The 60,465-nt window shown below is 32.1% G+C and overlaps 1 protein-coding gene and 2 long non-coding RNA genes across 3 annotated transcripts; all 3 read left to right on the top strand.

The window, feature by feature from the left end:
* The first annotated feature begins 6,481 nt into the window (after window positions 1-6,481).
* LOC126749206 (uncharacterized) lies at window positions 6,482-7,236 on the top strand. Its single transcript, XR_007664927.1, has 2 exons — window positions 6,482-6,710; window positions 6,810-7,236. It is a non-coding gene; the product is annotated as an uncharacterized LOC126749206 (long non-coding RNA).
* Window positions 7,237-26,156: 18,920 nt separating this feature from the next.
* Window positions 26,157-60,127, top strand: LOC126749050 (aminomethyltransferase, mitochondrial). The gene is made up of 6 exons (XM_050458663.1): window positions 26,157-26,605; window positions 39,687-39,895; window positions 39,945-40,147; window positions 40,212-40,340; window positions 59,518-59,667; window positions 59,793-60,127. Exons 1-6 carry the CDS (start codon window positions 26,365-26,367, stop codon window positions 60,067-60,069), a joined length of 1,209 nt encoding a protein of 402 aa, XP_050314620.1. The 5' UTR covers window positions 26,157-26,364; the 3' UTR covers window positions 60,070-60,127.
* Window positions 29,808-35,687, top strand: LOC126749193 (uncharacterized). The gene is made up of 2 exons (XR_007664923.1): window positions 29,808-33,864; window positions 34,615-35,687. It is a non-coding gene; the product is annotated as an uncharacterized LOC126749193 (long non-coding RNA).
* Window positions 60,128-60,465: the final 338 nt, after the last annotated feature.

Here is a 60,465-nt window from a genome sequence, read left to right as displayed (position 1 = left end):
ATATGTAATTATACTTTTTCTCTTAACTTTATTGTAGAAGTTTAAAATTTAATTCTTAAATATGGAAAAAAATATATTGAGAGCAAAACTTCCATAGACTTATAACTAAGGATATACTTGGTTATTAGTCTATAAGAACTTTATTGTAAAAATCTTATTTTCGTTTCTGATTATATTGGTAACTGCCTTGACGTAAAAAAAACATACCTCACTCTTCGCTGTTTAATTTAATCTAGGAAAAAGGACGTTGAATATAATCAGTTTTGATTGCTCTTCAATGAACAAAAAATTGACACTAAGAACATCAAAGAATGTAGGGCATTTTTAATTTCTTAGAAGCTGGATATAGTGTTGCTCACTGTGTCTCAGCGGACTTTAAAATGAGTAGGGAGCTAGCTGCAAAATTCAGGTAAATTAATTTTAGATTAAATGATTTTGACCAAAAATGCCAATTTATTTGTAGAGCGAAGTTTGGCGTATATTTGGCTATATATTTCATTTAATTAGTAAAGCGCGATTTTTCCAAAAACTAAAATATATACACATCTGGAGGGCTCTTATAAATATGCGGTGATTATGCATGCATTTTGGGTAATCCTAAAAACCTAGCACTGCCCAAAATCGCTTGCGCTGGAAAATGGGCTTGGAAAATAAAAAAAAATATATATATATTTTCCCAAAAATAAATACAACATAAGTTTATAAGAACAATGACGTTTATTAAGTTTTTAGGGTAAGTATTTGCAAAGTTATAAGGCTGCTAGTCTGGGGTTTTTTATACCTCCCGAGATTCCGTCCCAATTACGCGCTACGTCATAGACGCCGACGCTACGCGACGGTGTATTATAGAGCGCTCGCTAGCCAGCCAGCCACAGCCTAGTGCCCAGGCGTTATTTTGACAGGGTGGTTTTGTTTGTTGACATTTTGACTTTTAACTTTTATTATTGACGTATTTTGCTTGTTGACTAATTACAATGGAGCAGGGATTTGTTCGTGGTCAGTCAGACAACTTACCCATTATAAAAAAGTAAATATTTTAAAACTATAAATTCTATTCAAAAATAATTAAAAATAAACATTTACTTTAGATTTTCAAAAACTAAGCATTTTTCTTAGACAAGGGAAATGAGTGGACCTGTAATCACGCACCTGAAACGAGCTGCTTGCCACCAAATCTGCAAAAATGTCATCTGGCAATTATTTTTCCTACGAAATTTAAATCAAAACACTGAACATCCCACTGATGTAATATCCAAAAAGTATAGATTTAACCAAAAATTTTACTTAAAAAAAACCAAGAATCTGTTAAAATACACTCAAAAACAAGTAAGCGTGTCACCATAATGCGAGAAAAATTCGGCTCACTTCGTTAACATTGTAAATATAGGCTAATACCGGTCCAACCATTTTCCTTGTCTAAGGCTTTTTCGACATAGAACGTATGTACATATAAACTTATTAAAATACAATACAATATTTATAACAGGTATGTGGAGCATTTTGAAAAACACAAACAACAGCAAAAACATGCATAATATTATTAACAAAGCAGCGTGCGCGGTCGACATGCTAGCGTCGGTCGTCGCGTCCACTTGGGCGCCTGTGACATATCATCCCGGCCGCGCTGGTACAAGGAAAAAATTAAACATGGCGTATTTTTTCGAACTTTGAAAATTAATTGTGAAGTAACTATAAATGCTAGAGAACTTAAATAAATTGCTAAATTTAAGTTGGAGCCTGCTCTTTTTTACTAAAAAATAATCGAATTGTCGTTTCCAAGCTCATTTTAAGATAATAAGATGCATGATCGCCTATCGTTGATTGAATATTTGAAATTTGGGTCAAATATTCAATCAACGCGTGTATATTATTTAGTCAATTCAACAGATTCGACTCATTGGCGTTCATTTATTTAAGTGCATTCCCAACATACATATTTAATTTGTGTTTTCCAAGAAAAAGTTTCATATAAGTAAACTCCTAGGTATTTGATACATTCTGTCTTTTTAATTTTATCATTACATTTACATATATAGTTATTAAATTCATCAGCTATCAATTTCTTATCTGTTATTTCTTCATTTTGGCTATCTTTTAGGCATTTAATTTTTTGTTTGTGACACACCGGTGGCATTCTTTATAACTTTTCACATTTTTTTGGGATCATGTGCATTTTTTGTTTGTGATTTATAATACATATATTTTGTATGTATAATTAGTTTGCTAAGAGTTGTTCTATATAGTTGATATTGATTTAGGAGATTTATATTATTTTTGTTTATAGAGCAAAGTTTCTGTAGTTTATCTCTATGCCTTATAGAGTTAATGAATCCACCAGTGATCCACGGTTTAAGTTTTTTATTTTTATATCTTATTACAATTTTCTTGAACATTGAACCACATGTTTTACTTTATGTAAAAAAAGGTTTGCACATACATTAACATCCTCCGATCCCAAAACTTCATCCCACTCTGCTAACGATAAAAGGTTACAAATATTATTGTAGTCAATTTGATTGTGTTTTAATGCTTAATGAATGGAGTCATGATCGGTAAGACTATGTGTGTAAATTAAAGACTTTAGATTAGCAAAATATGAATTTTTGTTTTAATTTATTCTGACTTATAATCTCATGCTCAACAAGAAACTCATGCCTAACATAAGCAACACAACCAGCACATTTATTTAGTTGATTTGCGTTAAATAATAAACAATACCCCGGTACATCAAAGTCTTTACTATTATATACATAATGGGTCTCAGACATTATCAAAACATCAAATGTCGACTTTGTTGACTTAAGAAATACCAAAAATTCTTGTAAATACTCCTTATGTTAACATGCATTATATTTATATTATTAACATTATTAAATAAAGCAACATCCTGCATATTATCAGACTCATGAATCTCACAGATTTAATAGTCATCTAATATGTCATTTAAGTTGAATGGAAAAATTAATTTTTTTATTAAGACATACCTGTTGAGCATGAAAACTACTTTGGAAAATCATTTGCATGCCTAATTTTGATAAGTGCTTCTTCATGCTTTATTTTAATAAAAATGTTTCCGTTTCTACAGAAGCCGCCTTATAATGATTTTGAGCCCTAAGATCCCTTGCTTGCTCGAAAAGTTCTCTCCTCTTTACTGGCAGGTCCTCATTGAGGTACATTTTCCTGTCTTCCCCCTCCAGTCTGCATTTCCTTACAGTAGTACCCTTTTGCAGTCTTATTTTTGTAAGAATTTCAGTTTTGATGTCCAGGTTTTTCAGCCTCACTAGTATTGCACCACCGTCTTTGCCTAGTCTTTTAGAGTCTGCTATCTCATTTGCCCCGTTCTTTACTCCAATAGATGACAACACCTTCTTTATAGTGTTTTCTCATTCTGTTCGGTCTGCTTAGGTATTCCTGACACAACAAAATTTTCTGCCTTTTCCGCCACTTCCATGTCTTCGAGCTTAGTTTCTACCTCTTTCAGTCTTTGCGGTAGCTCCGAGTTTTCCTATTTAAGGAGAACTTACATAGGCCTCGTTTTTAATAGTGTGTTGTCTCAGTTAAGATCTTTTTGGAAATTTCATCCAGGAATTTTGTGTATGTTGTTACAAGCAGTTAAGTTTTTACCCACTGAACTTTCGTTTGTAGAGGTTTACAACCATCTGAAATCAATTTAGATATTTATTATTAGTTGCATAAAAAAGTTTTATTCGAATCCTTTAGGAGTTTTGGAAATTATAGTCGTTTATATTTTTCTACATCTAACAATTCAAAAAACTTTCGTTTGTAGAGCTTTGCAACCATCTGAAATCAATTTAGATGTTTAGTTTTAATTGCATTAAAAACTTTCATTCGAATCCTTTGGGAGTTAGAGCCTTTTTCATTTCTTTAACTTTTGACTTTTTAATTAATTTTGACAACAAAACCTTAGTTTGTAGAGGTTTGAGACCATCGTAAGTCGATTTAGGTATTCATTGTTAATATCTGGACAAAAAATTATTAAAATCCCTTGGGAATTTCAGAAGATGCGGGCAGTTATTGATTAAATAACAGGGAGCGCGGACTATAAATTGGTTGCTGGCAACCGACATATGCTGCGTTCTCGATTTTGGTCGTTGGATATCGATCGGACGCTAGCTTCACACACATTGAATATTAGATTATTTGGATGTTTCATAGTCTTTTCAACCTTATTTATTTGTAGTGTCCCACATCTAAAACTGTGTCATAATAATTTAAGAACCCTGCTGATGAATTTCCTTACCACCATATATCTCTACTTTCAAAATATGTTTTGTTATGTTTTGCAACATATTTGTGAGGTTAAAGTACTAGCGAATTGGTTATTTACCCACAAAACACAAAAATGATCAGGCTGGGATTCTAAAATCACGACTCGATCTCGATACGATCACGACTTCGAATTCGATCGCGACTCAGTCGTGACGACAAGGGTGATTCTAAATTTCAATCGTCTGCTAAACTCGCTTTATTCGATTTGATTTAGGTTTCTTGGTATATTTATTTTCCCTAGTATAGGTATTTGTTATTTTCCCTAATATTTGACAGATGGAAACGTCAATTGTCTTTTCTATTGATAAACAATAAACACTAAGAATTTTCATTTATTTTGTTAGTTTTTTTCGCCTTCGTGTTTTTTATTTGAATATATGTCTATAACTATATTATTACTTTAAAATAAAAAAATGTCGTTTAAAACCACCACTATCCATTGGAAAATAATAATTCAATTCATTGAAAATCACAAAAACTTGTTGTGTTCATCCAATTTTGGTTTTAATATGGCAACATGAGTCCAATCAATAGGACCTATAATACCAGGGAAATTGGATCTCTATAAATGTTAATTTATTAATATCTCTCATCTCTTATATTTGAAAAATTAATCGGTCAGCAAGGTGATTGTCAATAATTTCAGTAATTTTATGGATTCAACGACTTTACGAGCAGTAGTTTCGCTAATTTCAAATTTAAAATCTTGTCCAATGCTTCTTTGGTAATAACCTGTAGCATAAAATACTAAATTGACATATTAAAACTGCCCATTTAATGATAACTCTACTTCCTCTGCCTCTATTAACAGAAGGTTGTGGAAAATAGGGTCGAATTAAATCTATTAGTTGTTGTGTTTAAGAAAGCTTCTTGATATAGATTTACTAATGAAATCCTGGAAAAATTTTATTTAGAATCTGGGCTAAGATTCTAAAATTACCACTCGACACGATTACTCGATATGACTGATTCTAAATAAAATTTTCAATCGTGAGTGTCTTGCGGATTGCCTAGTTTTTAACGACTTGTCGACGACACGCTTGGGCATATCGTATGCACCAGACGATATAGCTTCTTCCTTATTTAATACGTGCACAATGTGTCAGCATCCTTTTTTTAAACGTATTTGTTTCATTAATTGTTCATTAATTGTTTTTATTAGTCTATCAAGAAGCTTTCTTAAACCCAACTAATAGATCTAATTTGAGCCTATTTATAACAACCTTCTGTTATTAATAGAGACAGAGGAAGTAGAGTTACCATTGAATGGGCAGTTATAGTATCTTTTAGTATGTAAAAATTTATGCCATAGATTGTTACTAAAGAAGCATTGGACAAAATTTTAAATTTGGAATTAGGGAAACTACTGAAAGTTGTTGGATCTATAAAATGACTGAAATTATTGACAATCACCTCGCCGACCGATTCATTAATTTTCCAAATATAAGAGATAAGAGACAAATTAATAAATTAACATTTATGGAGAGATCCAATTTCCCTGGTGTTTTAGGTCCTATTGATTGCACCTATGTTGCCATATTAAAACCAAAAGTGGGTGAACACAACAAGTTTTTGTGATTTTCCATGAATTCAATTATTATTTCCCAATGGGTAGTGGTGGTTTTAAACGAAACTTTTTTATTTTAATGAAATAATTTAGGCACATATTTAAATTTAAAAAAATAGAAATTATAAGAAAAAATAGAAATGTTAACTGTCTTTTCTATTTTTTCTTATAATTTCTAATCTGTCAAATAGTAGGGAAAATAACAAATATATACCAAGAAACCTAAATCAAATCAAATAAAACGAGTTTAGCCGACTAAAACTAGGCAATCCGCAAGACACTCACGATTGAAAATTTTATTTAGAATCAGTCATATCGAGTAATCGTGTCGAATCGTGATTTTAGAATCCCAGCCCTGGACTAAACACCGCTGTGGGAGATTCAGTTAAGGTGCATTTGCATTGTTTTTGTATGCAGGCTTTACGTCCTAAATCTTTAAGCCTCGCATACATAGTCTAGCGACGGCGACGCGCCGAATTGATTGTTTCACGATTTTTATTTATTTTATTCCGCTCCGTGAGCAAGGATAATCCGCTCGGTGAGCGATGATGCAGACGTCGCTTTAAGCTTACCCTTTCCAGTTCAGGTTGACAGTTGTATTTTTTATAACCCGAGGTTTCTTGGTCAACTTTGATCTTGAAAATTGCCTTCTCCAAATCTTTACCACATAAAAATGTTCTAGAAATCCAAGTCTTTTTTAAAAGTAATGGGATTTTAAAGATTTTATAGTTAGAGGTACCGTTGTATTGGGTCTGTTTTGTCGGTTTAGTGTGTTTTTGTAGCAGTTTTACTTGGTTTTCCCTAAACTCTTCGTTGGGATAAGTAGGACTTAGATTTCATCATCTACATCTAGGTACAACAACCGCTAGTTTGGAATCGAGAAAGCATAAAATAGCTATGTGAACTTTTGCCGCACGTGGCACGTGTAACTAATTTTATTACTATAAACTAGAAGGGCTTACCATGAAGTAGAAGAGGATCGACACACATTCTCAGACTCCTGCCACGGTAAATTTCACCAACCAGCCACCATTGAACCACCAGTAGTTTCAAACACCAGTAACAAATCACCGTCAGCAACTACCAACAATTCTCAGGCTGTTACAGAACTTCCGTCGACAAAATTCACAAGTAAGACCTAGTATGTTCGATTGATTTCTATCAAAGTATTTACGATTGATTAACGTAAACTTTAAGGAACATAGACTTCAAGGAACTTCAAGAAAAACTTTTTTTATTGTGTATCTCTTATTTAAAACTTTCGTAACCAATGAAAACTCTTATAACAATGTAAAACTTTTTTAGCTCTCGTAACACTGTTAGGTTCAACCTTTTCAGTTTCACCCTCTAAATAAAATACTGCTATTGTTTTTTTTCAACATTGCTTTTATTGACAACCCTACTAGACCAATTTGGAGTGAAAATCGAGCGAATAACATCTTGCCCAGTCTCATGCAGCGACTTAAAGTTTAACTTTAATTAGCAAGCTGGCCATAAACCTTTTTTGTCTAAGTCGTAAGACATCTCGTCTTGATATTTAGACTGCTAAGAATTGCAGTCTAAATATCACTGCTGCTTCTAGGATCTATTTTTGACTTAGGCATGCTTTAGACAACAGTTAAATTCATCTGTGGTAAGGTTATGTGAATCAGTACTCTTAGAATTTTCTATATTTTTTTTTTTGATTTGCCACATGCTTCTCATGAGATTACTAGAGGAAGCTATAATAGCATCATTTGCCTTAATTTTTGATTGACTCATGGCTTTTTTATATTGTTTTTTATATTAGAGATAGTGAAATTTGTTTGCAACTACATTGTATTGCTTACTAATACTACCCAACAACCTTAAGTGCTCCCGCATGGAGGGAAGTTCTAAACCAAATCAGCCTGTTATTTTTAGATTTTATGATGTACTATTTTACAGGAAACCATTTAATATAATATTCATTTAAGATATTTAAAAACCTCTCACATATTTCATTTGCTGTTAAATGTGGAAACCGTAAAAAATCCTATGTTACTTCAGAAACAGCACCATAAGACTCATGCAGCTCTTTTTGGATAATTGGTCGAAATATTCTCCTTATTATGCTAGATAATCTGATATATCAGGTTCAATTAAATCAGAAATGTCAATCTTCATATTTGACCCTACAAAGATATTATCTAAGCATGCCTTCTCTCGTTGTTACCATTATTGCCCTCTGCATGCCATAACCACTCTTGATGTTAAGCATGTTCAGTGCAGTGTGCTCTTGTAGGCCAAAGTGCACACTAAAGTCACCTGGCAAAATCAAACTTCTACGGGCCCCAATATTGTAAAGTATTAAATCCAAGTTTTCTGAAAAGGTGTCAAAATTACCTGAAGGAGACCTATAGATTGCTAAAGCATACTCATTTACGTTACTTACAAAACACATGAAAACTCTATTCATTTTTTTACAACATCTATATTAAAATTATTTGCAGAAGGTATCAAACCATTTCTATCAAGTATTGCAGTTCTACCTTTGCTCTCATTTCGTAGTTTAAATTAATCAGATCAGTTGTTTTATCTAATTTATGACCTTATTATGCATGAAAAGCCAGTCATCAGCCAGTGGCTGGTGCAATTCTATTTATTAGATTGAGAAATATATAAATATCATAACTTAAATTTTTTCAGGTTTCCTATTAATAATACTGAGAAAAATGATATGTGTGTTAAAAGTGTCCCTTCGATACCCACCCTAGGTAGGTCAGTAAAAAAGGAATATTATCTTTTGTTATAATAATAAATAAATATTTGGGAATTCTCTTTATAGGTAGGAGATACTATTAGGTGTTCCTCTTTTCATTACTATTGCTAATCCTAAAAATGTGCTCTCTAAACTATTAATAACTGTAACAAAACCTGTAACATCTACAAAACCATCAACTTCTAACTCTACAAGAAAATCCAGATACACCTAGGAAGAAGCGTCTAAGAAAATAAAAGGAAAGGGTAAGGAGCCATGAGAAGTCTAAACAAATTAAAGTTCTACAGCAAAAAGTAAGAAAGTTAAAAAAACGTATTGTTCTTTAAAACAAATTAGCGAGTTTTTTGAAAAAAAATTTTTGCCTTTGAAAACGCAATTTTGTTTGAAAATATGTCGCTAATTACAAAGGATTGCAAAAGCGAAAGACAGGGGAAAAAATTAAATATTCTCCTGAACTGCGTAAATTTGCGATTACCTTGTGCTTTTTTTCACCAAAAGGGTATGATTATGTGCAAAATATTTTTGACAGTTCTTTACCTCATCGAATTATCATTAGAAAATAGTTTTGAAATATTAACGCCGATCCAGGTTTTGCTGGTGAGGGATTTATAAACATTAAAAAACTATTTTTTATTACTTTTATATAACATTAAAAAAAAAGTTGAATTTTCCAATAAACCTATTTTATTGGCCTTATCAATAGATGAAATGGCCATCCGTAAACACATTGACTGGGAAAAAAAATCACAGATATGTAAATTACGGGATTGATTTAGAAGATGACTCTAATTCAGTGGCTAAGGAGGCATTCGTTTTAATGGTGGTAAACATTAATAGAACCTGGAACTTGCCAGTTGGGTATTTTTTAGTGGATGGCTTAAATGGCGATCAAAAGAGCAACATTATCTCTCAATGTGTGCATTTAGTGTATGAAGCAGGAGCATATATAGTGTCTCTGACATTTGATGGAGCTCCATCAAATATAGCAATAGCTAATACATTGGGAGCTAATACTAATTTCCATTTATTAAAAACTTTTTATTAATTTTTTTTATAAAAGGTAATTCAATTTTTATTTTTTATGACCCAAGCCATATGGTTAAATTACTTTGCAATACTTTTGGTGAAAAAAAGATTATTATTGATGGTAATGAAAATCTTATTAAATGGGAATATATAGAAAATTTAGTACAACTTCAGGAATCTGATAATGAAATTGAAGATCACAAATTATTATATAAATTGCTGGTTTTGTTACCCATCAATTAAAAAAAACTTTTAAATGTGAGCACTATGTTATAGTTCTGGCGAATAACAACGAAAATTTTTTAAAATCTCTAATCATTAAAAAAAATCGCGGTGGTCTTAATCAGAAGAAGTTATGTTTGAATGCATTCAAACTGGATTATTTAATAATTAAAAAAAACATATTTTAAGTGTAGGAAAAAATCATATTATTAAAATCTGTTATTTCAAAATATTTTCCATCAGAATACATTTCATTACAAAAAGACTACCAAAAGTAACAGATCCTATTAAAAATCATTTAACCAAAACTATTTTATTTAAGGGACGATGGAGTAATTTTAGTTTCTTAATATTTATTAGTAAAGATATTATGTATTAGATAATCTATTACCGTTGATTGAAAAGGGAAAAGATGCGCAAATACTGTATAAAATTTCGTGACCGCGAGTACGGGTACCAACCCGCCACCTTATGCCGACCCTGCATACTTTATTTAGAAATAGCTTAGTTTGTATTGTCATCATTTTTAGAACCTATAAATAAAATGTAATAGACAAGGGCAAGAATAATTATTATAGTAATCGATGTAGTCATTATCTATCAATCAAGTTAGTTGTAAGTTAGTTAGTGTCTGTCTCAATAAATTTGTTTTTTTAAAAAGCAAATGCTGATTGTTGTCCTATAACTGGTGCAGTCGGTAGTTCGGTCTTTCCAATATTGGACAAAAATCGACATATTTGGGTCCGTTTCTACGGTTTGAAGACCGCTACAATCCCCTGGAAGCTAAAAGAAGACCTGCAGAAACCTCCAAAGAACAAGAATCGTCGGAAGTACCTGCAGCGATCCAATTAAAGCAACCACCCGTTCAGCACCGGATTGAGAACAGCTATAGTTTAGGTCCTGGGAATACAAAAATCGATTCCTTTAGAAAATTAGGCTAAGGAAATTTTGGCAAGAACCTTACTGTAAGTGAACATTTTTTCTTACCATTATTTTTAAATTCTTTTGGTGATATATTTTTGCATTTATTTTCGAGTTTTTTGGTATATTTTAATATTTAACAAGGTGTATTTTATTTTATTTGAGTGCAATTTTAATTGAAGTTTTTACCATTTACTTTTATTTCTTTATAAAAAGACGCTTTACCTTTTTATAACCTTTTATTTTACAATTTTTACTGTTAATTATTATAAATTTTACTAGATTTTTGAATTTCTTTTATGTCTGAGCATGAAATAAGAGAAAACGAGTTCATAAATTTTTTGCAAACCGTTTCTCACGAAGAACTAAGACCTTTACCTTCAATTACTATCGAAAAAAAAAAAAGAGTCAAATCGATATTGGTATGTTAAGATATCTAGCTGACAATATCCCTACTTTTGATGGCAATCCAATACAACTCAATAGATTTATCACTGCTTGTGAGCATGTACTTCAAAACTTTCAAGATGCCACAATTTAAATAATCCGATAAATTTAGCTTTAATTGATACAATTTTAATGAAACTGAGAGGTCGTGCAGCCGATCTCCCACATTTCCCACATTCTTCCAGGCATCAACTCCAACAACGACCATATACGAATATTCCAACCTCTAATTTTCCATATAGAAATGCTCCTCAACCGACGCCATTACCTCAAAATATTTTCAGAATGTACCACAAGGTATTGGATCAATTCCCCAAAATTTGAATCGTTCAAATTTTCCTCAAGGCCCTCTTTATCTAGGCAATACCTTCCAAAATAGATCTCGTACTGACTCTATTTCACAACCCCACCTTTTTAGAAGTAGTAACAGCTCTACTTTTAGATAACCCTTTCTACCCCCAAGTAGACCAAATAATTTTAATCCCCGAGCAAGCTCTATTAGAAGAAATCAACCTGAGCCTATGGATACAAGTTTTGGCAACACTATTATCCATAATAATTTGGAATCCGCTTACCCCGAATATTCAGAAAATAATTACTACGATCCTGAAAATTATTCCAATGACCCCTGTATTAATTTATATTACAATTATTCCGATTATGACAGTGAAATTTTGACGCCACATGCATAATTAACTGGTGCATTCCCAGAAATTTAATACGATGAACCTCATGATAGTTCATCACACCATCAAAGTCATCTACCTCATAGTTCCGATGAACCCTACAATAAATCTGAACAGCAAAATTTTCACGAAACCACAAACAACGAACCCGTAACATAATATACCTTAACAATATCAGATCAGATTTACCGTACGTTTACATCCCAGAAATAAAAGCATATTTTTTAATTGACACTGGAAGCTCGAGAAGTTTGATGAGTTCGCAACTAGCATACAAATATTTCGAGAATCACATTTCAAATGAGATATTTAATATACAGACGGCACACGCCAATTCCTTTCACGATGAAGTTGCAAATATCCCTATTTTTAAAATATTTAACAGCCGTGGCTCACCCAAATTTTATTTATTTAGCTTCTCTTAAAAATATGATGGATTGATTGGTACTGATCTTTTAAAACAACTAAACGCTAAAATTGACCTAAAAAATAGTAAACTTTCTACACAAAACTCTGACATCCCAATAATTTTCGAAAATTCAAAAGAAATAACCAATAATAATTCCAACAACTTTTTTCAAAACTTTTCTATAATCATTTCACCAAGATCGCAAGAAGTTATTAAACTACCTGTGACTACTGAATCTGGTTTAGGAATTTTTGATTACATAAATTTCGAAAATGGAGTAGAAATTCCAAAAGCATTAGTAAACTTTTCTAACTTTTATGCTTATACTATGGTCACTAATTTTAACGAGACCTCCGTCGAAATCAACATAAATAAATCATTTAACGTTGAACCAATAAATTCTTTAGACGTAAACTTTTGTCAAAAAATGGAAAGTGAACAAAATCTTACTATCGAACATGACAATTTATTAAAAGAAAATCTGAAAAATTTACGCTTACAACACTGTAATAAAAAAGAAAAAGAAAATCTCAGAAAATTATGCTTCAATTTTAGAGACATCTTTTATTGTGACAAAATCCCATTAACTTTTACAAAGCAAATTCAACACAAAATAAACTTAACAGACGAAAGCCCCGTTTTCACTAAAACTTATCGCTACCCCGAGATTCACAAAAAAGAAGTCAAGGAACAAGTTTCTAAAATGCTAGATCAAGGAATTATTCGAAATTCAGTTTCTCCCTAGTCCAGTCCAATATGGATTGTTCCAAAAAAGCTTGATTATTCTGACAAATGCAAATGGAGAGTCGTTATAGATTTCAGGCGATTAAACGAGCGCACTGTAGGAGATAAATACCCCCTTCCCAATGTTGCCGATATTCTGGACAAACTTGGTTAAAATCAGTATTTTTCCACTTTAGATCTCGCCAATGGTTTCCACCAAATCGAGATGGATCCACATGGTATTTCTAAAACCGCTTTTTCTACTGAGCCTGGACATTTTGAATTTTGTCGAATGCAATTCGGTCTTAAAAACACTCCCTCCACTTTTCAGAGAGTGATGGATAACATCCTTCGTGGCCTCCAAAACGAAATCTACGTAGTTTATCTCGATGACATAATAATATTTAGCACATCCCTTGAAGAAAATCTTTCTCGTCTAAAACAAGTTTTTTCATGACTTCGTGATCGAATTTTAAAGTTCAACTGGACAAATGCGAGTTTCTCAGGAAAGAAGTCCAATATCTCAGACATGTCGTTACATCCAATGGAGTCAAACCAAATCCAGATAAAATATCTGCTATCCAGAAATTTCCAATTCCTAAAAGTCCAAAAGAAATTAAATCCTTTTTGGATCTGCTAGGCTATTACAGACGTTTTATCAGAGATTTCGCAAAAATAACTAAGCCCAGGACAGCTTGCTTAAAAAAAGATTCAAAAGTAGTTCATTCTCCTGAATTTATCCGATCTTTCGAGCATTGTAAACAACTGCTAATTAATGGCCCTATTCTTCAGTACCCCGATTTCGAAAAAGCATTCATCCTTACCACCGATGCAAGTAATTTTGCAATAGTTTGGGCATGTAAATACTTCCGCCTTTATCTCTATGGAAAGAAATTTAAAATTTATAGTGATCATCGTCCTCTTGTTTGGCTTTTTAGTTTAAAAGAACCAAATAGTAAACTTATCAGATGGCGCCTCAAGCTTGAAGAGTTTGATTACGAAATAATCTATAAAAAAGGTACTCAAAACACCAATGCCGATGCCCTTTCCAGAATTCAAATAAACGCTTTAGAAAACGAAAGCATCATTAACAATCCAGACGAAGTCAACAACGACATTTTAGATTTTTTGCGTAATATGGCTGAAAATCCCCTCAAAAATCAAGATACAATTTATTCCCGCCCTTATCTACCTGAATCGCAATACTTTAACCCGCAACCATCGACAAGCACCAACTATAGCCCCAACCCGACCAAAAACCTTAATGAAAACGAACAACGAAAGTCCCCAAAAATTAAAATATTGCAAGATATTTTAATAAGACCAGCTAACAATAACACGAATTTAGAAGTCATAGACAATACCCCAACTTTGGCAACACCGCATTCATGCAGTGACCCTGATAATCTTACTGAAGGAATTAAAATACTAGATGACATAATAAATAACAAACCACACCAAATGATCATCTCTAGACATTCCATAAACAAACTTGATGTTATACACGATAAGTTCGTCATCTAAAACAATCTTTTCAACATCTAAAACTTCTTTTAGTAAAAATCCCTAAATCAAACGACCAACTAATATTTGAGTTACTAAAAACCTGCACTACCGGAAATAAAACCTTTTATCTATATTTTTATGACTATTCACTTTATTTAGATTTTAACAGAGTGTATTCAAAAAATTTCTATAGCTCTGGACTAAAACTAATTAAGTGTACAAAAATAGTCACTAACATACGAGAATACGACCATAAAATATTATTAATAAAACACCAACATTAAGGCAAATGTAATCATAGAGGAATTAACGAAACTCTAGAACACCTTAAAAGAAATTACTATTGGCCCTCCATGAAAACAGATGTTACAAACTATATTAATGATTGCAAAACATGTCAACTCACTAAATATTCCAGAACAAAACCTTATGTTCCCCTGGTTCTAACCGAAACAGTCGGCAAACCTTTTGAGTTAATTCATATTGACGTATTTAAATTCGACAATTAAGACTTCCTAACATTAATTGACCCCTTTACAAAATTAGGACAAGCAATTCCAATTTTTGGAAAAACTGCTATCGAAATGTCTAATGCCCTAATAAAATACTTTTCATTTTATGGCATCCCTCAAAAGATTATAATGGAACATGGTTCCGAATTTAAGAATGAAACTATACAAGAATTACTAAAAGCGCACAAAATCAAAATACATTTTACTACACCACTTCATCATGAATCTAATTAACCTGTTGAAAGATTCCACTCGACTCTAATTGAACACCTGCGAATTCTTAGACACAAACATAAATCAGATAATATATCTTCTTTAATGAATTACGCAATAATTGCTTATAATAATTCTATACACTCAACAACAAAGTTTACTCCCTTTGAACTAACCCTTGGACATACTAATTGTAGAGATCCCTGCGATATTATAGAACCCACATTCTATAATGATTACGTTAACAATCACAAGGAAAAAGTCAAACACATTTACCAAAAAGTGACAGAAAACATCGATCAAACAAAAAGAAAAATCGTAGAAAAGCATAACACTGCCGGACCAGAACAAACACAATTTAAAATAAGTCAAACTGTTTATATAGTTAACAACGCTAGAAACAAAAAAGACAATAAGTTTAAAGGCCCCTAGGAAATACTACAGCTACTACAACATAATAAAGTTAAAGTAAAAAATAAACAATCTAAAAAGGTAACAACAATTTACGTTAAAGAATTAAGGAAACCCCCTGTTGTTACAGAATCCTCACCTTCGTTGGAAAAGAACTAGCCCTTCCCCAATTTTATAACCTCAAACAGAACCCTGAACTACTACCACTTAAACTCGGCAACGCCTAAAACACAGCAGACTATTGGTCTTTTGTACAAATTTTTGACGTAAGTGACATAATCCAAGAAACCAAATACCTAGAACAGACTTTTATAAAACTAAAAGAATCAATTCATAAATTTTTTGACAATAGCTCTTTTTTAAACTCCTATAATCTTGTCAATTCGTTAAGTGCTAAAGTAAACTTACAAATTGAACAACTAAATCCCTTATTTAACAACCGAAACAAACGTGGACTTATTAACGGTTTAGGTTCCAATATAAAATCCATAACTGGTAATCTCGCATAAGAAGATGCTGAAAAATATGACAAAGCTATTTTGGAAATCTCTAATAACCAAAATTCGCAAAAAACGTTTATAAAAGAGCAAATAACCGTATCTAAAAAATCTGTCGAACATTTCGAAAGCATAAGCAAAAATTTGTCACATAATCAACGTATTTTAGAAAATCGTGTAAAAAAATTAGAATTGGTGGTTAAACAAATGAATTTGAATAATACAAATACATACTCTTTCTTTTTAAGTGAAATACGTGTCTCTCAAGTGATAAATGCGTATCAAAATATATACGATATCTTGGATAACATCGAAATAGCGATCACATTCTCGAAATTAAATATATTTCACAGCTCAATAATCGACCCAAAAGAACTTCTAAATGAAATAAAATTAGTTGGCCCTAACTTAAGTAAAACTAAGTTACCATTTGCGGCAACTTTAGAGAACATTTTGATATTCGAAAAAATTGTCGAAATTAAGGGTTATACAAAGGAAAACAAAATATTCTTTATAATAGAGGTACCTATAGTTGAACTTGAAAATTATATACTATATCACCTCTACCCTTTGCCCGTACCCTTAAATTCCATTTACCAAATAATTATCCCTCAAAGTCAATACCTTATCCTAAATAAAAACTCATATGTACTGTTCAATGCCAAATGTCAAGAGGTAGCTACAGAAATCTACCTCTGCAAAGAAAACAGTCCTCTGAGCGTATCCGAGGATCCGCCACGTGAAGTACAAATGATGTTGTATTCAAAACATCCCTTAAATTGTCGAGCCATTCAAACCGAGGTCAAGTCTTTGAAATTCCAGAAGCTGGAACAAGAAAAATGGATAATTGTTTTACCCCAAAAAGCCGTAGCTGTCCAACAATGTGGCCATAATAAAGAAAATATCCCAATCCAAGGCACCCTTGTCCTTGAGTTAAACCCTAGCTGCACCATACAAATTCAGGACTTCCAGATTAGAAGTTTCCACCATATAAAACCCATTTTCACAACATTGAACTATCCAAGCTGACCTTTGACTTAAATATTCGCCCTAATGCTATTGATTTACAGCCCTTTGAACTCAATAGCTTAAACTTCGATGAACTTAAGAACATTCAAACCATGATGGACATGGTTTGAATGTCCGACAAGTCGAGCGGCAAAATTCGCACACGAATTAAAAAGTGCATTTTTGAACAGCACTCGAAATTTCATTCACATGCGAACGTGAAATGTAGTGGCAATGTAGCAAAGTCGAGTGCTATTGGAGGCCGTGTCAACCGGGATGAAGACGATAAAGATTTAACCTAACCTAAAATTTAAGTTTAAAAACATCAGGGAATTTTGAGGTTTTTTCATGGCGTTTCTTGGGTTTTTGCGAATTTTTGCGAGCGAAAGAAAGAACTAATTTCATTTATGGAAGAGCACCCGGAATTAAAGTCGGGCAAATTCACCAAAAATTTTTCGGCTAAAACTGCACAAGCCTTGTGGATAAAACTAGCGGACAGATTACACACTTACACAGTCTCTGGAGCACATAAAGAGCACATCATCGTAATAGGATTAATCATTCTATCGTAATAGGCTTGTTTAATCTATATTATTAAATTGAGAATCGGAATACATTTCAAATGGGTCAAGAAATGAAGAGTACATCCTATTCCTTCTTCTATCTGCCAGAGTTTTAGTCTCTTCCAGTGCATCGACGACTTTTCTTTGCACAATATTGTTTAATCTTGCTATTTGATTATTCTTTTTTTTTTCAATAAACAACAAGAAAACACTACAAAAAAACTTAACCAACTCACAAATTAAGAAAAAAAACAAAGCCAGTTTAAAATCAAAACAAGACAAGCGGCAGAATCGCACACGAACTTTGAAATTCGAATGGTATATACCCATTCGAGACACCGCATGCGAAAATGTTCGCATACGAAGCGGTCGAAAATACGAATATCGATTCTTCGTGCGAAATCCTCTAATTTCGTATGCGAATCAAAGTCAAATGGTTTCAAAAATACGGCCTCTGTCTATATAACAAATGTTAGCGTATGGATCATCATGATGTACATCCTGATGACCACTGTAGCCGCCTTCCTGTTGCTAAGAAAGAGAAGAAAATTAATCCAGACCAAAAGAAAACATCCCAACCAAACCACCACCACGACCAGTGACGACGAAGAAACCCTACAGAATCCGAACCATAGTGCCATATAATTCACCCCTGGGCTCATTTCTTAGGAGGGAGGGGTTACGGGTACCAACCCGCCACCTTATTATAAAAATGATGACAATACTTTAATTCAATAGTTTGTATTGTCATCATTTTTAGAACCTGACAAGAGCGATAATAATTAATATAGTAATCGATGTAGTCATTATCTAATAAGTTAGTTAGTCCCTGTTCTCAATAAATTTGTTTTTAAAAAAGCAAATGCTGGTTGTTGTCCTATAACTCGCGCGCGTTTGAGCGCTGCGCCATCTACCCGCCGCGCCGCGCGCTTTTTGGGTCACGTTTTTGCCCGTAAATATGCATATCTTCTCGCCTCTTCAATCAACGCTATTACGTTTGATTTGTTTTAAAATTTAGTTTAATGTAATAATTATAATATGTACTTATATACATTATGTTGTTTCCTTTGAACAGGCAATGTTTTTTTATGAACAGTATATTTATTACCAAAACTTGTTGTTTTTAAAAAAAGTAGTCCATTTTTCTCAAAAAGACCTCTTAATAATAAAAATTCAGATTGGAAGGACACAGAGTCAATGGTCTCAGATTATAATAATAGTTAAATATATAATCTGAGACCACTGACTTTGTGTCCCTCCAATCTTTGAATTTTTTGTTGTTTTTCTTTAATACCTATATAATTATGCAGTAGATATTCCTTTTTAAAAAATATGTTAACTAAGCGGAACTCCGTATCTCGATAGAAAGAAACTTTCTTTATAAATGTAAAATTTGTAATAATAGCAATACAAATTCTCTATTTAGACAGAAATTTTCTTTTTATCGAAATACGAAGTTCCGCCGCTTAATCAATAAACTACTGTCCAAGATTTGAATTAAAACACTTTAAAATAAACACGCTATAAAATTGTCTTCACTAAAAAAATCTCTTGGGAGAAAATTATAAACCAGGTAAGTATGCGTTTTTATATGCTTTTTTTGCATTCAGCAAAAAAATATTTGTTAAAGTTAATCATACTTTTTAAATCATTTTTAATTTTTTTTTAACATTATTAATTATATTAAAGGTAAAAACGTCATTTTTACACCGAATTAATTTATAACCGGAATCTATGTTCAATCGCTAGTAAAACCCAGATGATACGCCGTTGAGCCTTTGGCTTGGGATCTTGAGATCCGTAGGTCTTTAAAAGCGATCGCGTTTGATGACATTTTATGTGATGCAGCCAATAGCCAATAGCCCCGATGACCGGACAATCCTGCTAATTCATATAATATTATTATTGCATTATTATTATATCGCAAAATAAGCATTTATAAGTTATTATTAGTTTCCATAATTAGTTTTACTTTTTACTTATCTTTTAATTTTCGAATAATTAATATCGTAGTTGAATAGATATAGTCAACCTCTATTTTTTGTGTAAAATTATTTTGAATAAAATCAATTTTTTTAAAGTTAGTATTCATAAATAATTCCATTACTGGCGCAGTCATTCGTGTAGGTGTATCAGAGTTTGCTGGTTTTGCAAAAGCCAAAGCTTTTGCCGAAGCCTACAAAATCATCAGTATTGTAACGATATTCGGGAACACACTTTTATTGTCAACGTCAAAAACACTAACCTAACTCGCCTTGACTGTCGTTTAATTGTTTCCAAGGTAAAAACTGACTAAACAATTAAAACTGAATGAATTGTCACGAAGCGCGTCCTTTTTAAAACCCGATGGAACAGTTTCGAAATATTTAGAATTATCTTCATTGTTTTTGCCGAAAGAGACCAATAATTTTAGGAGAATACTGACAGTCAAAGCAAGCAAGTATACAAATTCTAGAAAATTATAACTACAGGGATTTACAATAATATAACCTAAATAACCTAAATTGGGGCTATCGAACAAGATGAATTACTTAAAAACTAAACACTATAGATAAATATAATAAACCAAACGTAAGTAGAACCCTAAAGAAACCCCACGAATCAACTTTAACTACAGAATACTAATAAAAATAGTACAAAAACTAGGAAAATAATTAACGTATTTACATTTTCATAATTGTATTAACTATGTGCTAAGATAACCAAGGCACAAAGACCACAGTTGCGAAGATAAAAATCGCAATTGAGTTTTCCTTTCCAATCCTATTATTTTTATTATTTTTCCTTACACAATTGTGTGTATATATAAAAAATTACTAAAAGTGCCACATAATTTATGTTAGTTAAATTTTTAAATTACACTTTATTATTTTCACCTTAATTTTTAGTAAAGTTAATGTCACATGTCACATTATGAAGTTGACGTTAACACTCTTATAGAAAATCTTTCAAATATTATGCTTAGTCCTTTAAATTCAAAGATGTGTACTCTTACAGCAGCAAAAGACATTACTCGTACCCTCAAAACATTTACAGGCAATAGCGAACATTTAGAATTTCTTTTTTCAAGCGTAGATAAGTTTTATAATAGATATTATATAGGCACTACCGATGAATCTCTTAAATAATTTGTTTTTGCTGCAATTTGCTCTAAAATTGCCGAAAGAGCAAGCGATTTTTTACTTTGTAGACCAGATTTGACTACCTAGCGCAAAATAAAAGATGCTTCAAGATACCGCTTTGATGATGATTGGAGAATAAATAAAAGTTCTTGCTCAGCCGCTTAATTTTTCGACTCGATCTAGAAGAGAACCCATTTTAGACTTTGTCGAAGAGATAAAAGGTTTAGAATCCCGCATTTCTTTAACAATTGCTACCGATACTACCCTTACTCAAGGTACTAAAGACGCCTTATTAGAACAAACAGAACTAAAAGCTATTCCAGTTAATCTCTAACTCTTCAAGTGAACTTCGAACCATTTTAATGTTCGAAGTTGAACAATCCTAAAAATATCGATAATGCAGGTGCACATGCTTTAAATAATTTCTTAATTGAACAACAAATTAATGCTCGTTCGTTTACTCCACGATAAGAGAATTTTAATATTTACAAAAATAGAATAAATCCCCAAATTATATATATTCTATGCCTCCACAAATCCAACAACCTTAATTAATAATTTACCAGCTTCAAATCATATTTTAAACGTATTTCTTAATATTCACCCCCAGCCTCAGTATCCAAATATCGCAGGTGCAATTCCGAGCCAACTTATAAACATTCAACATCGACCAATACGTTAACATTTTCCAACTAATGAACAAGTCTTTGAGAAACTAAAAAATGTATTTCCTAAAGAAAATTCCCATAATCCAACAAATCCTCCAACCCCAATGACTACAACTAGTACAATACCATCCGGAATAAGTAGAAATGGCTCTAATGTTCATATGCGTCCAATTGAAACAATCGAAGTCCAAATCGAAATCAAAGACCATTTCCCCGAAATCAAAATCAAAATTCATTTCCCCAAAATTGAAACCCATCCGATTTATCCTATATTGCCAGTAGCAAACCCCAATATCAACAAGAATATCAATATTTTGCCTAAGAATCGGAATATGAAAATTGCTTCGAATCTCCTAAATATGGTGAGGAAATAGAATATACCCAAGATTACAAAAGTTCAAATCAACAAGAAAATTTTTCCTGCAGCCCTCCAGACGAAAATCCGTCCTAAATCTAAAACCGTTTCCAAATAAATTCTTTGCCCTACATTCAACTACAAAACACTCCAGCTAAACTTCTTATCGATACAGTGTGGCTACCTACGATACGATCCCTAATCAGGCGAACTATAGCAGAAGAATATTTACCGCATTTAATCTTTCCTCGTAAATAAACCCCTGTGACTTGCACAGGTAATACCAACACCTAAAATAAAGTAAAGATTTCTGTTTTAAACAAATTTAACATAAATAATGAATTTGAATTAATCCTATATAGTTTTTACGATTATTTTAATAGTATAATAGGTATCAGAGATCTACGTAAATTAGGCATTAATATTGATCTAGGAAGTAAGCTTTGATATAATTGAAATTTCTATCTTATACAGAGATAATTTTGAATTTAAAAATATAAATACGACCATAATCCATAATAGTAAAAAACATAAATACCTATTAGCATTTTCTAAAAATTTGGCTACGTTAACGGAATATTGAGGGAAGGCACGGGCTCTCAAGAGTAGGATATACGGGACAAGACGCAGAATGCGGGTACTGTACCGCTCCGGGGTACAGTATAATACAGTGCCTTTCATGGGTAAGATTATTTAAAGGTTTATATTTTTTTATACAATTTCTAACATACCGATATAACTGACCAAACCGAATTGTACATTCCCCAATTACGCATTGTACAAAATATTGAAATTCCATACTCCCTTTTAAAAATAGAAAATGGCACTGCTCCCCTAAAATTTCGAAGTAATACAAATGAAAATATTATATTGGAATTTTACACTGAACCACTCAGAGAAGTAAACGAATTTTTCAACTCCCAAAATATTGAGATATTGAATATTTAACAAGTAGTATCCAAATTAGATACATATGATAATATCCAAGACCTCTCTTTAATTCGCACTGAACATCTTAATAGTGAAGGAAAAGCCGCCTTAAATAAAGTAATTCTTCAATTTCCAGAAATTTTACATAGGCAGGCTTAACGAAAAATTATCATATATAGATGCTGCTAAACATGAAATTAAGACCAGAGATAACGTCCCAGTCTATACAAGATCATACGGATATCTCTTTGTACACAAAAAAGAAGTACAAGAAAATAAAAGTAAAATAAGTAAATCTCAGAAAAGTTAGAAAATGGCATTATTCGTCCATCTTCAAGACCCTGTCTGGGTCATCACCAAAAAGGCTGACGCTTCCAATACACAAAAATGGAGGATCGTTATAATTTATCGTAAAATAAATGAAAAAACTATAGCCGATCGCTACTTCATTAGCAACATTTTGGATGAGCTTGGCCCTAGGCAATAATAGTTCACAACCTTGGACTTCATCAAATAGCCATGAATCCTAATTCAACTAAAAAAACTTCTTTCAGTGTCAAAAATGGATACTTTGAGTTCCTCCGAATGCCATTTGGCCTTAAGAATGCTCCTACCACTTTCCAATGGCTTATGGACAATATACTCAAAGATATATAGGGTAAAGTCTGCCTTGTTTTTATGGACGACATAATAATAATTTTTACTTCTTAGCACGAACACGTTTTAAATTTGAAAAATAACCTTAAAATACAGCATGATAAATGCGAATTTCTTGGCAAATATCTAGAAATTTTAGAGAATGTCATCACGCCCCAAGACATAAAACCTAGTCTAAAAAATAGCAGGTATCCATCCAAATTTCCACTGCCAAAAACATCTCGCGATTTTAAGGAATTAACAAATTGCCTAGAGAAAAATAAAAAAGTTGAACACATCCCTCAATTTATTTAATGCGTCGAAATATGCAAAAATGTGCTAATGCATGACCCTATACTCCAACACTCAGATTTAACAAAATCTTTTGTCATTTGGCAATGATTTGCCCATTGCATATGCTTCACGCACCCTAAACCCGCAGAAACAAACTATAGCACTATAGAAAGATAGCTTCTAGCTATAGCTTGAGCTATCAAATATTTCCGCTCTTATCTTTATGGTACTTGTCATCCCGGATCACCGATCACAAGCCGCTACAATGGCTATTTTCTGTTAAAGACCCTAATTCCAAACTTATTCGTTGGCGACTAAAACTCCAAGAGTATGATTATGAGATTATTTATAAAAAACGAAACTTCTAACACCGATTTCCTATACCGCATACAAATAAATCCAATCGAAGACGATCAAATGTCGATATTACCTAATTTTGAGTCAGAGAAAATGCCTCACCTGTCAACTAATAAACTTGACGTTTAAAAATGACATTCTTAACACTTTCTCTGAAAAACTAAAAAGTCAAAAAAACAATATAATCTTAGATACAATAATACGACCATAAATACTACCACCTTCTGAAACCAACCTAGAAACTAACCATTCAAGTGCTGAAAATCCCATTATTGAAGCCCCTTATGTTCAAAAAGCTTTAAATGTATATAAAAATCAAATTGTATTTAGGTACTCTAATAATAATAAAATTAGAGTGCAAGAAGAATTTATGTTTGATAAACAAAGACTATTATATTTTTGAAAAATGATCCATCTGAATGATACCCTTTTTTATCCCCTACAGGAGTTGAATTAGCGAACAAACTTATATTTAATTTATAATTATGAACTATCCCAAGAAATTACCACAGAGAATTCATCGAAATTAAAAACGAAATTATCCAAAACCTTTATTCCTTGCATAAAAATGAAATTGGTTCAATAAAAAAATAAAACTTCGTGTACAATTACCACCCTCACTCCCAACTCAAATAGTTCAATAGAACGCCTTTATTCCACCCTAAATGAAATCATTCTTTCCCTTAAACACAAAAAGCTAAAAGAAAATAGCAGTTTTAATGAATTATGCTATGCTTTCCTATAATAATACTATCCATAGTGCATCTAAATATACCCCTTTTCAAATTAACAGAGGAAAATTAGACCATAAAAATCCTCTAGAACTTTATAACGAACAAAACCTCTCCCAGTCAAGAACTAATTGTATGAGAAATTGAGTTTAAAACAACACTCTTTCTTAAAGCAAATAAATAAAAACCGTACCGAGGGTTTTATTTATTTGCTCCTAATAAACCACTTTTCACGAAAACCTCCCCACAGAAATCAAAAATCAAAGAATCAGATAAATATATAAGAGTAAATCTGTAGTAGCGAAATAAAATGTAGTAACCACGCAAAATAGGAAAATCCACAAAAACCTATTAAAACTACAAGGTCCTCTTGTTTCAGATGAAACAAATCATCCCACTCCTGACCCTCCTACACATCGATATGAAAAACTTACATAGCTACTCGTACTACCAAACACACAGCCCATTTTCACATAAACTTAACCGAAATAGGAATTTCTCTATATAATATAATTCAGGTAAATAAAACCATTTTTAGTACCCAACAAACAGAAAGCTACCCAACAAAAGAATCCTTACTTTTTATAAATTTAATGAAACTTACGAATATCTGCAGACAATTCTAACAAATACTAAAATTTTTCACAAATCTAATCGACCAAAAAGAGGACAACTTAAAGTAGTAGGCAAAGTTGATAAATGGCTCTTTGGCATTCTAGATTCAAACGATGAAATTCATTATAATAATTACTTCGAGATATTGACAAAAAATCAATATATCTTAACTAGAAATGTTAATAAAGAATAGTCAATCCTATCTACTGTTACACAAAAACTTGCTAAAAACTTAGAGAAAATAAATTCTAAGAAGAATATAAAAATCGTAAGAAGTAAATAATTCCCAAGTTATCCAAGAAACCACTTGTCCCAGTTATTGAATATTCTACGAATTTTATTTTTTATTTAATTATTTCTCTTATTAAGTGACTAAGCTTATTACAAATTACAAATAGGTTTAATTTTAGTTTTAAAGAGCATCAAAGTAAACAAAAGGTTTGATCGGAATCCTGATAAGTTGTGCAATCAAAGTTATATATTTAAATGCATATTTTAGCATTTTTTAAGATTCTGAATGATAAAAGCCTATAAATATTAAAATAAATTACAAAAAGTTTATATATGACATACGATAAGTTTAAATATATAGGAAAAATTAAATTAAGTCAATGATATCATATTTTAAACAAAAACATTTTTTTATCTTGGCTTGAGCTTTTGCCCTCTTGCAGTAAAATAAAGATTAAGTTAACCATAGCCATACATACATCGGTTTAGTTTAAAATATTCGTTTATTTCAATTCTGATAGATATCAGAATTTAACTAGATACTTCGTGTGTAATATTATTTTAATCTTTTCAAACTATTTTTGTACATTTTTTGAACATAGTGATATAGTGAAAATGCTCTAATGAAGTTCGTTACATAAATTTTGAATAGGAAAATATTTCTAAGTCACATAAACTACCAATATGAATAACGTGAATAAAATATTAATTAGAAATATTGCAAAAAGATTTTACTCCTCTCAAAAAGGTGAGGTGACAGCCCTTTATGATTTTCACGTTCGGAATGGCGGTAAAATTGTAAATTTTGGTGGTTTCTTATTACCAGTTCAATACAGTGATCAAAGCATTATCAGTTCTCATATTTTTACGAGAAAAAATGCTTGCGTTTTTGATGTATCCCATATGTTGCAAACTGAATTAAAAGGTAAGTCATCTTTAAATTTAGGATTATAATAAAACTATATAAAATAATTACGTTGGTAATGTCGAATTCATATAATATTATTATGCGTATCTGGTGTTATGCGTAAGTAGTGTTTCGTTATTTCACCATTATAATAAGAAAAAAAAAGAAAGAAAATTTGACGGTTAATTTTGCTGCATCCTCTCTGGCTGTTTCGAGTTCTTAACATAGGTGTATTTTATATAAAAAAAGAAAAGAAGAAATGGTTTATAGGTAAAAATATAAAACTAAACTTATCTAGGACTCTAAATAAACTTAAACTACATAACAGTACAAAAACTGTAAAAAGTTCCTTTCTCAACCCCTCCAGGGTCAAAGATGGGGCTGATTCTTCGGCAGATTTCCCGAGCTACTAGTAGAAAACGGCAATTCATTCCAAGGGTATACCAACAAGATACTGTATATTTTTCCTCTGGTCTGGTTCTTGAGCCCCTTATTTATCAACAATTCTCACACTGTCGGTATCAGCGTTCAACATCTTAATGATCAGACTCCAAATACCAACTTTTCACCTAATCGGAACAATAACAAAAAATTACGATAGTCTCGTGACCTGAAACTCAAATGTAAATAATCTGTCAAAATTTATTAATTGCATCCTAAATAAACCCCAAACACCAAATTTTAACCCAATCAGACCAATAGCAAAGAAGTTAAAGTAGTCACGAGATCTAAAACTCAAGTGTATATTATCTGTCAAAATTTAATCTTAAAATTTGACAATAATCTCTGCATCTAAAATATAGAAAACTGCATTTTAAATAGTCCCCAAATACCACATTTTAACACAATCAGATTAATAACAAAAAAAGTTTTTTACGTGACCTTAAAACTGTACATTTTAAAAATTTGTAAAAAAACAATAATTGTATCCCAAGTAAACTCCAGATACTAAATTTCAATAAAATCGGAAAAAAATGTTGATGTCACATTATCTTAACCTAAACCCTAATAACAAATTACTATTATTATTTATTACATAAATGTCTGTAAACATTAATATCCCCTGTATATTAGAAATATATATTTATCGTAATTAGAAGTATTGGTTTTTCAAAAACCCCTATAATATATAAAAGCAATTGAAACTTATACCCGTTAGATATTTTTTAGAAGATTGTCGTTTTTTGGTATGTTTTTGTTGTCGTTAATTATATAAATATTGTTATGAGCGTATATGTATTTGAAAATTGTTAGTAGTATGCAAAGTATGCCTCAAAAAGACGAAAAGCAGAAGATGTGAGTAAAATCTATATTGTTAAGACGTGCTCAATTGCAATCAAAATAAGTTATATATTAAATAATTGTTACTTTTTAATAGAATCTGCACACCGAATTTTACTTCTGTGGCTTTAATTAAATCAAACATCCAACCCCGAAATATTAGGAAAATTGTGTTAGAAAACGCAAAGTCGTGTGATACCATTTTAAATATCTTTTGTCTCTTACTAATATACTATAAGAAAGATATAATAGTCTTTTATATCAACATTTACAGGTGTCATTAAAAATATTTTATACCAATGTTTTTTAAAAATCTTTGGACATGATAATCTGTATATTTTATGATGATTTGAGTTTGACATCATTGAGTTTGACACCAACCATTTTTTTTTTTATAAAAATATTTCTATTCTTGTAAATATATAAGAGTACACAGAACATTTTACAAAGAACTACTTGCTTAAAAAGCTGTTGAAAATTTATTTTTAACGTAGGATAGGAGTTAATATTATTATTCAGTCATAGTTTTTTATGGCTATTTTTATAAACATAATAAATTTTTATTATGTTTTAAAAATATGTGGCGAATGTCAAATTTGGTAACGAAATTCTCAATAAAAGGTATAACTTTCAAAAATTTGGTATGAGTATGTTTCTTCATAAAAAAATCGTTTTGAAAGAAAATGCCATAGTAGGAAGAAGTATATTTCACGTTTAACATTTATTCTCTTAAATATTAGACAATAAATATTTTTCTACATAATAAATATCTATTCTAATAAATAAGATAAGGAAATTAATATACCCATAATAATTAATGAAAGTCCGTGGAAGTCAATGGAGACGTAGAGATTGAGGCGAATGCAGAAGCCAAAATTGTCATAAGAAAGAGGAATATTAATGAAAATGGAAAACATACCTTGCATTACCGTTGTAGCTGACGATGTTTTGTCGAAACGCTCATACAAATTACTCAATACTCAATTGAATAATAATACAATACTCAACTGAATTATGATAAGACGGCCAAGACACTTTTTTAAGACAATTATTGTTGTAATTTGTAAAAAAAAACATACTACTTCCAAGTTATACTTTTAGTGGTATTTCTTAAAGTCATCCTATTTTTTGAATTTAGGAAGAAAACGAAGTAATTCCAAAAATTTACCAGTTTCAGCAATGTTGAGGAAATAATTGGCTACTAATTCACACAGATGCGTATAGCGATAAACAAAATAGTCATACATAGAAGAAATGAAGCTGAAGGTTCCTTAGAGAAAAAGTGCAGGAGAGTGATAAAACATAAGAAATGTGGCATCTCATATATTTCGAGAACATGAAATGTAAACATCATTGGGACACTTCACATGTACGATAAAGGACATTGAAAAAAATTGTATTCCTAAAATGAAGGAATGCGGCTTATTTCAGTATATTGGGATTTGCCTTGAACGAGTCGCAACAAGTACATTCAGCTTAATTTAAAATAAAGATAATAATTTGGCGGAGCACTACAAATCTATAGTTTGTAAGTTTTTTGGTGGAAAATGCATAAATTATTACCTTAAAGGATTCCGACCGGTTATAATGCTGCTGTCATTTCTTTTAAAATATGCAATCTAAGAAAAATACTTTCTGCTTCAACACAGTTAAAGTCTTATTATATTCCAATTTTTTTGGAAATAATTCCATCAAATATGGTAAGGATTCTGAGTCTGTTGATTCTTGATTCCGCTTTCCGAAAGTGGAATTTAACTGTTTGAAATATAACCATAAATCGTCACTAAATTTTCAAATTCAAATATATTTCTTGTCTAACAGGAATCTAATCCTAATCACTAAGACAAAATATAAAAATATAAGTAATAATAATGCGTATGTAATGAAAAATAATAATAATCATATATAAAAACAAAAAGAAAAAAGTACTAGAGATACATTAACTAAATACTAACAATATTATTTGACAATAGTTTTTTTAAATGACGAGGAGACATGTGAAAGAGATCGACATCCAGATTCAAATGGACTAAGTTAAACGAAGAGCATGAGTATAAAGGCTCTTTTTTTGCTAAATGTGTACTACATGTTTGTAAGTAAAAATGTTTTATCTTCTAGTATTAATGTAAGGCCGAACAAAGTATAGAGCTGCTGGCAAGTCCAAGCAGTTAATACGACCATTACATAATTTGAAAAGAAAAAGCAAACCAACACAAATAATTTCCTGATGAAGGGAAAGCATATGAGTGCTGATCGTATCCTTGTTCAGGGTAAACTTTATTTAATTTAAAAATCAGTTTTAAAAGCGATATGTTTCAGAAATGTACGTTGAACAAATTCAAGTCTAACACTGTGAACAGTATAGTGTGTATACCAGATTCTACTTCATATATTAGTGAAGTCTGATGTCGCTCTTATAATAAAACCAAGAGCTTGTAAAGATGACTATGATGTTATCTATATTGCAAAAATTAAGCTTCTTGTCAATAGTGATATCCAAATCACGAACATAATCACAGTTAGAAAGAATTGTACCATTTAATGTATGGTACAATTCTTTCAAAATGTATATTCGAAGCTAATTTCATTTTTCAGCAAAGAAATTGAAATTTTTACACTTTTCAATATTAAAAGGAAGCCTAATAATCTTACACCTAGATTAAATTAAGATCGCCTTGGAGAAGCAAACAGTTTTCTCAAATAGTTATAATGCGAAATATCTTTAGGTTGACAGCAAACAAAAGGCAATTGCCTAAAGGTTTAACAGAGATGTCATTGATAAAAATGGAAAACAAAAGAGGAGCAAGATTGCTACCCTCAGTAGGACCGCTATCTGCTTTATAAACATATGATCTAAACCTATTATATTCTACAAACTGGTGTCTATCTGCCAGATAGGAGGCAAGAAATTCTACAAGATTAGAATGAAAACGAAGCCTGTTTTGACGGAGATATCACTTGGCTAGTAATATCGTTGATACTCCGTAGTCAACGATAAAATCCGTCAAAAATATGTGAAGCTTTTTTTACAATATTTAATGTTAACTTATTTTTAGTAGTTTCAATAAAGTTTTTTATACATTTACTCCATTTTGTGCTAGGTAATAACGCATAGTTATATATTTCCTGTCTATATCATAAATATTTTTCTAATAATTAAACTGAACAAAAAATATTTTAAAAATTTGCTAATACAGGAAAGTAAAAAATCATACTCGACTATCAAAAAATAGGAAAGGTTGGATATAAAGAGCTACTATCTACAAAAAAAGATGTACATCAAAGTTTAAATTTACTTTATAAAACTTATAATTTAAGCGCCTTTAAAGTGATTTCATATTTAATAAAGATGAAATTTCCTTTTTTACTTTTTTTACTGGATTCAGCCTCTAAAGCAGCAAATGCCTGCACAACCAAGTAAATTTTTACACAAAATTATCGACGTACGCAAAATATATGATTATTATTACCGTTAGCTATGTTTTTAAATTTTTTTATTAATTATTAATTAATTGATAGAGATATAATAGAAAACATTTTCAAAAATTGTGAAAACAAAATTGTTACTGTCCAAAAACAATAACCTCAAAAAAACCTGTTTATTCCTAATAAGCTACACCACCGTCTCTCGCTAGTACGATGTGCTCGAGAAAATCTTTACGTTGCGTCGGCCGGCCCCAGAACGGTCGGAAAGAGAAAATCATGAAATGTGTAAAGGCGGGTCGCTCCGGACACCTGTTAGAAATCCCTGTCTATTGGTGCCTACCACAGATGTAAATACTGTAAATTTATATATGTAAATATAGATGTAAATTTATATTTACATCTGTGGGTGCCTACACACACAGAACACAAATATATAGCCTACACACTTACCGGCGGCCTGATTATTCGATATGACTGATTCTAAATAAAATGTTCAGTCGTGAGTGTCTTGCGGATTGCCTAGTTTTTAACGATTTGTCGACGACACGCTTGGGTATATCGTATACACCAGACGATATAGCTTCTTCCTTTTTTAATACGTGCATAATGTAACAGCATCCTTTTTTAAACGTATTTGTTTCATTTATTGTTTATCCATAGTTATACCAGGTTTTCATTAGTATATTAAAAGCTTTCTTAAACACAACAACTAATAGATTTAATTCTACCCTATTTTTCACAACCTTTTGTTAATAATAGGCAGAGGAAGTAGAGTTACCATTGAATGGGCTGTTTTGGTATGTTAAGATTTTATGCCACAGATTGTTACCAAAGAAGCATTTGAGAAGATTTTAAATTTGGAATTAGCGAAACTACAAGTCGTTGGATCCATAAAATTACTGAAATTATTGACAATCACCTTGCTGACCAATTCATTAATTTTTCAAATATAAGAGATGAGAGACAAATTAATAAATTAACATTTATAGAGAGATCCAATTTTTCTTGTGTTAAGCCGCGTCCAGATCTGTACCACGTCGCGCAACCGTACCACGTCGCGTACCACGATGCGAGCAGAAAACCCACGTTCACGTACGCCGTACCGAACAACGCTTCGCACCTCGCATTGCAACCGTTTGTGCGATCCATTTTACTGATATTTTAATTTTTGTCAGTGGTTAATTTAGCGTTCAGAATCGATGTTGCTGCTGCTCTCCCTTCGAAATGAGGAAAGCAAATTAGTTATCTTCTTTTTAATTTCATCCACCGTTGTATTCCATAAACATTCATGATGCCTATAGAACGCAATTAAAGAGATATACGCTGGTCAGTCCACTCCATGACACCTGCCGATAGCCAAAATAAAACTAAAATAAAGAATCGTGTCGTACGGTTTCGTCGTTCGTTTCCCGTCCAGACTTGCTTGGCATCGTCGCGTACCAATCCTTTGGTGTTTCGTCAGAAAACCGACTCGCCCTGGATCGCGACGAGCGCCGAGCTGCAACATTTTTTAAGTTCGCGACGGCGTTCGTTTCGACGTCCAAATGGGTCGCGACGTGGTACAGATCTGGACGCGGCTTTATAGGTAGGTCCTATTGATTTCACCCATGTTGCCATATTAAAGCCAAAAGTGGATGAACACAACAAGTTTTTGTGATTTTCCATGAATTAAATTATTATTTTCCTATGGGTAGCGGTGGTTTTAAACCACTTTTTTTATTTTAAAGAAATAATATGGGCATATATTTAAATAAAAACACACGGAGGCGAAAAAAATTAACAGAATAAATTCTTAGTGTTTACCAATAAAAAAGACAATTGATGTTTGCATCTGTCAAATATTAGGGAAAATAACAAATATATACCAAGAAACCTAAATCAAATTGAATAAAACGAGTTTAGCCGACGATTGAAATTTAGAATCACCTTTCTCGTTACGACTGAGTCGCGATCGAATTCGAAGTCGTGATCGTATCGAGATCGAGTCATGATTTTAGAATCCCAGCCCTAGTTGCGGCCTGTCGTATTTTTTAACACACACTAAAATTATCATCGCCAACACAGCTGTTTGACGCTATTGCTATATTATATTACTTTTCAAAGTGCGCGAGTGTCTTTGTATTAAGATGTTTTTTACCAAACGAAAGTTCTTTAGTATCTTTTTAAAGCTCTTATTTTGTTGACTGACATTAAGCCTAAAAATATGAGGCATGTATGGGTGAAGGAGTGGCTTTTAAAAAGAGGGGAACTATCACATATAAATTTAATTCGGATTTTAAGAAGGTCCTGTTCGGAAGATTTTAAAAACTATTTAAGAATGATTGATGCATGTTACCAGCAGTTGCTTAAGCTCGTCAAACCATACATTAAAAAAAAATATACTAAAATGAGACAGGCTATTAGCGCTGAAGAAAGACTAATAGTTACCTTAAGATATCTGGCCACTGGTCGTACATTGGAAGATTTAAAATTCTCAGCCATTATTTCTTCTCAAGCTTTAGGTCTAATAATTCCGGAAACATGCAAAGCTATGCCAAGGCAGTGTATCCTTAAAGAAGACATTCTTAAAGGTAAGTAAAATAAATATTAATAATTTGTAGGATAATATTATACGAAAATACAATTAAAATCCCGGTGGTTTCAAACTTTATTTGCTATAAATATATAAAACAATATAATAGTATTAAAAATAAGGCTTTATTTCTTAATAATAGCTCTCTAAATTCTAGATAGTAACTTTTCACATACACATACAGTAATATTTTAACTATTACAGTAACATACATAACATGTTACGATAATGTAAATGTTATAAAACATGTAAAATTTAATTAAAAGTTAATGCGTTAATGCGTTAACGCAACTGGAGATATGTGCCCAATTTTTGTTCAACTTCATTATTTCTTCCGGTGTAAGAATAGTCAGAAACAAAAACATTATTATCCCGTGATACATTTCTTAATTTGTTTCCAATGTGCTTGCCAGTGATATCAAATTCGTCTTCCTTTTCATCTAGCTGTGTGGTAAATTTTTGGAGCATATCTTCTCTTTTTTTTTCATCCAACTTCTGTTTTTTCATACGGTTAGCCATAGGTATTTCAGACATCGATGAAGTAGACCTACGCAAAGCTATAGTTGATGTAGCCGATGTGGAAGCTTCTGACAATATATTTTCACAATCCTGAAATAAAAATAAATAACGTTTAATACAATTTTTATACGTTCTAGAAAAGCTTTATTTTATAATTCTTTTTTAATTTTAAAACCAGTTTGCTGCAGCATATGTGTATTCACAAGAATTGCTTTTTCTTTGATTTCAGATGCCAAAGACTCAAGAAGACTGGCAAGAAATAGCAAAACATATAGAAAACAGATGGAATTTTCCTAACTGTGGCGGTTCTCTAGACAGAAAACACATAAGAATAACCAAGTCATCCAATAGTGGATCGTACTAGTACGACTATAAAAACTATTTTAGTGTCGTTTTAATCACCTTGGTGAACGCAGATTACGAGTTTCTATGCGTGAATGTTGGATGAAATGGACGAAATTCCGATGCAGGAGTTATTGAATCTACACAATTTTTTGACAAACTTAAATAAAATAAATTAAAATCACACAAAGAAGAATATGAACTTTGTTTTTGTTTCTGATGATGCCTTCGCTTTACATCCAAATGTATTAAAACCTTACAGTGACAAGAACTTAATACATGAAGAGCGTATATTTAATTATAGATTATCCCGCGTCAGGCGAACTGTTGAAAATGCCTTTGGAATTTTGGCTAATAGATTTAGGGTATTTCATACACCAATAAATATGAAAGTTGAGAAAATTATATTGATTGTCTTGGCTGCGTGTGCCTTACACAATTTTCTTAGGCGGAACAATGGTGGCTATTATATTCCTAAGAACACCGTAGACTCTGAAGATCTTGAAGGCGGTACAATCAATAAGGGCTCATGGAGAACAGATGCTACAACCTTAGATGGACTAAAAGGTTGCAAAACGCGAAATTTTTCAAAAGAAGCGAAGGAAAACCGTGAGTCATATAAGAACTACTTTATGGGGGATGAAAAAGTATCTTGGCGAAATAATCTTATATAGTTATCATTATATTTTTTATTTTATGTATTAAAATGTATGTCTTTGATTTTTAAAACAATATTGGCAGGCTAAGTTTTGATAAATGTTCCGAAAGATTTGACAAACAACATACTTAGAATCGTAAGAAATCCCATGAGAGTAATGAGAAAAATGTTTTTAAAAATCGGCCAACTTTGTTGTTCAGCGGTCCATGTGGCGTTTATAGTGGAAAAAGTTAAAATTAGGGTTGTGTTTTATTTTGTGTCTGTGCATTAGGCAAAATACCAGGTGCGAAACTATTTTTTTTTTTATAATATATATACACTTTATAGTTTATAGTTTAACATAATTAGAATTAGAATCTATAGTTTAACATAAACTGAACTCAACTGAACTGAACTGCGAACAACGAACTGCGTTTATAAATCCAGCTTAAAAACCAAAATAACTACACTAGTCCGATCAAACACCAAGTGGTATTACGTCATGACACCAAGCATAAACTTATGGCATTTGCTGGTGGCATCATTTTAACGTAGTCCCACAGAATCTTTGATCAGAATTTACTTTATAATAAAATATTAAACTTACCTCATCTTGATGAGTATCATCAAGTATAACTCGCTATCGTCATTAGATCGTGCTTCTCTGGCCTCTTCTTGATGGATCGTAAAAACCAATAAATTATAATACCATAAATTTGGCTTATAAATAGCGCTGGTGGATAAACCACTCCTCATTGACTGCTTGACTTTCTTAAGTTCTTTACTAGACGAAGATCTTAAATTATTTATTTTTTTTCACTGTTTCTACATTTGCAGATGAATCAGTTGTACGGTACAATTCAAGCAACTCGTTATGACCAGTCTCTTTTAATTTTCGGTCTGAAAAAGACCTTGATTTTCCAAAGAGCGGGATGTCTACGATATATTTCGATAAATTTTCGGATAAATGCTTTAGAATTTGCCTGGTTTGCCATTTTGCGATAGCACACTCAAGACTGTATGATTATTAAAATGTTTAAATAAAGAGTGTGGACCACGCCGAAAGCCGATTTCAGTCCAGTTTTACCACACTACCACACACATGCCGCTGTCAAACAAGTCAGTGCTATACTATCAAACTATCGGCAGGATCGCACCGGTTAACTGATCGTGTGTGCGCAGATATGGACGAAGGTTTCACCGGCGATCCGCCCGACAGTCCGTGGCCGACAGGCCGCCGGTAAGTGTGTAGGCACTATAAATCTCGGGTGAATCACATGTATGAAGCTTGTATGGTGAAAATCGGAATCGGAGTGTCGGCCATCTTGCTTGGCAAAGTTAACAGGGAGCTGACAGACAGTTGTTGACATTGACTGAGAACATCATTTGTCATTGTCATACCATTTGAATTTGTCTTTCATTTCAATGAATGCTGGAAGCGTAGGTTGAGTTTGCTATTTGTTTAAAGGATGTTATTTTAAATTCATGACTTTTTTTTTTAAGTTCTCTTTCAATATTGGGAGTAATGCTTTAATCGATCTACAGCACGCAATTCCAGGTTTCTGGTAAGAAAATCTGATTTTATTTATTACTATTATGTTTTTGTATTGTTAATCTTCAGTGTTTAATAAAATCAAATTCAGTTGATTTCAATGAAGAAGTTTCACTTTTCAAGTATTTAATGTTATTATAAATACATATTACAAAATGTCTGGCTTCTCATTTTTTTTCCACAATTAAAAAGTTGATTAAAATTTTCTTGTAAACTTTTACCTTCATGTAAGAGTATTTATATTTTAAGTGATTCGCATAAACAAAGTAAGAAAAGATTTTTTTAAATTCCTTCAGTCCCCATTACGAGACATCAGGAGAGAGAGCAGGAGAGAGGACAAACAGGAGAGAGATATGCAATGTAAATTTTATTAAGACTTATAGAAAGAGCTATAGAATTTGTTCCTATCAGTTCTCTCCAACAAATTTTAATAATGCTGATACTACTGATACTGCTGGCTTTACACTACGATACATATTTATTTAAACATTTATTTTGTCTTTTTTTTTCCAAATAAATCATTAAGTGAATTTATTTATAAGGTTTGCACTGCCTATTTTTTTATTTTATTTCATGCTCGTATCATACAACTTCCTGTGTTCACTTAGACGAGACATTAGGGTAGTTCTAACAGTGCTAACAAAATACTTTTAAACATTATTAATTCTAATTTATATAAAGTCTGTTATAATAAATTATTGTAAATTACTTGTATCATTTTAACTTTTTTTTTAGGAAAATTAAATAATAAATGTATTAAAGCAAAACATTGTTGTATTTCCATTTTGTAATTGGTGTTATGTAGTATACTATTGTTAATTGATTATTGCAGTAAATTAACTTACTTTGATATGTAAAATAAAGCTAAAGAATTTTATTTTTATTCTGATCAATATCTGATGCTAACACCAATCAAAAAGGTTCCTTTCTCTATAAGAAGCGTTTGCTTTAGATTTAAATAATAAGATTATCAGATTAAATTAAATTTGATTTCCCGCCTTAATTTGGCCACGCCTTTCTACCATTTTGATTGGTCCAATTAGGCACGATAAACTATCAAGTTAGTTACAACAGTTTCCGTTGCCAAGCGAGAGGACGCTACCTGATTTATCAGAGGAATTTCTTATCAGTTTGTATGCAACCACCACTTCTCTACGTCGAGTGTATGATTGGATTGTAGGCTATAGGTTTTTGGGTTTTTTATAGAAAATGGCGTTTTTCTGGAAAACTGTAATGTTTAAATAAAAACGGCTTTTGGTGGATTATAGCTAATTTCCGGGTGTCTGAGAGAAAAAATGGTTATTGTTGGTGGCGTGGGTAAGTCGGCATTAAGCGTTAATGTCAAATAATAGTGTAGAACAAAAACTGCGCTACGTAGCTGTTTGTCGAATGTGTCGAGAAATAAGTTTTAAAAGATTATTTAAATGCTAAAAGTATGAAGCCTCTAAGTACCACCAAAAAAAAGTTATTAAAGGACGTTATTATTCACGTAAAAAAGTTAATAGCTCGCCCTGCATAATTTAAAAAAATTCGTTTATATGGTATTTGAAAGACAAATAATAAAAACTTTTTTCTGTAAATAAGTACCACTTAGCGGTGAAATTCCAAAAAAACTGAAAATGCCAGAACTCGTTTTTTTTTAAAGGGCTGAAAATGTTCCATAAAAATAAGCCTTTTTGCCGAAGCACCTTTTCAATATAAATTATAGTTTAGCCTCTGAAGCAGTTTACATTTTTTTAAATAATTTTTATTCGCTTAAAATTAACTTACCCTGTATACCGATTTCGCCAAAAAAGTCTACAGGTCTTAAATCCCTATTACCCCTTATGTCCTAAGAATTTCATGTCGATTAAAGGTTTTAAATTTGAGTTCTGGCGGACCAAAGGGACTATTTCATCTATTTTTTACTTCAACGCGGCTTCGAGTACTTTTGGAGCTCCGGAAAAAAATGTACGGATCCATAATTCCTCTTTATCATATCGCTATCCCTATAGTCAAATATTTTTTATGATACAAGATAAAATTCTGTAGGCCAAAAGACAATAAAATTAGGATCGGACGGATAAATTTTCCGTAGGTATTTATTGCCATTCTTCATGCATTTTCAAAAATTTTCAGACTCTAACAGCTGTTATAGACATGACGTTATTCAAGCGCAAAAATATGGTGAGATTACACTTAAGAGGTCATAAGGCGCGTACTCGCTAAAATATGGTATATATTTATACTCTAATTACAATTTTTTAGGTCTTGTCACCAAAGATCTAGTATATTTCAAACTTTTTTTTGATGTTATGGATTTGACCCTCCATGTACTTTTATAGTAAAAGTTGTTTACTATATTGTATGATTAGAATATAACTTAGAATATAACTATTTCGTAGCAACTTCAGTTTTTTTCAACAATTTTTTCGTTGTGGCAGTGTGTTCGCACGCTAATTACATTTTTTTAAAGAATTTCCCTCGAATATTCTAGAGTTTTTTTTTGTGATTATTTTAACTATATATGGTTCAGTTGTAAACACCAGCGTATGATAATAATACAAAATATAATGATTGACTCTTAATAATATAAACTATTTGAGAGAAAGCACACGCAAAGTATAAAAGTAACGCAAGCATAAAATGTCTCAAGAGTTCAGAATAGATTACAAAATAATTTGGATATTTAGTTTGCATTCTCTTAAACTTATAATTACGTTTAAAGTTATCGATATATTTCTCTTAACAATTTTTCTTAGTTTTTTAATCAATAACCTTCTTTTTATAGGCAAGAATTGTGTGGACTTTTTTGAATCGCTCTGTACCGCTGATATAAAGGGACTTAAAGACAATAGTTCTAGCTTAACTATTTTTACTGACAATAATGGAAGAATCTTAGATGATTTAATCGTTACGAAAATAAATAATCAACATCTCCATATTGTCTCTAATGCTGCCATGAGGGAACAAGACCAAAAAATTATAGTTTGTGGCTTGGTAAGTTTTTTAACTTGTTAAAGGATTTATTTTAATACAATTTTATCAGGAGAGATACAAGAAACTTACTAATCCCAATGCAGAAATATATATACAGTTTTTCAATCCACTTGAGAAAGCGCTTATAGCACTTCAAGGACCCAAGGCCTCTACTGCACTTCAAAAATTGACAAATATTGATCTAACAAAATTGTATTTTATGAACACGGCCTTAAGCAGCATTTTAAACGTCAATGACTGTAGAATTACTAGGTATTGATCTACAGATCTTTTATTTTTCTGTTTTTCTTAATTTCATCAAGATATGTCTTACTAGGTGTGGTTATACTGGTGAAGATGGGTTTGAATTATCCGTAGCCGCAAATAAGGTTGAATCGATTGTTATGGCTTTATTGGAAAATTCAGATGTTAGGATGGCGGGACTAGGTGCTAGAGATTCTTTACGGTAAGCTCTTTATTTTTTGTTTAATTGGATTAAAAAACTAGATACACATCTGACCAACATAGTTCTTGGATGGCAAAATCAATGTAAATAAATAATAAAATTGCAGTTAATTGGAGAATCAATTAATTATTTTTTTAAAATTAACATGAAATCATTACGTAACAATTTGTCTAATTTTATTTATCTATATTAAATACAAAATTACATGAAATTATTATAATTCCAATTCTTTATTAAGTACCGGGTGATGCGTCGCCGAGCGGAACATAGGAAAACCCATGTAAATTTTAAGGGGGTCAATTATTGGCTTCCATGTACATTTTATAGAAAAAATTTAAGATAACTTTTTGAAGTGACCAATCTGGCAAACCCTTGTGCAAAGTTTCAAAAAATTTTAATAAGCGAATCTTGAATTATTCAATTAAATGTAATTGCAAAATTAGCAAATTTTCGGTTCAGGTAAAACTAATTTACTAAAACATTCAATGTACATTAACAATTAATTTACAAATAACATCTAAAATATAATTTAAAAATTTAACTACTGAATAAAAACAATTTTTTAAGGAGAATTTCATGCAGAACATCATGTGACTCACGCATTAAGAGTCTCTCAGCATTCCTCCACTAACTACCTCGATATGTGATTCTCACCGTATTTTAATGTCAAAAGTTATCCCCAGAAACCTTTCACTATCTCAGTCTTCTATAGGGCGCATTGTAAATATCATGCAATGCATTTTGTCTGTATTCAACGGAAGTTTATTTAACCGGAACCAGAAATCAGCCTCTTTTTGCGCAGCCATATTGACCACACCTATATTACCTATCACTGGAGAGAGAAACAATCATAATCGTATCATAAATGAAGAGCGTAAGCTGTACATTGCAATTACTTGCAGGAGATTGAAATTGATATAAATTAAGAATAATATGGGTCCCAATAATAAACCTTATGGAACGCTTTCATTTATTGCCCTCTCCAGCGATGTCACAACTCCGTGTGACCACACTTGAATTTTGTTATTTAAGTAGGTGTTATCCATTAAATACTATTCTCATTGAAGTTGTAGGCACATCGTTTTTTTTTAGTAAGATGTCATGACTGACACAATCAAAGGTTTTGTTCAGGTCACAAAATAAAGCTGCCTTATATTATTTATTATCATATGCCTTCTAAAATTTGGGAGACTAGAGCTAGAATACCCATTGTAGTATTTCTGCCTGCACAAAGACCAGATTGACTACCTAAAAACAGACTATTAAGTTCACATTTATGTCCATGCAGTTGCTGACCTTTAAGGCCGTGTATTTTAAAAATATTGTAGATATAAAAGGGAGCAGTGAAATTTGCCTGTTCAACACTACTGCTCCTTTTAAGACATTAGGAAAAGTATTCTTTCTAAATATGTTTATGAGCTTAATTACAGGTCTAATTAATAGGTCTTTAACTTTGATTTTATTAACTTTACACTCAAACCATATATATTTTCCTTTTTGTGTTTTTTAATATATTAGTCATATCAGTAACCTCATTAAATGTCATATTGCGAAAAGAACCATCCAGAGATAGATATTTTTGCGAGATAGCCCATTGTATATATGACAAATTCAATAATTCATTCAGCAAGAAAAGCAATATTCAATAAATTTTTCACTCATAAATACAATAAAATTTTCATGACCATTTAAACAACTTTTCTTTAAAAAGTCCCTTAAAAATATTTAAGTTACTCCGCCTGTTTATTGTTTCTGGTAAGAACAACTTGGTCAACTGCTAGCCTTACAGCACTATTGCGCCAAGTTCCTCCTTATTCACATAATGTTTTGTAACACAAATAATATTGATAGTTTTATTAGCCAGAAATGCTTCTAGCTCATACTCTACTTTTTCTGTTTAATGATTGTAATTTTTTATAAAACATACAGCTTATGGCAACAGTATATCTTTAGGCTACAAACTTTACAAGCGGACATGTATTCTTCCTCTTTTCCGGGTGGAATACCAAGTCTAGCTTTGCAATTCGTTCATAACTCCTCTCATTTTTCCATAAACATTATCTATATCCAGGCCTTTGTATTTTGTCTTGACTCTCAGGGTTTGGGGCAGTCCGAAGGCGAAGAGGAAGGATAGTTGTTGGGCAGCGTTTTGAATAAGGTCGAGTTTTTGTTCTCGTCTCTTATTAGTTTTAGGCGTGTACAATTTACCAATTCCTTTACCTTGTTCTTTGACTTGTATAACTTATGTTTCAACTTATGTTTCGAGCTTTGTTATTATTGACTTCCATTGCCTTTTTGGTCAAGGACTGTCAGGTGATTACCGATTCTACGGATAGTAACTATTTACAAATTTTTAAATTTAGAAATGAACAGATCGAATACCGAACATCCGATTGGTCACGACGAAATAGGAGGTGTGAGCAGAAGAGATACATATGTGAGAACCTGTGTGCCCAATTTTAGACAAGCTTATTTATCCATATTATAGGGTACGTCCTTGCTCTCTTTGACCTTGTCGAAGATTTTTTTATTTTTTATACGTTTTCACCTATAGTATCTGTTATAGTGTCTATTATTATAAATCCCTGTATTTAAAATTTTCTGGAATGTAATATAGTTGCTTGCTTCGACTAGCACTATTCTATTGAAAGTATTGGTCTCTAAAAAAACAATAATCGGTAAAAACAATGCAAAAAATTCCAAACACTTTTAAATTATTCCATGGGGCTTTAAAAGGTACTGCGTTTCTTGATATTTTAATCAGTTGGTAATTCTGCAGTTTAGCGGCTTTTGTTCAGTGCCAATTGTAGCCTCTCTTGACTTTGAATTACGCTTTGACTTAAACAGCGTCTTACTAACGTAGCCAATGACTTTCTCTTCTAGGCAATTCTGGATTTGAGAAAGCACGGCTCTTATGCCCACAATGCTAGCGTCCATGTCCAATAAATTTTCTTTCAGGTAGATTTGGATCGCTCAGTATAAAGTAAGAGCCGCTTCTCAGAGCCTCTTTTAGGTAATCGAAAACTTCCTGACAGTTTTGGAAATTCCGCTCACCTTCTGCCAGCCTGGTCAATGGTTTTTCGATGTTGGTAAATCCCTCCATATAGCATCGGTAGTAAATAAATATTCCGCAAAAGCCGCATAGCTCATACTTGTCTTTCGGAACTGGAATCTTTGACAGTCTCGACCTTTGCCTTGGGCACCGCAACTCCTTTACTGGAGACGATGTAACCCAGATACTGCATCGTGCTTTGAAACAGACTCTTCTTTAAGCTCGTTTTGAGTCGAGAAACTCATAGCCTCAGGAATACTTCTTCTAGACTTTTCATCTAGTCCTTAAGCGATTTTTCGTCATTAAGGTAAACCTTTTAAAATCCGTTTCATCAGCCGTTCAAAAATAGATAACTTCAACATAGTTAAAAAGGTTGAACAAAACAGTTTTGAAAACAGGTTTAAAAATAGACTAAAACGTCTTATTATAAGTTCTGTCGTCTATGATATCAACTAATTTAGCGACATGCTGAAAGTCACTCCTGCCTAGTCAGTGTCTGTACTTTGTTGGTACTTTTACGGTTATTCTAGTTTCAAATTTTTAAATGTGTGTAATTAGATTTTTTTTAGAATAGTTTTACTCTTTTAAATATGTTAATTAGGATTATCAGTTTCTTTCTCCGGACTTGTCTTATTCTATTGTATATGTAGTATTAAATCACCAAATAAATCAGTAATCAGTAAAAGTGGCAGGTGAATGAATATACCTAAATGTATTATATTTTGATCAATTATTTCAATAGTAATTTCATTAACCTGAATTGGTGCTTGGGATGTTGAAGACCCGCACATTCCAACACGACAAATTTTAACTATATTGTATGTACTTTTTTAATACTAAATGCAGTTGATTACACAGTCCAAATGGCATTTTTTAATTTTTTTTCTTGGCCGTCTTTTTTTTTTACCAGTACTACCGGTAAAGACCATGGACTGCTAGATGGTTCTCTGACGCCATGTTAGTGTATCTACTAGCTAGTAGTAGAGTCTACCTTATTGCACCATCGCGGAGTCCATCCAGAAATGCTTGAACTGACAAACGTTTCATGATCCTTTCCTGTACATTTGGATATGCCAGTTCAGTCAAACGTGCTATATGGACGTCAAATTCTTGCAAGAGCTCTACTGACTTTTGGCACTGATTTTTCAGCATGTGGTAGAGATCCAAATGCCTCATTAGTATTGTACATTAGATCAAAAATACTAAGGCGTCATATTGTACCTAGCCGGAGACAGTGAACTAGTGTTAACCAGCGTATGAGTTGCTTCTCTCCTTGAAATGAGATATGATCATATTGTTTATATGATCTAGTCTATTTGTGAGGTTAAATTATGTTAGTCGCATGTTTGTTTTAGTTGGTGTGTCGCGGAATAATAATGTTCTTGTTCGCCTTTATTTTATCCTTATTACTCTAAAATAAAAATAGTTAAAAGTTTCTTCGGTGTTCTTAATGATCCACACTTCAGATTTTAAGAGGTTTTCGGCCCAGACTGCAAATTTTCGCCGAAACGCCAGTAAAAGATACTCGTTGTTTTCATAAGAGAATAAGCATGGCTAACTTTTAGTTAAGTATTCCCAAATTTAAAGGCAAAAAAAATTACGATGAGTGGATATTTGCAGAGCAGAATTACTTGGTCCTAGAGGGCTTCCAGAATTGAATTCAGGCAAGTTCAAGTGCAGATAAAAATCCAAGTGCAAGAACAGATTCAGCTCCTGTTGCTGCGGCAAAACTTGCAAATGAAAGGGCAAAAGCCAAATTAATATTAACTATAGAGAACCTTTGTATCCACATAAACTCTACAGAAACAGCCAGGGACTTATGGCTAACTCTGAAGTCTATGTTTGATGACAGTCGTTGTTCAAAAAGGATTAGCTTGTTAAGGTTGCTAATTTTCGTAAGATTATATTCATGTGACTCAATGGGGAACTACATAAACCAAAATTGTAGAAACTAGTCAACGTCTCAGAGGTACAGGCTTTAATATAGATAATGAATGAGTAGGATCATTAATGCTTGCAGGTTTGCTAGAAAGATTTTTACCAATGATAATGGCAATTGACCACTCGGGTATATTATTCTCTACAGATTGTATTAAGACAAAACTTTTAGACATTGAAGGGAATGATATCAAGGACAGTTCTGGACAGCACTGCAAGACATAGTAAGTCATTTAGCAAGAAAAATAATTTGTCTAGTAATATTAAAGACAAGCTCAACAACATACAGTGCTATAATTGCAAGGAGTTTAGGCATTGTAAAACAATAATATGGTCAATAATATGGGGAAAAAAGATGAAAGTGTTTTTAATGTTATTTTTTGGTCAGGGGTTTATTAAGCAAACAGTATGTTGACAGTGAAGCTAATGTACATATGGTAGCTGATGATAAGTTATTGAAGAGAAGCAGTGCTTGTCCAACATAGGATATATTAGTGGCCAACAATACTGAATACAATCGGTGTTGAAGGTATGCCACTGACATTATTGTCCAGAATGCTCTTTGTGTAGCGGAAGTAACCAACAATCTTCTATCGGTAAGTCGCCATTTTAAAAATGGAAGCAATGTAATTTTTGATGTACAATGTTGCAAGATATATAATAAGAACCCTATACTGGTAGGAAAAGGTGAAGTGTTTTTTAATAGGTAATAGGGAAGTCTCTGCAGAAACATGGCACAAAAGATTCGATCATTTAAACAGTGCAGAGCTAGCAAAGATGAGAAGTGGCGCTGTAGAAGGTTTATATTATGCCGAGAAAATTGACATAGAAAAATACAATTGTACCATTTGTTATGAAGGTAAACAACATAGATTGCATTTTCCAAAAGTCTCTAAAAGAGCAGATAATGTATTAGACTTAATACATTGTGACCTCTGTCGTTTTGTCATTACTCAAGAAAGTTTGGATTTGTTTAGTTTTTAGAATCAAAGAATCAAGTCCTACAACATTTGAAAAATATGAAAAATGTTGTGTAGAGAATCAATAAGAGAGGAAAATCAAAATCCTTAGATCAGATAATGGTGGACAGTTTGTGAATACTTATCTGGATGCCTATTTTAAAGGCAATGTATTTATTCATCAGAAAACTAACATATATACTCCAGAACGAGTTAAACAGAACTATAGTAGAGAGACCAAAGTGTCCACTGTTGGTCGACTGAGGCTAATTTAGAAAAATTATTTTGGGCAGCGACTGTCAATACTGCCATTTACCTAAGAAATAGATTACCTGCAATTGGTTTGCATGACAAGAAAATACCAAAAAATCAACAGGGAGGCATTTTTTTGAAAAATTGTTTTCAATGTTCTAAGTTTAAGAGTTTTTGGAAGCCCTGTTAGGGTGCATGTACCAAAGGAGAACTGTGAAAATTTGACAAGAAAGCAGAAAAGAAAATTCTGGTAGGCTGCAGTAAACATGTCGAAGGATATAGGGTATATGATCTATAAAAAGCTAATAAGTAGGGATGTGGTTATCTTTGACAACTATAAAGATACATTAAATGAACCAGCAACTGCACCAGCCACTCTATATGAAAAACGAGAAGAAGAAATAATAGTTTCAGTGGGAGATTATATTCAACCTCAACCTGAGTTATTTCCATTCTCAAGAATTTACCAGAAGTAGTAGAAAATGAGGAGAATACTGAAAGCTATGGAAGTGTGCTTTCGAGTATCGTCAAAGATGGATATATACCAACCAGTCAAACAAGCAGGATTTTGAAAAGGCCTGAGCACAATTGACCACTTGGAAACTGGGCATCCTCATTGAGTATAATGTTCCTCTAAATCTGGCCTTCGTTGACTACCTTTCGATTCAATCTTAATGAATCTTCTTGGTCAGTTCTAGGAGTTATGGACAATGCAAGTATCGACTCCCATTTTGATGCATATAAATATTGTCAGTACTTAAGTATGGTTTAGAAACAATGGCATTAACCAGTAAATCGACTAATAAACTCCAGGTAAGACAGATGGCCGTAGAGAGAGCTATGCTCCCTATAAGCTTAAGAAGTAGAGTCCGAAATGAGGAAATCCGGAGAAGAACAAAAGTGTTAGACGCATTAGCAATAGTTCCTCCTGTGACCCTACATACATGCGCCTTCAGATAGCTTTTTTCCTTTTAGTTTTTGCCAAGACGCCAATTCCCTATTCATCTTGATTTTTGCATAATTATAAACGAAGTTAAGGACAAACTTTAGAACTGGTTGGTATTACGTAGCTATGTCATGTATAAAAAAATATAGAGGCTGTTCGTGAAGAAAATGTTTCTCAGCATAAATTTAATAAATGAATTAAAGATAAACAATATTTTCAACATAAAATGGCGAGCATGCATTTCTTGGTACATCATTTAGTTCCATTTCCGCTATGTAATAACAGATTTAATAAGGAACAAGCAATAATTAAAACAATGGCTTAGGATCAATGGTTATGACGATAAGATTATTGATAAGCTGATTAGAAGACATAGGTTGAAGATAATCTTAAAAACTCTAGTTGCAACAACATCTGTATAATTCAACAAGTTCGCTGCTTAGAACATTGAATGCCTAGAATAAGCCTAGCTGCAAACCTTAGGCGAGGTTGTTTGAGTTCACCATCTCTCAGACAATGATGTCAAATCGACTTTCCAATTTTTTATTCAATATATAATTTTCTTACATATTTTTTCAATGTGTTGTATTTTGTAACAGGTAAAAAATTTACACTTTAAAGATTTCGTTTATTTGCTGACTAATAATATATATTTTGAAAGTAATCAACAAAATTTTCTGAATAAATAAAGATTCCTGCCAAAAATTATAATAATATTAATCCAATAAAAAAAAATGATTTTGTTTTAATTGGATTAATGAAACTTCCTAAGGTATCATAGGTGTGGTAATTCAAAAGCATTTTAATTTAATATTATATTTAGAAAACACACCAATATTCTTTTTAGACATAAAATTAATTATGTGCAGTGCTATAAATGAATACTATAGAAAATATGGAATATTCATATTATATAATCTGAAAATAAATTATTTCACCAGTGGTTTTTAAGCAAGGATTTTTAATCTTAATTATCCATTGCTATCTATATTTGGCATTCCTCTTGGAAAAAGGAAGCGGCTAGAATATAGGTCTGTGCAGTCTGGGCCATAGTATTTATGTTTTGCCTTTACGTCACCCATAAACAGACGTTTTCTAAAATGATCTCAATATCAATTCAATGTTAATAATAAAAAGTTAACAACCAAAGTAAAAAGTAAAGTTTTAGGTAACACAACGCAACACACAACACACGAGAAAGTACAGCACTGGAGTACCGGAGATGATTATTGGATTTATAAATACGTAGCTAATTCCTATTTTGTGAAGAGCACTAATCTCGTTTGACAGGCACTGGACACTAAATATTAATGGGGATAATAAGTTTATATTGTTTAATACTTTAGTCTCTCAATTAAATATCTAGGGAAAATATTAAAATCGAAGTGACGTATGACGTAAGGATGGCGATGGCAATGGCACCCAAAACAGAAGGCCAATCGGGAAAAACCCAAGTTAAAAAATACAGAGTGCCTCATCTATCGGAGAATAAATTAAACAAAACAGCTCCTGCAACAAATCGCAAAATTAAGTTCCGCGCCATCTTTCGATCGATCGGACAACCTCAAAACAACCCGACACGTTCCTTCCATTTAACTTTCTTTTGTAAAGGGGGATTTTCTGTGGATGACACCTAATTCGCCTGTGAAAAGAACGATTTTGTTTTTTTTTTCAATATATGTGACCCACTTCAGATCCTTTTTCAGTAAAAAGGAAGTTTTTAGTCTTAATATTAATTAAGAAACGCACTGAAACCACTCAAAGCATCCTTTTAATACTAATACCACAGAACCACGAACTTATAAATATACCTGGACTGCTAATGCATATGGCCACGATACCCAAAAATGACCACTGCATGGTCATTTTTGGTGGCCGCCATTTTTATAGGGTTTGTGTCCTTTTGATGTTGGTCACTATGAAAATTTTTAGTGTTCTGCCATCAAAAAATTAATTAAATATCGGTAATGAAGTTGACGACGCTGACGTGTGACGTGTAAGTATAGAGGATTGCCTAGTTTTTGGCGTTTTGTAAACGACGCTTGGGTATATCGTCTGGAACAGGCGATGTATCTTTCTCCTTATTTAATACGTGAATAATGTATCACCATCTTTATTTAAAGGTATTTGGTTCAGTTTCTCAAAACCGAATTATTGTGAATTGTCCGTCTGTGTTGTTTACACGAACTTATAAATATACAGTGTGGCAAACGGATCTGAAACACTTCGGCCTGAGGTAAGGGGAATGCAGTAGTGGAGACAACATGGCCGACTTCATTCATAAAATGGACAGTGGCGTGTGGTATTATGTGAAACTATTAAAATTCGATTTAAGGAAAATAATTTTAAAATTTATCAAAATAAATTTTCCTAATTAATTATTCATTTGTATGTTTTATGGTTTTAGAAATAAGTTCTTTTTTTTGGTATACAGGGTGTCCCACAATCAACGTCACAGGCTATATATAACTTTTTTATTTTTAACTATAAAAATTAAAAAAAAAATTTAATAGCTAATAGGACCACTACCCAAAATTACTTAAAAAAACTACCCCCAACAAATACATCCCCCAAAAATGAATTTGTCGGGGGTAGTTTTTTCAAGTAATTTTGGGTAGTGATCCTATAGCTATTAAAAATATATTTAAAAAAAATATACTTAAAAATAAAAAAGTTATAGCCTAGGACGTTGATTGTGGAACACCCTGTATACAGGGTAGCACGCAAATATCTCTGTTGCTAAGCCGAATTTAAAAACAAAGTTTAAACAAAAGTTGCTAAGGTCACAGGGGGCCACGTCACTGCAATAGTACGTGTATTTTGGAGGTCATTAAAAAAACAAAACAAAAGTCAAACGTCGACTAAAATGAGCCACCTGGTATAGATTATAAAAACGAACAGCATAAGCGTTTTGGCAATGATAAAAGTTCGGTTAAACTAGGAACGGGAATTTTTATGTTTTTTTTATGCGAAATTTTCACTCTTTTTGGTATTTTCGAAAAAGTAAGGTAATTTGAGAAAAATATAAGGTAAATAACTTACCTAATTTTTCGTTTACTGTTAAGTCTCACACACTTCACTTAAACATGTTTTTATTTTCACTGGTGAAATAAGCGAGCTCGTTTTCTTTACCTTCAGCCTCGTATTCACTATCGTCTTCACTACTACTGCCTTTAGTGTCACTGTCCTCATTTTCTATTGTGATGGCAAGGGGCTCGATTTCTTCCATGATTTGGTCAGTTTCCCAGAATTTATCCTCCACAGTTCTGACGTGCTGGCAAAATTTCTGCCAATCATTTTCGGAAATCGAGGATATAGCAACCTCCTTTAAGGTTGTAATGTTAAAATTGCCAGTAGTATTCCAACTTCTTATTAAAAATTTGAGTCTTGCCCAAGCTAATTCAATTGGGTTTAACTCGCATAAATAAGGCGGTGTTCTTAATGGAGTATGCTCATGGGACCTTATAATCCGATCTACTATATAATTTTTTTGGTCACCAGGTGGTTTGTGGCGTAAAACCAAAATCGAAAAGATCAAATTTTCTGGCACTTTCATCGTGACTTATACCTATAACATATAGTATATGTAATACATAATAATATACAGGATAAACCTTATTCCACCCCATTTTTTCAGCCATTTTCTTAAAAAAAAATTTTTTTGCCAATCGATATTAGACCGCAAGGGACAAATTTATTTGGTATTTTTAACCCCTTAACTTTAACCCCACGCAGGGGTGACTATCAACCCCAAAATCTTAAATGGTAAGGGTATCACTCGACAACCCTTCCTATTTAAGATTTTGGGGTTGATAGTCACCCCCGCATAGGGGTTAGAGTTAAGGGATTGAAAATACCAAATAAATTTGTTCGCCTGAAGTCAAAAAACGATCATCAAAAAATTTTTTTTAAAGAAATTATCTGAAGAAACTGGGGTTGAAAGTTTTCATTAACTCACCGTGTATGTACTTATTATGTAGGTACATTTATATATTTAAAATTTATCAGTTCAAAAGGCTTAATTAAGTTGTTATAGCTACCTTTCTTAGTTAACCAGGCGATTATATCTCTTTTTAAAGAGGATTTTGTTGGGGTTTTATCCTCCTGCACCGAATGATAAGGAGCATTGTCTAACACTATTACCGAATTGGCAGGTATATTTGGGAGAAGTTTTTCCGTGAGCCATCTAGTAAAATTTTCCCTATTTATTTGGCCATGGTAATCACCTGTGGCCAATCCGGCTTTAAATATTAAACAAGCATTGTCCACAAAATCCTTGTCGGAACCTGCATGAACAATTATTAGCCGACCTAAAATATCATTTAAAATATATATATTTCTTAAATTTAACGGGTCCTTGCCCGTGAAAAAATATATGACTGTAACTTATACACACTGTTTTATATTGTATGCTTACCCGTTGAACTAATATTTTTTAGAACACCAGTAACCGTATCGCTCTGCCAACATTTCTTAATCGTCAAATCGTCATATCGTTACCACCCAAGTTTCGTCCAAGTAAATAATGTTTCGGCCTTCTTCACGGTATTTTCGTATTTCGCGAAGATATTTGTATCTCCAGGAAAGAATATTGGGCCTTTCCATTAAGATTTTCCTCTTATTTTGACACTTACGCCAAAAAAAGCCATTTGACTTTAATAAAAGCCAAAGCGTTTCCCTGGAATAAGAAAATTTTGCCTCTTCTTTTGATTTTCTTAACAACTTTCTAGTTGTCGGAACAACTTTATATTACAGGTAAAATCTGGTGATACAATGCCTAACTATTTGAAAATGAAAACTGTCATCTTTTTCGACGACAGTTTTCCGTGGCCGTTTTTTCCCTGGACTGGCTAACATTTCATCAGGATTATTTTGTCGCCTTTCTTCATCTTCCTTGTGAATTTTTCTCACAGATAATACGGAGACTCCGGTATAAAGGGAAACGCGATCAAGGTTACGCTTAAGAGGCAATTTCATCGAATTATTAGCAACTTCTTCATAGCACATCCTAATAACAACATTTTGAATGCATAGTTGGTATACAAAAAGCAATAAAATATAATATAAACCACTGTTTTTTTAAGAGGCACAATGTATTTCACTTTTTTTTAAATAAATTATTATAACTTACCTGTAAACGTTTGCTATCGCTTCCCTCGTTTGACTATGAAGGACCTTACCCTCAGTGAATTTATTCATTATAATAAATGTTATTATTCGTATATATCTAGACAATAATAAAAGAAACTAAAAAATTAAATATTAGGTATTTCATGTAAGTAATAAAACAGTGAAACTCCAAACCTACGAAAATTACACTACCTACTTATAGGTATACACAACACTAATATCAGTTTTTTTAATTAATAGCCACAAATAAAACAAAATAATAAATAACATATAAAAATCAACGATAAAACCTACGCCACTGTCCACCCTTCAATAATAATCAATGTTTTGAAACGGCAGCAAGCATTGTAAACAGGTGACAAAGACGCTGGTCGGTGGACGCTGGACGGTGAATTAAACTGTCGAAATAATTCATAACAAAAACACGTGCGGCGAGGGAAACCAATCACAAGCAAGACAAGACTATAAGAAGTAGAGGAGTAGAAGTAGGAATGTAGAGGTGGAACGTAATGTTGCCAGATTTACTAAACATGATCCATTTTTTGGACAAATATTTAATTGTACCATATTTAATGGTAAAACAATTTCGTATTAAAGCCAAAATGGAATAACTATTTAGATTATAATTCTTAACATTTTACCCTCTATATCTTGTGATTGTAAAAAATCTTATATTGCATATTATTAGAAAGTAAGTCCCGCACAATTACGTTTTGAGGTTAAACGTGGCAACGTCGAATATTTTGGCCCACATTTCTGCCTCTGTTTCAGATCCACTTGCCAATGCCAGGACTGCTAATGCATATGGCCACGATAGCCAAAAATGACCACTGCATGGTGGCCGCCATTTTTATAGTGGTTGTGTCCTTTTGATGTTAGTCACTCTGAAAATTTTTAGTATTGCCAACAAAAAATATATTAAATAACGGTAATGAAGTTACGCTGACGTTTGACGTTTGAGTATAGCGGATTGCCTAGTTTTTGGCGATTTGTAAACGACGCTTGGGTATATCGTCTGAAACAGGCGATGTATCTTTTTTCTTATTTAATACGTGAATAATGTGTCACCATCTTTATTTAAAGGTATTTGGTTCAGTTTCTCAAAACCGAATTATTGTGAATTGTCCATCTGTGTTGTTTATAACTATATATTTGTGTTCTGTGGTTTATAATAGAATAATATATTCAGTTGTTGACAGAATAATATATTTTTATTATATAAACCCTTGATAATTACAAACCCTCATAAAATCATCTATATTTTGATTCTTATAGATAATTGTACCTATTAATGTGAAAACACTGTACATGGAAGAAAAGTAAAACTCGTAATAGTAAAAATAGAAAGAAAATAAGTGTTTTTAACTGAATTTGTTAAGTAAATACAAGCAAAAATTTAAATGAATATCATTATTTTCATGGTATTAGGATTTATAAGATTCAAGATTATCAGAATGATAAAACAAATATTTTAAAGTGCATGCATCTATTCCAAGTTGATTGAAACTTTGTCTTATTTTTGGTGAGGATTACTTTCTTTTATAAATTTTAACGAAATTCTTAAAGAAGTACAAGAAAAATCACAGCTCTAACGCAACTATCTTAAATTCTTACCTATATGTAACTTTCTATTTTGTATTTTCGTAAACATAACCTCTCAAGAACTTTAATTGTTTTGTTTCCCTACAGTTGGCACAACTAAAATTTGTCAGAGTGACCAACATCGAAAGGACACAATCACGCAAAATGGCGGCCCTCTAGTAGTGGTCATTTACTTTTCATTGAATTGGCTGTCCAGGTATATTTATAAGTTCGTGCACAGAACACAGATATAGAGAAATGCGTGTTGCCTAATGAACAGACAGAACTTCCATTGGCGTTGTTGACAAAGACGAGTCAATGTTGTGGCAGGAAATTTAAGCGGGATCTATTGCGCGATATTTCAATTTGAAGTAATTTGCAGAATTACAGAAGTTGATGTGTTAACAGACAAGTGATGAGAGATATATTTAAATAGAATTTTATTTTAAAATTATTAAAATACGCTTATCAGTTTAGAAATACCCACATTTTAATAAAATTGTTAATTTTAAATGCTGGAAAAAAATTACATCTCAGACATCCCTCATCACTTTATTCAAGAATTAACACATCAACTAAAATATTATTTGATTTAAATTTAGTTCTCAAGATATTGCTTATTTAGGACATTTAAAATATTTAAATATAAATACTTACCAAGAATTATAAATTGGCACGATAGGTATAGGAACAAATTTGAAATTAAAAAAAAGAATAAAACTAAACTTTTTTAAATATTTTATTTTTAAGTAATTTATTTAATATTTTTTTAAAATAAATTTAACAAAGGGTTTTAAAACGCATAAAAATAGTTACAATATATTTTAAACTAAATACTGTAAATTGTAAGTATAGTATTAATAAGACCTTTTATGTAAAAAGTGGAATTGTAGCATGTAGCATGTATAAAGCATATTTTAACTGAAAATCCTAATAATTTCTGGATTTTCAGAAAAAATTACCTGCTTTTTTTTGTTTTCATAAGAGTTAAAAACATTATAAAAAACACGTAACAAACATATGTAAATAATAAATTAACCATATATATTTTTAACCATCTATAAAAAATGTAACAAAATAATATACATCCACATATGGAAAACAAAATCTAAAGTCTAATAAGAACAAGAACTGAACCTATTTCTTGAAATAAATCTGGCTTCTCATTGTGAATAAATTAATTAATAATGATTAGATATAACACAAATACATATGTACAAGTTAATATGCATGTTTTTTTCTTTTTTATTTTTTTTAGTATAAGCAAATAAAAAGAAAACCCAACTTTTGATTTTTGGTCAGTCACAATCGGGTAAAGATGTCACAAGTCATTGGGGTTGTCTCCAGTAAGTATGGAACATGAAACGTAATAAAACAGATTAAGGCAGTATATTGTGTATTCAATATTATGTCCTAAATAGGTTAACATTAATTATCCTAATAAGTATTTCATAAAGATCCAAAATATGTAAGTCTTTATTATTAGTAAGTATTGATTATCACAGTAGTTATGTGTTATCACAATTAAGGTTCTGAATATTACTTTAAAGGGTTTTATATTAGTCTATTTTACTTTAAGTAAATAACATGATTTTAGTTATGGGTCAGTAAATAAAATAAAAATGTAAAAACATTTACTATCAAAATGTCTCAGGTAATTTAGCTTAGGTATTTTAAAAATATTTAAACAATAATTAAAATAATTTAAATTCTGCGATTTTCAAAAAGCTGTATTGACTTTTTAAAAATAAGATATTATCTACTAGTATCTAGATCTATCTATCTAATATCTAGTGCTATCTATCTACTGATTACTGATTTATTTGGTCATTTGATACTACATATACAATAGAATAAGGCAAGTCAGGAGAAAGAAACTGATAATCCTAATTAACTAATAAGTTAATTTAAATATAAATTAAATAATTTAAATATAAAAGAGTAAAACTATTCTAAAAAAAACCTAATTACACACATCTAAAACTTAGAAACTATAATAACTACAAAAGTACCAACAAACAGTACAGATACTGACTAGGCAGGAGTGACTTTCAGCATGTTGCTAAATTCGCTGATATCATAGACGATAGAACTTATAAAAGTCGTTTTAGTCTATTTTTAAATAAGTTATCTAGTTGTTTTAACGAAGCAGGGAGTTGATTAAATAATCTAAAATCTAATGTCTAGCGCCATCTATTAGCTAAAAAAAATTAAAAAACAAAATGATTCTGATTGTGTATCATGAGTATAAATGAGTAAATATTCAAGGTTTTTGTTTTTTTTGAAGACATTTTAGATTGTCGAAACTTTTTCTGTTTTTTAGAATGGCCAACACTTAAAGATTGTTGTTGTGGTTTTGAAGTTGGCTTTTCATTTCAATATTTTAAATATTTATGAATTATTAAGCTAGTGTTACCTTGAACAATTTGTTTTACAATGTCATGCTGGTCACAAAAAGAGAAGTCCTTAAAAAAATGTTAATAAATCAACCAAAACTTTTTCTTTAAATGACCATGGTTATCCAAAAATGTGTATAACTTAAGGTGGATTAAGTCGATTAGGGAAATCAGTCAAGGCTTGGCCTAATTGGCTTAGAGCTTTAATTATCTTGCGCAGAGATCTAAATATCTGTAGATGATGATTAGACTTAGAAATCTTAAAATCACGAAATACTCTTTCCTTTTTATATATATTACGAATTATGTCCCCCGAAAACCAGGAAGGGAAACGTTTTTTACGTTTTACCTAGAAGGGTACCGCTCTAGCAAAATTGTTGTTCAGCATATCATTAAAAACATTACATGCAGAGTTGACGTCCTGCTGCACCGTGACAGGAGACCAATCAGTATCTAGTAGCAGCTGATACAAAAGAGGAAAGTTAACCTTTCTAAAATTAAATTCCTTTATTTCAGCTTTATTAAGGGGTAGGTTATTGAGGTAAGGCCTGCATGGAATTCAAATGACAAAAGACAAGGATGGTAGGTGTCCTAGAGATGCATCGCTATTAAGTACAGAGATATCAAAGCTTGTAAAAATTAAATCCAAACAGCGAAGATTGTTATTTACCACGTTATTGAATTGCTTATAGTTCAGGAAATCAAAAAAATTACTTAGAAGTTGACTTTTACTATTGGGAGATACCGAGTGTTCAATATAAGTGGGGACATTAAAGTCTCCCAGGATAATCACATGTTCAGAATAGATTACATTAACCATGGAAAAGGCTTCGAGAAAGCATTCTAATTATACAGAGTCTATAGAAGGAGGAACGTACAATACAAAAATATACAGTATGAAATGATTAAATCTGACTCTACATCCTACCAGGTCAATTTCCGGTATTTCTTGGCTCATCGCAGAGAGGTCGAGGGCTTCCGAGGAGAGGTGGTTCAGAATCCCTAGTAGAACACCACCACCCCTTGAAGCAGCAACAAGGTCAGTTCTCATGTCAGAACGGTACATTACGTATGAGTTGGGAAGGATTTCACCATTAAGTATATAATTTTGGAGCCAAGTGTCTGTGATGGGGATAATATCATAGCCAGAAGTAGACGCAGCACTAAAGAAGGTATTGGTCCTGGAGCGCAGGCCGCGGGTATTCTGGTAATAACAAGAAACTAGATTTTTTAAGGAGTGGGAGGAGGGGGAGGTGGTTTCCCTTGGTTTTTCGCCGCTATTAAGGCTATATTTGATGAAGAGTTTATCCTCACCACTGTCCCTGCGCAGCCTTAGTTCTTTCTTGACTTTATTAAGGTATTCCAACTGAGCTGGGGTAAGGTCAGACTCAATGTATATCTTTCTTCCTGAGAACTTACTCCTGTTCTTCAGTAGGAATCCGACATCCCCATGGTTCACCAGTGTGATCTTAACTGGTCTGGAGCCATTACAGTTGCCTTTTCCAAATCTAGACGCCTTGGATATAGGAATATTACGGCCACACACATCGTTCAGCAGAGTACAGATGTCTGCTGTGAAAGTCGGATCTTCAGACGACTCGAACTTTAGGTTAAAAAGCATTAAATTGCAGTTACGTTTTTGCCTCTCCATAACTTCCTGCAACACAATATTACTAGCCTCGGCGTTTGATTGAGTAAGTGGTGGTTGTTGAGACTTGCCAGTGGAAGCCAATGGAATCTTAGATGAGGTAACCTCCACCTGTAATGCATCCAACTTTGTCCTGACCCTTTCAAGTTCATCCAGTACAACAGGCAGTTTAGATATTTCAGTCTTCAGCACTCCAATATCCCTTTCAAGTACTCCTATACGATCGATCAGTCCCAGCAGCTGCTTGACGCTGCCTAAGCATTCTTTACAGTAGAAGGGCATAGATCTCTTGCTTAACACCACTGCCCTGATTTCAGTAGCACTTAAATCACTGCAGCTTTGACAGACCATGCTTCTACAATGGTCGCAAGGGTAACCAAAAACCTCCCCATTTCTTTTAGGTTCTCTGCAAGCAACTGCAGTCTTGCACTTAGTACAAGAGCCAGACATTGCGATATCGGTACCCTAGCCCAGCCCTACTCACACCACTAAGGCAAGTGGAAAATGCCACTTGATTATGGGAGGAAAAACTGTGTCGATATTGCAGTCCAACACTACTTAAGCCTTAATGCACAGAGAAAAATTAAAATTAAAAATTATGTGGTTAGATGTACTCTTTCTTGATAAATGACACTGGTTTGTTTATGTTATTGTTGTAGGTTATGAAAAACCGGCAAGCCGTTCGTTAATAAAAATCGGCATATATTATCAGTTGTTCTGAATATACCAGAGCCACAAACACTTCACCAAAAAATTCTCGATTCTCGGATCACCAACTTTTCCGTTTTTTTAAATAGCAAGACGTATAGGAAACTTTAACTTTACGGTCGCGCGAAATTTGGTATATTAGTCCTAGTAGAAGCTAAACTTGAGGGACCTTAAAGATTAAAAAGTACATCTCATCTCACTTTACAGAAATTCCACCTGACTTTCGATGACTATTTACCAGAATTTACAATAAAATAACCTACCTAATACATTTTATAAATATTACATAAACAGAATTAATTTCAGAAATATATTTATAAAAATCATTAAAAATGCTTTTTCAAATCTGTAACGAAAACAAATAAAATTTTTGTTGTTGTAATAATTGTTTAAAGAATGGCTTTCAAGCTTTAAAAAGATTTTTTTTAATAGTATAATAAGTTCAAAATTATATATTGTTATTTTCTTTACTAAAATCAAATAACAAGACATTAATTTTAAAATATACAGTTTGTATTTGTTAGCTACTATATAAATTGGATAAATAATACAGTATAAATATAACAGGTTGGAAGCTGGTCTTTGCCTTTACGGTAGTGACATTTCAGCTGATAATACTCCAGTGGAGAGCGCATTAACCTGGCTTGTGGCTAAAAGAAGAAGAGACTTAAGGAACTTTCCTGGGGCTGAAGTGATACTCGAGCAAATCAAAACAGGGTAATTTTCCTAAATTTTGTTTATTCATATTCCTGACAGAAGAGTTATTAAAGAGGATTTTCAAAATTAATTAAAACTATTGAATATTTACTTATATTTTGTATAGTAAGTAGTTCGATTTTTAGTACTAGAATCAAAAGAATTGGCTTAACAACAACATCAGGACCACCTCCACGTCATGGAGCAAAGATCCTTTCGGAAGATGGTGAAGTTATGGGGTTCGTAACATCAGGCTGTCCTTCACCAACTCTAGGTTTAAATATAGCTATGGGTTATGTGCTTTCACAGTTCAGTAAGACTGGGACTAAAATAGGATTGAAGATCAGAGATAAGACATATCAAGGAACTGTTAGTAAAATGCCATTTGTAACTCCAAATTATTACAATAAACCCAAAGTGTAAAATAAATGTTTTTACTTAATGTAAACATCTTTCTTAAATAATATATATATTTTTTCAATGGGTTTAAAACAATTAAAACAAAACAGTATATTTTCAATAATCACATGCTACTTGTTGTATGAACGGCCTTACCTAGAAAATGACTTAAACTTAAATATCAACATATAATTTGTTAAATTTAGATTATTTTCTTTAATCTATTAATTTTATAAATCTTTAATAGAATTTTTTATATTTTTTTTTCTAAAGGCTGTTCCGATTTAAGATTTGCCATATTTCTTTTGTTTTTTTTTAACTTTAGGTGTTAAGGAATGGACTGTATTTAAATGTAAAAAAATGGATAAATGCCACATCCAAAAGGCTTATCTTGATAAGAGTAGGTTTTCACTTTATAGG

The sequence above is a fragment of the Anthonomus grandis genome, chromosome 2, assembly GCF_022605725.1.
Source record: "Anthonomus grandis grandis chromosome 2, icAntGran1.3, whole genome shotgun sequence".
NCBI classification, from domain to species: Eukaryota; Metazoa; Arthropoda; class Insecta; order Coleoptera; family Curculionidae; genus Anthonomus; species Anthonomus grandis.
This window is presented reverse-complemented; position numbering and strand designations above follow the sequence as displayed.

Excerpts from the sequence above, each read along its gene's own strand:
- LOC126749050 (XM_050458663.1), top strand. The coding sequence starts at position 26,365 with ATGAATAACGTGAATAAAATATTAATTAGAAATATTGCAAAAAGATTT. Across the intron at positions 39,896-39,944 it reads AAATTATAGTTTGTGGCTTG|GAGAGATACAAGAAACTTAC; the intron begins GTAAGTTTTTTA and ends CAATTTTATCAG. Across the intron at positions 40,148-40,211 it reads AATGACTGTAGAATTACTAG|GTGTGGTTATACTGGTGAAG; the intron begins GTATTGATCTAC and ends ATGTCTTACTAG.